Genomic DNA, 72,089 nt, shown 5'->3' on the forward strand with positions numbered 1-72,089 from the left:
AAACTAAGCTGTAGAAACCAGTGTCAGGCAGCTGCTGCCAAGGCCAATAAGATAATGGGTTGCATAAGAAGGGGCATAGATGCCCGTGATAAGAACATAGTCCTACCACTTTACAAATCACTTGTCAAACCACACATGGAGGACCGTGTATAGTTCTGGGCTCCTGTAAACAAGGCAGACATAACAGAGGTGGAGAAGGTCAACTAAAGTAATAACTGGAATGGGGCAACTACAGTGCCCTGAAAGATGATCAAAATTAGGGTTATTCACTTTAGAAAAAAGACGACTGAGAGGAGATCTAATTACTATGTATAAATATATCAGGGGACAGTACAGAGATCTCTCCCATCATCTATTTATCCCCAGGACTGTAACTGTGATGAGGGGACATCCTCTGCGTCTGGAGGAAAGAAGGTTTGTACACAAACATAGAAGAGGATTCTTTACGGTAAGAGCAGTGAGACTATGGAACTCTCTGCCTGAGGAGGTGGTGATGGTGAGTACAATAAAGGAATTCAAGAGGGGCCTGGAATGTATTTCTGGAGGGTAATAATATTACAGGCTATAGCTACTAGAGAGGGGTCGTTGATCCAGGGAGTTATTCTGATTGCCTGATTGGAGTCGGGAAGAAAATGTTTATTCCCCTAAAGTGGGGAAAATTGGCTTCTACCTCAGTTTTTTTTTCTTTTTTGCCTTCCTCTTGATCAACTTGCAGGATGATAGGCCGAACTGGATGGACACATGTCTTTTTTCGGGATAATGTACTATGTTACTATGCTTGGCAAAAGCATTTTGTGCAAAACCATCTGAGCCCGTCTGCCGAACGTAAGATGGGTCCTAACACTAAATACTACCTGTTATCCACCATAATGGCCGCCATAAAGTTCAGGAAGTGTTGGATCCACATGCATGCTGGGTCCACTCTGCCTTTTACAATTTTTGGTGCATAATAGGTAGTATTTAGTGTTAGGACCCGTCTTACAGAGATCGCCTTGACGTTCGGCAGACGGGCTCAGATGGTTTTGTACAACATGCATTTGCCAAGCATTTCACTTTATAAATAAGCGTAGCATTAGCACTATAATATTTTTTGTGACTATGGCATTATTGTACTTTATCTGATGCAGGGTGCTGTTGCAATGTCTTTTTTTCTCTATGTGTTTAGCCATGGCCGCGTGCACCTGCACATTGGGATGTGCTGACTAACCCCCTTTTCTTTGCTGACATGGGGGGGCATGATGGCTGACATGGGGAGGCATGATGGCTGACATGGGGAGGCATGATGGCTGATATGGGGAGGCATGATGGCTGACATGGGTGGGCATGATGGCTGACATGGGGAGGCATGATGGCTGATATGGGGAGGCATGATGGCTAACATGGGTGGGCATGATGGCTGACATGGGGAGGCATGATGGCTGACATGGGTGGGCATGATGGCTGACATGGGTGGGCATGATGGCTGACATGGGTGGGCATGATGGCTGACATGGGTGGGCATGATGGCTGACATGGGGAGGCATGATGGCTGACATGGGGAGGCATGATGGCTGACATGGGGGCGGCATGATGGCTGACATGGGGAGGCATGATGGCTGACATGGGAGGCATGATGGTTGACATGGGTAGGCATGATGGCTGACATGAGGGTGGCATGATGGCTGACATGAGGGTAGCATGATGGCTGACATGGGGGTGGCATGATGGCTGACATGGGGAGGCATGATGGCTGACATGGGTGGGCATGATGGCTGACATGGGTGGGCATGATGGCTGACATGGGTGGGCATGATGGCTGACATGGGTAGGCATGATGGCTGACATGGGGAGGCATGATGGCTGACATGGGGGCGGCATGATGGCTGACATGGGGGCGGCATGATGGCTGACATGAGGGTGGCATGATGGCTGACATGAGGGTGGCATGATGGCTGACATGGGGGTGGCATGATGACTGACATGGGGGGCATGATGGCTGACATGGGGGGCTGATTGATGGGGCTGATGGCTGAATTGGGGGACTGATGGCTGACATGGGGGGCATGATAGCTGACATGGGGGGCTGATGGCTGACATGGGGGGCATTATGGCTGACATGGGGTCTGATCTGAGGTCTGATTAACATTGGGGGTCTGATTGCTGGTCTGACCTGAGGTGCAATGGAAAATATATTTTTCTTATCCTCGTCTAAATTCTAGGCGCGTCTTAGAGGGCAAAAAATGCGGTCCTTAAACCAGCGATTGTCTGAAGCAGAGAGGAGATACCAGGACCACACAGAGGAGAAGCCAGCTGCTGCAGACGGTCCCAGGGCCAGGTGAGCTGCAAGGGGGAGGGGGGGGGGGGGGGCAGCAAAATGTAGCTTCGCTTGTGTTGGCAAAAATCCTTGCACCGACCCTGGGTGCAGCACTGTGGAGAGCTTTGTGGGTGAGGGTGAGAAGTTTGAACTGTATTCTTTGATGGATTGGCAACCAGTGAAGTGACTGGCACAGGCGTTGGGGGGCCACTGCCTGTCATGAGAACATGGCCTATGTTCCCCCATAGTAATGGAGCAGCAGACAAGCTCAGATCAACTACACAGAAAATCCCCAGCGATGAGACACAGCGCGGCCATTTATGTGCTGACACTAGAAATAACAGAAGAGAGCACAGGGGTCCCTCAAGTTACAATATTAATTGGTTCCAGGACGACCATTGTATGTTGAAACCATTGTAAGGTGAGTAATCGGTTCCAAAGCCCCAAAATGGCATCCAAGATAAGAGAAAATGAAGGTTTAAGAATAAAAGGGAAATAACTAAGACAGATAAAACAAGTCCTTACATATAACAGTCAGGAATAGCTGCAAACTAGCAACTAATCCACCTATACCAGAGAAGTGGCCATGATTGGTTGCAGCTCAGTATGAGACCTTGTATGTTGAGTCTAGTTTCAACTTACGATGGGTCAGGAGAGACCATTGCATGTTGAAAATATTGCATCCTGAAGGATCACTGTACATTTTACCCCCCTGGAAATCCCACATCTGCCCCCGACATAAGATATCCCTTATTTATTTCTACTAACTGATATGGCTGCAGCACAGCCTAACTCCTCCCACACCTGATCACATGGTTATGACATCATCACAGGTCCTGTATCTTCTGTTGCACTAATCTGACTCCTCCCACAAACGATCACATGGTTATGACATCATCACAGGTCCTGTATCTTCTGTTGCACAGCCTGAAGGCCTGACTCCGCCCACACACGATCACATGGTCATGACATCATCACAGGTCCTGTACCTTCTCCTGCAGCACAGCCTGGAGCCCGACTACTGCATGGTGGTAGAAATTACAGCCCAGGAGGCTCCATAGTGAAGGGTTGTCAGAGGAGGACACGCCTGCCCCCAGGTAAGTGGAACACTCATCACATACACACATATAAGGCTCCACAGCCGGAAAGATACTCACCTCCATCCGCCCTTCAGGCCAAGTTCACACTTCAGTTACTGAGCCCAGACCAGCAGTGAAGCCAACTCAGAGATGAGGTGTAATGGGAAGATCTGCACTTGTTCTGTGTTTTTCTCCCGCACCAGGTTTTAGCTCACAATAACTGATGGAAATAACTGATCAAATAACTGAAGTGTGAACTCAGCCTAATCTACAAATTCGAGAAAACACAAAGCAGGAAGTAAAGACGCAGCTTCTGGGGCAGGACATGAGCTTAACCTCACAAGAGGTTGGTTCTAGTATACAATGCATTTCAAGGAGCGGCCTTCCTCAGGTACAACAAAAGCCAGGAGCAGGGGGCGTTATATAGAAGACATATCCAGGAGATCTCAGAGACGTGGACTGGACCAGGGGGTGTTATATAGAAGATATATCCAGGAGATCTCAGAGACGTGGACTGGAGCAGGGGACGTTATATAGAAGACATATCCAGGAGATCTCGGAGGAGGGGGAGTTATATAGAAGACATATCCAGGAGATCTCAGAGACGTGGACTGGAGTAGGGGACGTCATATAGAAGACCTATCCAGGAGATCTCAGAGATGTGGACTGGAGGAGGGGACGTTATATAGAAGACATATCCAGGAGATCTTAGAGACGTGGACTGGAGCAGGGGGCGTTATATAGAAGATATATCCAGGAGATCTCAGAGATGTGAACTGGAGCAGGGGACGTTATATAGAAGACATATCCAGGAGATCTCGGAGGAGGGGGAGTTATATAGAAGACATATCCAGGAGATCTCAGAGACGTGGACTGGAGGAGGGGGCGTTATATAGAAGACATATCCAGGAGATCTCGGAGGAGGGGGAGTTATATAGAAGACATATCCAGGAGATCTCAGAGACGTGGGCTGGAGCAGGGGACGTTATATAGAAGACATATCCAGGAGATCTCAGAGATGTGGACTGGAGCAGGGGGCGTTAAATAGAAGACATATCCAGGAGATCTCAGAGACGTGGACTGGAGTAGGGGGCGTTATATAGAAGACATATCCAGGAGATCTCAGAGACGTGGACTGGAGCAGGGGGCGTTATATAGAAGACATATCCAGGAGATCTCAGAGACGTGGACTGGACCAGGGGGTGTTATATAGAAGATATATCCAGGAGATCTCAGAGACGTGGACTGGAGCAGGGGACGTTATATAGAAGACATATCCAGGAGATCTCGGAGGAGGGGGAGTTATATAGAAGACATATCCAGGAGATCTCAGAGACGTGGACTGGAGTAGGGGACGTCATATAGAAGACCTATCCAGGAGATCTCAGAGATGTGGACTGGAGGAGGGGACGTTATATAGAAGACATATCCAGGAGATCTTAGAGACGTGGACTGGAGCAGGGGGCGTTATATAGAAGATATATCCAGGAGATCTCAGAGATGTGAACTGGAGCAGGGGACGTTATATAGAAGACATATCCAGGAGATCTCGGAGGAGGGGGAGTTATATAGAAGACATATCCAGGAGATCTCAGAGACGTGGACTGGAGGAGGGGGCGTTATATAGAAGACATATCCAGGAGATCTCGGAGGAGGGGGAGTTATATAGAAGACATATCCAGGAGATCTCAGAGACGTGGGCTGGAGCAGGGGACGTTATATAGAAGACATATCCAGGAGATCTCAGAGATGTGGACTGGAGCAGGGGGCGTTAAATAGAAGACATATCCAGGAGATCTCAGAGACGTGGACTGGAGTAGGGGGCGTTATATAGAAGACATATCCAGGAGATCTCAGAGACGTGGACTGGAGCAGGGGGCGTTATATAGAAGACATATCCAGGAGATCTCAGAGACGTGGACTGGAGGAGGGGGCGTTATATAGAAGACATATCCAGGAGATCTCAGAGACGTGGACTGGAGGAGGGGGCGTTATATAGAAGACATATCCAGGAGATCTCAGAGACGTGGACTGGAGCAGGGGACGTTGTATAGAAGTGTCACGGCCACGGTTATGGTCGTGACTCCTTGGGAGCCGCATACAGTTGCCCGCGGTTTTGGTTGTTGTGTCAACAACCCGCAGCTGAGGCATAATGTAGTTGGCCTCAGTGCGGTTGCTGCGGACAGCAGCTTTGTGTGCGGTTCCCGGAGAGTTGTGTGTGTATGCACGTTTGTATGTCTGGTGTGCACTGTGTTTTATGTTTGTGTGCGCACGGACATCATTCCCCGCACTGTGGTTGCCCGTGGCAACGTTTGGTTGTTGTGTACATGTGGTGGCACTGTCCCGGCCCTCGGGCTGACTCCCTGGACGGCTGCCACCCATGTCGTTGCCAGCGGTAACAGCCACAGTGTGTTCTGTTGGACACTTTCCCTTTTATGTGAGTTTCCCTTCTGTGGTGTTTGTAGGGTTAACTCCCTTCCCAGTGTGTGTGTGTGATGTCACTGGGTGTGGTTGACTGGTGGGTGTGGCCTTTTGGCCTATATAGCCTGAGTCTCTTGCAGGCTTCAGTAGGTTGCTCTCAGCCATGCTGGGTGGAGCAGCCTCCTGTCTCCTCCATCTGCCTGGTGAGGACCATCCTTCTGGTCATAAAACCTTTGTCAGTAAATTCTATGTTTCACGGTGTTCTAGGTGTGTGTGGGGTTTTATGTTAGTGCAGCTTGTGGTCCTGGGTTCCTGTGGGATGTCTGGTGTGTGCTGTGTTCGTTGGTGTCTGAACTGCAGCACCTGCACATGGGATCCAGGGTTTGTTGTCTGTGGCAGGTGAGTGATGTGTTGGTCCCATTTGCCTGTCACTGCCATAAGTCTGTTATTGTATTCCCCTGTGTTGCTTGGCCGTTGAGACTCCTGCTCCCCCGTGCCTAGGAGGAGCAGGTCGTCTCACTCTGTCCCCTAGTACAGGGCCGACTTGAGGGCTCGTAGGGACTTTAAGGTTCCGGCGTATGAGTCCTCCTACCACCAAGGTCGGCTCATACAGATAGGAGACAGGGTCAGCGTTAGGGACGCAATAGGAGGTGACCTGCTCCCTAACTCTGTGGTCCCGGCCAAGGGGTAACCCTATCATCTCCTGGCACCGCACGGCTGGGGGTTTCCCCCACCGCCAGCCGTGACAAGAAGACATATCCAGGAGATGTCAGAGACGGGGACTGGAGCAGGGGACGTTATATAGAAGACATATCCAGGAGATCTCAGAAACGTGGACTGGAGGAGGGGGCGTTATATAGAAGACATATCCAGGAGATCTCAGAGACGTGGACTGGAACAGGGGGTGTTATATAATAGACATATCCAGGAGATCTCAGAGACGTGGACTGGAGCAGGGGGTGTTATATAGAAGACATATCCAGGAGATCTCAGAGATGTGGACTGGAGGAGGGGGCGTTATATGGAAGATATATCCAGGAGATCTCAGAGACGTGGACTGGAGCAGGGGGTGTTATATAGTTACATAGTTAATACAGTTGAAAAAAGACATAAGTCCATCAAGTTCAACCAAGGGATAGGTGGGGACGCGAATCCCAGAAGGAAGTGAGACTCAGATTTCTACATGTTTTCATAAGCATTTATGTTTTTTACTTTTAAGAATTCGTCTAAACCCCTTTTGAAACTGTCCACTGTTCCTGCTGTGACCACGTCCTGAGGAAGTCTATTCCACTGAGTCACAGTCACAGTTCTTACAGTAAAGAAGCTTTGACGCTTCTGGAGACTGAACTTTTTCCTCTCCAGTCGGAGGCAGTGCCGGAATTTTACATGGAACAGTTTTTCACTGTATTTTTTCTATGGCCCATTTATATATTTGTATGGGTTAATCACCACTTAGACGTCTCTTCTCAAGACTAAATAAATTAAATTCTTTTAATCTTTCTTCATAACTAAGACCCTCCATGCCCCTTATCAGTTTAGTTGCTCACACATCTTAGATGCGCTCTTCTTGCAGGCGCGGTAGGATTGGTACTCACAACTGTTTCTCTGTGGGTGGAAAGTCTTCTGTCAGTGCCCGCAACAGCAGAATGCAGCATCTCTCGCATCAAGGCCTGGAAATGCTGCATTCTGACAGCCCTCTGCGATGCTGGTAACATGTCCGCCATTTTGTGTTTGTACCGGGGGTCTAAGTACGTTGCCACCCAGTACTGGTCCTTGCCCTTTATGCTTTTTATACAGGGGTCCCTCTTCAAACACTGGAGCATGAAGACCCCCATTTGCACTAAATTGAAAGTGGGGGAGCGTCCTGGCTCCTGCTCATCGCCCAGGAGAATGTCATCCTCGGTCTCCCCCCCCATCCACGGACAACACCAGGGATCCCAGAAAAGTTTAAAGCCTGCTCTTCTTACTCCTCCTCCTCCTCCTCCCCCAGCCACCATCCTCCTCTGACTCCTCTTCAGACTCCTGCTGACTTGTCTCAGATGGAGTAGCCACCCCTGGGAATTCATTCAGAATTGCAACTTCCTCATCTACCAGTTCCTGCTCCTCGACGGCTTGATCAATGACACGACGCAATGCACGCTCCAGAAAGACGGTGTAAGGTACGATGTCACTGATGGCGCCCTGGCTGTGACTGACCAGTTTGGTGATCTCATCAAATGGCCGCAGAAGTCTGCATGCGTCGCGTATGAGCAGCCACTGCCGCAGTGAAAAATAAACCAAGCTCCCCAGAACCTATCCTGCCGCAGAGTTCATACAGGTAGTCGTTATTGGCACGTTTCTGCTGGAGCAGCCTATCAAGCATATACAGGGTGGAGTTCCAGCTCGTCGGGCTGTCACAAATCAGACGTCTGACGGGCAAGTGGTGTCACGGTTGAACATCAGCAAGGCGAGCCATGGCCGTGTAAGATCTTCTAAAATGTCCAGAGATTTTCCTGGCCTGCCCGATGACGTCCTGGACCCCGGGGTATTTGGCAACAAATCGCTGCACGACTAAGTTCAGAACGTGTGCAATGCACGGCATGTGTGTCAATTTGTCCTGTTTCAGCGCGCTCAGCAGATTGGCACCGTTGTCGCACACCACTTTAGCAACTGTCAAATTGAGCAGGGCTAGCCACTGATCTGCCTGTGACCACAGAGCTTCCAGGCACAACAGCCTCAGCACAGCATGGCATCGTCTCACCTGGCACATCAAATAGGTTCTGGGGAGCTTAGGGGGTGCAGCGGAAGAGGCGGTAGCAGTGGAAAAGGAGGAGTCAGCCAAGGAGGAGACGGAGGATGGAGTAGGAGGAGAAGAAGAAGAGGTATTCCTGCATGCAATCCATGGAGGTAACACCAAATCCACACGGGAGCCAAGGGTTACATGCTTGACGGCCGTCAGAAGGTTCACCTTGTGGGCAGTAAAACTTATGTACCTTCCCTGCCTGTGTTTGCTAGACCACGTGTCTGTGGTCAGATGTATCTTGGCACCGACACTGTGTGCCTGAGATATATTAACATGCTGCTAAACGTGGCCATATGGTTCAGGGATGCCTTTCTGGGAGATATCACACCAGTTGCAATTAGTTGTTCCAATATTGTTTGTCCCTCTGTATAGCTGCGGTATCTCAGCAGAACCGCACACATATGGTGCAAAATACAAATGCACTATATATAGGGCTGCAACGATTAATCGATGTAATCGATTATATTCGATAACTGGATTCGTTGTCGACGAATCCAGTTATCGAATAATAGCCGATTCGTTGCTATGCGGGCGGGCGGTCGCTGCATCTTTATTTTACCTTTTTTACAATGACGCTCCTGTAACAGCCAGGCAGAGCGGACGGCGGCGTAACGTCACTCACTCACGTGACACGCCTGCTCCGCCTCCTTCATTCATGAGGTGGGCGGAGCAGGTGCGTCACGTGAGTGAGTGACGTTACGCCGCCGTCCGCTCTGCCTGACTGTTACAGGAGCGTCATTGTAAAAAGGTAAAATAAAGATGCAGACGTGATTAGTCCGACTTATAAGCATCGGGGCCGGGGCTGTTATGGGGAGGGGGGAGGATCTGTCTATGGCACTGCTATGGGGAGGGGGGTCTGTGTATAGCACTGCTATGGGGAGGGGGGAGGATCTGTCTATGGCACTGCTATGGGGAGGGGGGTCTTTGTATAGCACTGCTATGGGGAGGAGGGGGGGGGTCTGTGTATGGCACTGCTATGGGAAGGGGGATCTGTGCACTGTTATGAGGAAAGGGATCTGTGCACTGTTATGCCCATAACAGTGCACATATCCCCCTCTCCATAACAGCGCCGCCCACAGATCCCCCTCTCCATAACTGCGCCACCCACAGATCCCTCTCCATAACAGCGCCATCCACAGATCCCCCTCTCCATAACTGCGCCACCCACAGATCCCCCTCTCCATAACTGCGCCACCCACAGATCCCCCTCTCCATAACTGCGCCGCCCACAGATCCCCCTCTCCATAACTACGCCACCCACAGATCCCCCTCTCCATAACTGCGCCACCCACAGATCCCCCTCTCCATAACTGCGCCACCCACAGATCCCCCTCTCCATAACTGCGCCACCCACAGATCCCCCTCTCCATAACTGTGCCGCCCACAGATCCCCCTCTCCATAACTGTGCCGCCCACAGATCCCCCTCTCCATAACTGTGCCGCCCACAGATCCCCCTCTCCATAACTGCGCCACCCACAGATCCCCCTCTCCATAACTGCGCCGCCCACAGATCCCCCTCTCCATAACTGTGCCGCCCACAGATCCCCCTCTCCATAACTGTGCCGCCCACAGATCCCCCTCTCCATAACTGTGCCGCCCACAGATCCCCCTCTCCATAACTACGCCGCCCACAGATCCCCCTCTCCATAACTGCGCCGCCCACAGATCCCCCTCTCCATAACTGCGCCGCCCACAGATCCCCCTCTCCATAACTGCGCCGCCCACAGATCCCCCTCTCCATAACTGCGCCGCCCACAGATCCCCCTCTCCATAACTGCGCCACCCACAGATCCCCCTCTCCATAACTACGCCGTCCACAGATCCCCCTCTCCATAACTACGCCGTCCACAGATCCCCCTCTCCATAACTACGCCGTCCACAGATCCCCCTCTCCATAACTGCGCCACCCACAGATCCCCCTCTCCATAACTACGCCACCCACAGATCCCCCTCTCCATAACTACGCCGTCCACAGATCCCCCTCTCCATAACTGCGCCGTCCACAGATCCCCCATAATAGTGTCGTCCACAGATCCCCCATAATAGTGTCGTCCACAGATCCCCCATAATAGTGTCGTCCACAGATCCCCCATAATAGTGTCGTCCACAATTTGTTTTAATATGGCCTTTGAACATATTTTTTCAAGTAAGATCATATAAACCTCTCTGTTTTGTAATTTTGTCGTTTTTGCCGATTAATCGTAGAAATTAATCGGCAACTAATCGATTATTCAAATAATCGTTAGCTGCAGCCCTAACTATATAGAAAGTACAGGTGGGCGATATGGCCTAAAATCTATATTGCGATATAATTTTAAGTAAAATGCAATTTTATTTATTATCTATTAGCCTCCGTAGGGGCTAGTACCCTTGTCCTAGTCACCCTAATAGCTCTATTAGGGTGACTAGGACTTCACACTATCCCTGCTGCCCTGTACATAGTGCACACAGCAGCAGGGAGCTGACTATGGCAGCCAGGGCTTCAGTAGCGTCCTGGCTGCCATCGTAACCAATCAATGCCCCGCGATTACACTGCTGGGGCTCCAATCAGAAGCTGCCACCAATGATTTAATCGTGTGGAGGGAATCATGTAATGGAAAGGACATTTCTTTCTGTCCAAAAAAATAAATTTTTCGCTAGAAGTTGTAGCGCTCCACTCTCACCCCTGGTCCTGCCTACTTGCCTTGCAAGTCCTAATGACAGGGGACAACTGGGCGGCAATACCTAGCTTGGGATAAGTGCAGGGAGGACAGACCAGACAAACAACAGAATGTAAACGGACCTAGTCTATACCAGGAGAGCTACAAAGTACAAATGGGGCAAGCAGAGAATAGTCAGGAGAAGCCGGGGTCATGAATACCAGGAGAGTCGCGAAGTACCAAAGGAGTCAGCAGAGGATTGTCAGGAGGAGCCCGGGGTCAGAATACCAGGAGAGCAGCAAAGTACACAAGGAACAGGCAGAGGATCGTCAGGAATTCAGCAGGAGGTAAGTACGCCAGGAAAGACAAAATCAATCTGTGGCCAGCAGACTGCCTGTTTGAATAGGGAGCCAGAGGGGTCATGTGACGTGGCCAGCGTCACATGACTCCACACAGACTACAGAGCCGAGCGCCGAGTGATTAGTTCGGTGCTCAGCCCACGCCGTGACAAGTTTTAAACTTCGGGACCTTATACCCCCTTGATGTTTCAAATAGGCAACTGCCGTGGTATTGTCCGAAAATATTTTGAGGTTTTTTGCGTAAAAGATCTTGAATTACTTTTAGAGTCTCCCAGACCGTTCGTAGCTCTATGTAGTTTGAGGATTTTTTTATTTCCTCTGACCACTTTCCCTGCAAAGTTGAGGAGGCAACTTTTGCTCCCCATCCCATACTACTTGCATTGGTCATGATTTGTTTCTCTGGCTCTCTCGACCAGAAGATTCCTTTTCATAGATTAGCTTTTTCCTTCCACCAGTTTAATTCTGACTCTACATGGTATGGAATGCTTATCTTCTTGTCTAGGAACAAAAAACTGTCGTCCCAACGCCCTAGAATCCAGGTTTCTGTAATTCTGGTGTGAGCCTGACACCAAGCTACTGCTCTTATGCAGGATGTCAGAAGTCACAGAATGCTCATGGCCCCTATGATAGAGCACTGTTTTTGAGATTGGAAGCTTTTTTATTTTTTCTCTGATAGACTCTATCTTTTCTTGAGTGTGGTTGCAATAAATATATCTGAAGATTCATCATCCGCATCTGGTTGGTTCCTTGCGCCGTGGGATGCTCCTCTCTTTCTACTTTATACTAATTCTCTATGTAGGCCTTGGCACGCTCATCTGAGGACATCTGCATCCATGGCTGCATATCTACCTCCCAAATTGGGGATTGAATATATCTCCGACACATCTTCAATAGCGTTGTGCCTACATTTGCACAACCCTATAAGGTGAGCCTCCAAAATTGGAGTTTACTCTAAATTCCCAAACGTTTTTACCCTATGGTGCGCCCTGTTTTTCTGTTTATACAGTTAACAACTTGCTCTTATACGTCTATCTTTTCTTGTGGCAGAAATGATGATTAGGATATTGAATCCAACATTACTCCTAGAAACTTCTTGTTGGATGACGGGATTAAGAAGGATTTTTTTACGTTTATTAACCATCCCAAATCCGATATATTTAGCAAAAAATATTCTGTTTGTCTGATTGCTACTAATTCTGAGTTTGAAACTATAAGGAAATCGTCCAAGTATGGGAAGATTAATAGTCCTTCTTGTCTCAGAGGAGATATCATCTCTACTACCTCTACCAGTTTTGTGAAGATCCTTGGTGCCGAGGAAATACAGAATGGAAGGCAGAGAATTGAAAATTATGGATTATGCCCTTGTCGTCTTTTAGCACAAATCTGAGATATTTGTGAATTGATGTGGATAGGAACATGGTAGTAGGCGTCTTTTAGATTGACAGATGTCATACAGGCTTCCTTCTTTTAGATTGACAGATGTCATACAGGCTTCCTTCTTAATTAGGGGAACGATGGACAAAATTTATTCCATTTTGAACTCTGTAAGTTATTGATCTGTTTAGATCCTTTAAGTTTATGATAGTACAGAAAGAGGCATCTGGTTTTTGGACTAAGAATAATTTTGAATACAAGCCTTTTCCTTTCTCTATTTCAGGTACCTCTTTGACTGCGCCTGATCTTTTGAAATCCAGAACACCTTGCCATATTTTTGATAAAATTTTGGGACTGTGGGAAGTGGACAGAAATCTTCTTGCAGGGGTTGAGGAAAATTCTATTTTGTAACCGTTTCTCACAATGTCTAAAGCCCAGGGATTTAATGTTACAGATTCCCACTGGGTCCGAAAATTCCTCAACCTTCCTCCTACCCTGACATCCCTGCTTTTCGCTTTGCTTATTTTGGGCATAAAGGAGGAATCCTCTACCTTTGCCTCCCTTCTGATAACTCCAGTGCCCTGTTTTTCCTTTTCCCCTAAAGGATCTGAAACCCATAAGGTTTCCACATCCTCACCATCCGCACCCACAATTGCCTCTTTTACACTTGTCTTCAGATCACTCCTCACATACAGGCACACGCCACCACCTTTTCTATTGACCCAGTCTTTCCTAAATAGTGTAAAACCCTCAATATTAACAGCCCAGTCATGTGAAGAGTCCAACCAAGCCTCAGCCACACCAACTACATCTATGTGTTCTTCTAGTACCATAGCCTCCAGCAGTGTGTCATGGTCTTACCTCCTTGCTGTTCCCTTCGTTTGACATGTGCTGGCGGCCATCTTGGTTTCTGGGTTTTCTTGTAGCCTCCCACCCTGCGGCTCCTCCTTCCCACTGGGAGGAGCTGGATGCCTAGCTCATATACAGACGTGGACAAAATTGTTGGTACCCTTTGGTCAATGAAAGAAAAAGTCACAATGGTCACAGAAATAACTTTAATCTGACAAAAGTAATAATAAATTAAAATTCTATAAATGTTAACCAATGAAAGTCAGACATTGTTTTTCAACCATGCTTCAACAGAATTATGTAAAAAAATAAACTCATGAAACAGGCATGGACAAAAATGATGGTACCCCTAACTTAATATTTTGTTGCGCAACCTTTTGAGGCAATCACTGCAATCAAACGCTTCCTGTAACTGTCAATGAGACATCTGCACCTCTCAGCAGGTATTTTGGCCCACTCCTCATGAGCAAACTGCTCCAGTTGTGTCCGGTTTGAAGGGTGCCTTTTCCAGACTGCATGTTTCAGCTCCTTCCAAAGATGCTCAATAGGATTGAGGTCAGGGCTCATAGAAGGCCACTTTAGAATAGTCCAATTTTTTCCTCTTAGCCATTCTTGGGTGTTTTTAGCGGTGTGTTTTGGGTCATTGTCCTGTTGCAAGACCCATGACCTGCGACTGAGACCAAGCTTTCTGACACTGGCTAGTACATTTCTCTCTAGAATTCCTTGATAGTCTTGAGATTTCATTGTACCCTGCACAGATTCAAGACACCCTGTGCCAGACGCAGCAAAGCAGCCCCAGAACATAACAGAGCCTCCTCCATGTTTCACAGTAGGGACAGTGTTCTTTTCTTGATATGCTTCATTTTTTCGTCTGTGAACATACAGCTGATGTGCCTTGGCAAAAACTTCGATTTTTGTCTCATCTGTCCACAGGACATTCTCCCAGAAGCTTTGTGGCTTGTCAACATGTAGTTTGGCATATTCCAGTCTTGCTTTTTTATGATTCGTTTTCAACAATGGTGTCCTCCTTGGTCGTCTCCCATGTAGTCCACTTTGGCTCAAACAACGACGGATGGTGCGATCTGACACTGATGTTCCTTGAGCATGAAGTTCACCTTGAATCTCTTTAGAAGTCTTTCTAGGCTCTTTTGTTACCATTCGGATTATCCGTCTCTTAGATTTGTCATCAATTTTCCTCCTGCGGCCACGTCCAGGGAGGTTGGCTACAGTCCCATGGATCTTAAACTTATGAATAATATGTGCAACTGTACTCACAGGAACATCTAGTTGCTTGGAGATGGTCTTATAGCCTTTACCTTTAACATGCTTGTCTATAATTTTCTTTCTGATCTCTTGAGACAGCTCTTTCCTTTGCTTCCTCTGGTCCATGTCGAGTGTGGTACACACCATATCACCAAACAACACAGTGATTACCTGGAGCCATATATATAGGCCCAATGGCTGATTACAAGGTTGTAGACACCTGTGATGCTAATTAGTGGACACACCTTGAATTAACATGTCCCTTTGGTCACATTATGTTCTGTGTTTTCTAGGGGTACCATCATTTTTGTCCATGCCTGTTTCATGAGTTTATTTTTTTACATAATTCTGTTGAAGCATGGTTGAAAAACAATGTCTGACTTTCATTGGTTAACATTTATAGAATTTTAATTTATTATTACTTTTGTCAGATTAAAGTTATTTCTGTGACCATTGTGACTTTTTCTTTCATTGACCAAAGGGTACCAACAATTTTGTCCACGTCTGTATATAGGAGGTCTGTGGCTTCAGTTCCTTGCTTGGTCCTCCTGTGTTCACATGCTTCCAAGACTGCAGCTGCTTCTGGTTCCTGATCCTGGCCTCGTCTGACTACCCCGTTGGTTCCTGATTCCGGCTTCGTCTGACTACCCCGTTGGTTCCTGATTCCGGCTTCGTCTGACTACCCCGTTGGTTCCTGTTCCTGGCTTCGTCTGACTACCCTTCTGGTTCCTGACCTCTGTCTCCGCAAGACCCTGCTTCGGTTTAGCCATCCGTTCGGACTTTGCTTACGGCTTGCTCTTCAATAAAACCTTCTTATTTTCCACTTATCTCTTGTTGTACGTCTGGTTCATGGTTCCATGACATTAGGACCAAGCCCATTAGGACCAAGCCATGAATTCTGACGGTACAGGGCCACCCTCGCTACCTACGCTGGTTGCCAGACTTGATCAGCAGGATCACCTGTTGGGTCGGTTCGCTGTGGCGTTGCAAACCCTGCTTGAACGCACGGCTCATTTAGCTTCCGTTGCCGATGGGTCGGTTGTCGCTCCTGGGCCCGCTCCTACTGCCGCTCCGGTTGTTGCACCAGAGTCTACCCTGACACCTGTTGCTGCGCCTGTGGTGTTTCAGGGTATGACCGGTTCTGCCCCCCTTCCACAGCGCTTTGGGGGAGAGCCAACTCAGTGCCGAGGTTTCCTTAACCAGGTGGGCATTTACTTCGAGTTGCTGCCACATGCCTTTCCTACTGAGAGATCAAGGGTGGGCTTCTTGATCTCGCTGCTCTCGGACAAGGCCTTGGCCTGGGCCAGCCCTTTATGGGAGAACAACAATCCGGTGGTTGCCGAGTTTTCCGGTTTTGTTGCTTCTCTCCGGAAGGTATTCGATGTGCCGGCTCGTGCTGCCTCTGCTGCGAAGCTCCTTATGTCCATCAGACAGGGTTCACGATCCGTAGCTGAATACGCCATTGAGTTTCGTACCCTGGCAGCAGAGGTGGGCTGGAATAATGAGGCTCTGGTCGCTGCTTTCTCTCATGGTCTCTCGGATGCCTTGAAGGATGAGGTTGCAGCTAAGGACCTACCAGTGGAGCTCGAGTCTCTTATTTCTTTCCTGATTTTGATTGACACCAGACTCAGGGAGAGACCTTCCTTTAAGGAGAGCCTGCGGAGGTCTCCTAACAGATTGGCGCCTACGTTTGCTGTCCCACCCGTGCCTCCCTCTCCTCCCACGCCTCCTGGGGATGACTTGTCTGGGGGTGAACCCATGCAGCGGGGGTTTGCTCGCCTGTCTGAGGGGGAGAGGGTACTCCGGAGACGCGAGGGCCGATGCATGTACTGTGGTCTCGGTGGGCATTTTCGGTTGGCATGTCCGAACCGTCCGGGAGAACGCTCGCACCTGAGGTCCTGTCGGGGGCAGATCTTGGGTGGAGTCTCCTCGTCCCCGGTTTCCCGTGTTGACAAACCACTGATCACGGTTGTCCTCTCCTGGGTCGGGGGCTCGGTGACGACCCAGGCGTTGGTGGACTCTGGTGCTGGTGGTTTGTTCATTGATAGAGTGTTCGTTGCCGCCAATTCCATTCCTCTGCAGCCTCGAGGTTCCCCACTGGCTCTTGAGGCGATAGACGGCAGACCCCTTCTGCCGCCACACGTGACTCATGAGACCCTTCCAGTGGGGATAGCCATTGGTGCCGTTCACAGAGAGTCGGTCTGTCTCCAGGTTATTTCGTCTCCACACTACTCGGTGGTCTTGGGGTACCCCTGGCTCCAGAAGCATAATCCGACTTTCGATTGGAGATCGGTCGAGATCCTCTCGTGGTCACCGCAGTGTGGGGCTAGTTGCATCCATGGGCCTGTCAAGTTGCTGTGTACTTCCTCGGACTCTCTGTTGCCTCCTGAATACGAAGAGTACCGGGATGTATTCGATAAGGTGCGCGCGGTTGCCCTACCTCCGCACCGCCCATACGATTGTGCCATAGAGTTACAATCCGGTGCCGTTCCTCCTCGTGGCAAAGTCTATCCACTGTCGGTAGCGGAGAATGAGGCCATGGAGGAGTACGTGAGGGAGGCGCTTTCACGCGGACACATTCGCAAATCCTCGTCCCCGGCAGGGGCTGGATTTTTCTTTGTGAAAAAGAAGGGCGGCGAGTTGAGGCCTTGCATCGATTACAGGGGTCTCAATCGCATCACGATCAAGAACGCTTACCCGATACCCTTGATTTCCGAGCTGTTCGATCGCCTCAAAGGGGCCACGGTCTTTACCAAACTCGACCTGAGGGCGGCATATAACCTGGTAAGGATCAAGGCGGGCGATGAGTGGAAGACCGCGTTTAACACCAGGACCGGTCATTATGAATCCTTGGTTATGCCCTTTGGGTTGTGCAATGCGCCCGCAGTCTTCCAGGAATTCATCAACGATGTTTTCCGTGACCTGTTGCAGCAGTGTGTGGTGGTCTATTTGGATGACATCTTGGTATATTCTGCATCCATGGAGGCCCACATTCTGGATGTCAGACGAGTGTTGCAACGCTTACGAGAGAACAAGCTGTTCGGTAAGCTTGAGAAATGCGAATTTCACCGATCCCAGGTAACCTTCTTAGGTTACATCATTTCCGCTGAGGGGTTCTCCATGGATCCTGAGAAGGTTTCGGCTGTCTTACAGTGGCCCCAGCCCAGTGGGCTTCGTGCCCTGCAGCGCTTTTTGGGCTTCGCCAATTATTATCGGAAGTTCATCAGGGACTTTTCCATGCTAGCCAAGCCTCTCACGGATCTGACCAGGAAGGGCAGTAATCCTCAGGTCTGGCCGCTCGAGGCCATCCGAGCTTTTGAGGCTCTAAAGTCCGCCTTTGTGTCGGCTCCGATTCTGTCGCATTCCAACCCTGGGTTGCCTTTTGTCCTCGAGGTGGATGCGTCTGAGACGGGAGTAGGCGCCCTCCTGTCTCAGCGTAGAACACCAGAGGGCCCTCTGCTTCCTTGTGGGTTTTACTCCCGGAAACTGTCTTCCGCGGAGTGCAACTATCAGATTGGTGACAGGGAGTTATTGGCCATCGTGCAGGCCCTTAAAGAATGGAGGCACTTGCTCGAGGGCTCGGTGGTTCCGGTTCTCATCCTGACGGACCACAAGAATCTGACCTACCTCTCTGAGGCCAAGAGATTGACACCACGTCAGGCCAGATGGGCTCTGTTCTTGTCACGTTTTAATTACGTGGTCTCCTACCTACCCGGCTCCAAGAACATCAGAGCGGATGCCTTATCACGGCAGTACTCCGAGCTGTCCGGGGAGGAGTCGATTCCGACTACGGTCATACCCCCGAATCAGATCCTCGCCGCTATTCGCACCAGCCTGACTTCTCCTCTGGGTGAGCAGATTTTGGCGGCTCAATCTGGTGCTCCCTCTGGGAGACCCAACGGCAGATGTTTTGTGCCTGAGGAGTTGCGCACTCGGTTGTTGCGAACCTACCATAACTCCAAGGCCGCGGGGCACCCTGGAAAGAATCAGCTGTCCTGGGCGGTTTCACGTCTGTTCTGGTGGCCTTCTCTACGTTCCGACATCGCCGCATATGTAGCGGCATGCTCCGTTTGTGCCCAGAGTAAGTCCCCTCGGCACCTTCCGTTGGGCCTTTTGCAACCCATAGCCACCGGGGAGCGTCCATGGTCACACCTGGGGATGGATTTCATTGTGGACCTCCCTGCATCCCGAGGCCATACGGTCATTCTCATGATTGTGGATCGGTTTTCCAAAATGTGCCACTGTGTTCCTCTCAAGAAGTTACCCTCTGCACAAGAGTTGGCCTCGATTTTTGCCAGGGAGGTCTTCCGGTTGCACGGTTTGCCCAAGGAGATTGTGTCGGATCGGGGGAGTCAGTTTGTGTCCAGGTTCTGGCGCGCCTTTTGCTCCCAGTTGGGGATTCATCTCTCTTTCTCCTCGGCCTACCACCCTCAGTCCAATGGGGCCGCAGAACGATCCAATCAGGCCTTGGAGCAATTCCTTCGTTGCTATGTCTCCGATCACCAAGACAATTGGGTTGACCTCCTGCCTTGGGCTGAGTTTGCCAGGAACACGGCGGTGAACTCTTCCTCTGGGACGTCTCCCTTCATGGCCAATTATGGGTTCCAACCTGCCGTGTTACCGGAGGTATTCTCTCCCCAGGATATTCCGGCTGTGGAGGATCACCTTTCCGTCCTACGTGCTTCTTGGGTACAGATCCAGAGGTCCCTTGAGGTCTCTGCGCAGCGCCAGAAACTCCAGGCTGATCGCAGACGAGCGCCCGCTCCTTCCTACCAGGTCGGAGACCGCGTATGGTTGTCCACCCGCAACCTCAACCTTCGAGTGCCCACTCCCAAGCTGGCGCCTCGCTTTGTTGGTCCCTTCCGAGTGCTTCGCAGGGTAAACCCGGTAGCCTATGCCCTTGCGCTTCCTCCTGGCATGCGGATCTCCAACGTGTTTCATGTCTCCCTGTTGAAGCCACTGGTGTGTAATCGTTTCACTTCCTCGATTCCTCGGCCTCGTCCGGTCCAAGTGGGCAATCGTGAGGAGTATGAGGTGAGCAATATCCTGGACTCACGCCTGGTCCGCGGCCGGGTGCAGTTTTTGGTCCATTGGCGTGGTTATGGTCCAGAGGAGCGTTCCTGGGTTCCCTCCGCAGATGTCCATGCTCCTGTCTTGCTCCGAGCCTTCCACGCACGCTTCCCTCAGAAACCGTTCCTTACTCCGCGGAGGAGGGGCCCTTGAGGGGGAGGTACTGTCATGGTCTTACCTCCTTGCTGTTCCCTTCGTTTGACATGTGCTGGCGGCCATCTTGGTTTCTGGGTTTTCTTGTAGCCTCCCACCCTGCGGCTCCTCCTTCCCACTGGGAGGAGCTGGATGCCTAGCTCATATATATAGGAGGTCTGTGGCTTCAGTTCCTTGCTTGGTCCTCCTGTGTTCACATGCTTCCAAGACTGCAGCTGCTTCTGGTTCCTGATCCTGGCCTCGTCTGACTACCCCGTTGGTTCCTGATTCCGGCTTCGTCTGACTACCCCGTTGGTTCCTGATTCCGGCTTCGTCTGACTACCCCGTTGGTTCCTGTTCCTGGCTTCGTCTGACTACCCTTCTGGTTCCTGACCTCTGTCTCCGCAAGACCCTGCTTCGGTTTAGCCATCCGTTCGGACTTTGCTTACGGCTTGCTCTTCAATAAAACCTTCTTATTTTCCACTTATCTCTTGTTGTACGTCTGGTTCATGGTTCCATGACACAGTGTTGCTGGCCCTGGGCTTTCATCCCTAATATCAGCCAAACAGGCATATTTACTAGGGCATTACAGCTCAGGACTAGCCTCCCTGGCACTTTTCCCCAGGGCCGGCGTCATAACCCAGCATCCCCGGGCAAGTTCCGGGGCCCAATGCTCCTGGGGGGGGCCCCACTGAGCTTCTATGAGCACTTCCATCAATACACATGGAAGCTCTTACTGCTGTCATTTTACTTACGCAGTACCTCTTTGGTGGGCCCTCTGAATCACATGAGGCTGGCTGCTGCAGAGACTGAGACACGCCCCTTCTACACAGGACATGCTGCCTTGGGAGAGAGACTGGCAGGGCAGAGAAGTGTGAAGACAGTCTATGAGTAAGACTGTGACTTTCTCTTCTCTGTGGGACAGGAGGGAGGGAACTATTCGTGCTGCTGCTGGATGCTGCTTCATTGTATTTCGTTGTTTTACTGTTTCATTAAGCACTTTGCCTCCATGACACCTGCCCCCATCATATCCTGTCTTATCTCATCCTCATGGAGCCCCTGCTGTCTCCTTTCCTCCCTCATTTATCCAGAGCTCCTGTTCCACCCTCCTATCTCCTATTGCTGCCCTGCACAGACCTCCTGCCCCTACTTCTTGTATGAATCCCCCTCAGAGCCCCTTCTACCTACTTTCTGTGTCCACCCCTCCTGTCCATCCAGGGCCCTTGGCCCCTGTCTCACTCCTCTGCCTCTCATTATGGTGGCGTCTGAACCGCATTAACCATAAGGACCTTCTAATGTTACAGGGTCATGTGACTGTGCCCCCCACCCAGTACTGTGCCCCTTTATACCCTGCATTGTGCCCTCTTACCACACCCTGTGCAGTGCCCATAGTCATTCCCTGTACTGTGCCCTCTTATACCCTTTTATCCTGTACTGTATGGTGGTTTTATCATTGTATGGCAGTGTTATCACTATATGGCGGTGGTATCCAATAACTGTATGGCCATAACTGTATCCCTTTCCCTGCCCACACCATCTTTTTTTAGACCTGGCATGAGTGGAAAAAGATGCAGATTGAGTTGCTAAGGACCTTTGCGCCACAATCTGTGTCAGAAATACGCCTAACATAGACGTATTTCTATATAATAAATGACCCCCTAATTGTATTATTATTCGGGTGTAGGGCTAATATCTTTATTATATAGATTCTAGTATATTATACTGTGCCCTGTATTTTCCAATAGGTAAATGATACTTAGGAAACACAGTCCTCACCCCTGACCACCAGGACCAGGCAGCGCTCTGTCAGTACATGGCGGCCTCCCCTCTCCGCCACGCTGCTCCGCTGTGTACTGGTGCTTATTCTGACACTAGGGCTGTGTTCACATCCCATTTGTGCCATCCATTTAATGTATACCAAAAATGTATGCGTTAACAGATGCCTCAGACTGATGCCGTACAGTGGCGTCCGTTCACCATACAATCCTCAGACTGATGCCGTACAGTGGCGTCCGTTCACCATACAATCCTCAGACTGATGCCGCACAGTGGCGTCCGTTCACCATACAATCCTCAGACTGATGCCGTACAGTGGCGTCCGTTCACCATACAGTTCCATTGTAAAAAAAAAACATATACGTTAACGTATGTATTTGTTACAGGACTCTGCAGGATTCAAAAATGTGGAGTGCTGCACATTTGTATACATCAAACCGTTAGGAAAAATGTGATGTAAACCCACTGGGGGGGGGGTGTACTAAAATTTTCTGTGGGGCCCAGTCAGTTCTAGCTACATCACTGCACATCTCCTTCTCTCCTCCAGGCCCGGCCTAGGGGTGACGTCATTACGTGTGTCTCACTGCTGCAGCGGGTCTGAGGAGAGAAGGAGCGCAGGGAGCTGCGGTTAGTGAATGACAGGACCGCCGGGTCCCCTGCGCTCCAGCAATGGTAGGTATGTGAGGGGGCCACTGGGGGTCATTACACTGTGAGGGCCCCGTACACAGTATAATGACCCCCCAGTGCCCCCCATTTAGTATAATGATCCCCATTGACCCTTCATTTAGTATAATGACCCCCAGTGCCCCCTCCATACAGTATAACCCCCAGTGTGGGGGTGACTGGGGGTCGTTATTCTGAATGGAGGGCCACTGATGGGTCATTTTACTGTGAGGGCCCTTTACATAGTATAATGACCCCCAGTGTCCCCATTTAGTATAATGATCCCCAATGACCCTCCATTCAGTATAATGACCCCCAGAGCCCCCACCATACAGTATTCCCCCAGTGTGGGGGCTACTGGGGGGTCAATATTTTGAATGGAGGGCCACTGGGAGTCATTATACAGTGGGGGGGGGGGGGGGGTTGGGGGGTCATTATAATGTGTGAAGGGCCACTAGTGGTCATTATACTGTATAGGGGCCACTGGGTGTCATTATTATATTGTGTGGCAGCCACAGGGGGACATCTAAATGTAAAAAAATGCCTCAAGGGGGCCCACTGGGATTTATCGCCCAAGGGTCCACATGAACCTGGAGCCGGCCCTACTTTTCCCTCTACCCCTTCTTCCTACATTAACCCAACTGTTGACCTGATAGTCCTGATCTTGCCCTCCTTCTCCCACATCCATTTCACTGACCCCAGTCAGTGCCTGCACAGTGAGGTCTAAGGCTCTCACCAGTTTTGCAATGCCCCTAATATGCAACATGATTGCATCTAGAGCAAATGTATTCACCCTCGAATGGTTCTTCAAGGCATGCATACATTGCACAGGACACACACTTAGTAGCATTGTCCATGGAGCACATGTTTAGATGGTGATGAACAGTAAATATGAGTTACAATTAGACCCTGTCTGCTGTAGTTGGAGGACTAGCTAGAATCAGGCCAACAACACACAAAGAGAATCTAGCAAACCTTAGTTTCTTGCTCCTTGTCTTAAAGGGGTATTCCCATATTCATGATCATATTTTATTTAATTATATACCCCCCAGTGAACATTTGACTAAATATATTGCATAAAAAAAAAACTACTGTTCTCTCTAAAATTCAATTCTCCTACTCCATTGTTTGTATTCGCTGCCCATGGATACGGCCATCGCTCACCTGCCGCATCCTTGGGCCGCGCTCGTGCAGATGTTTCCCTGGCGATCCAGTGGGCGACCTCTCATTTAACTGTGAGCGCGCACGTCGCCAGAAGGAGAAGGCGTGGGGGGAATGGTGTCCTATCAGAGAGGAGGAGGGGAGCTGTCCGGGCTTTCAGCGTTCAACAGTCGGATCTCCTCAGTGAATGGTGAGGAGATCGGAGCTGCACTGCTGTGAATAAATGTGCCGGTCTCCCCCCCCCCCCCCTCCTTCAACTTCAGGATGGCCGAGTATTGATTAAAAATAAGATTATTGTGGCGAAATCATTGGTGGGCAGTGCGGCCCCCCTCCTCCCCCCATCATTTGTGGCAGCGGCAGTTCCGATCGGAGTCCCAGCAGTGTAATGCTGGGGCTCCGATCGGTTAGCTCGGCAGCCAGGACGCTACTGAAGTCCTGGCTGCCATGGTCAGTTACTCTGCAGCAATATACTTACATGCGCTGTGGCCGCCCGGTGCTCCTTCTTGTTACTCGTCACAGGTCTGTGCGGCGCATTGCTATAAGCATAAGCAATGCGCCACACAGACCGGTGAGTGTAAGTATAATGCCGCAGAGTAACTGACCATGGCAGCCAGGACTTCAGTTCATTACACTGCTGGGACTCCGATCAGAACTACCGCTGCCACCAATGATGGGGGGGGGGGGGGTGGAGGGGGAGGGCGCACTGCCTACCAATGATTTTAATACGGGGGGGGCGCACTGCCCACCAATGATTTTAATACGGGGGGGCGCACTGCCCACCAATTATTTTAATACGGGGGGGGGGGGGGTGCACTGCCCTCCAATGATTTTAATACAGGGGGTGGGGTGGAGGGGGAGGGCGCACTGCCCACCAATGATTTTAATACAGGTGGGGGCGCACTGCCCACCAATAATTTTAATACCGGGGCTGATGGAGGCACTTCGGGGGCTGATGGTGGCATATGGGGGGCTGATGGATGTAGCAGAGCTGAATATGCTGCTGTTCAGCCATATTTCTAATGGGGAAAGGAATAGACGGATGTAGCAGAGCTGTATATGTGGCGGGTCAGCATCAATGCTGGTGGAAGAGATAAACAGATGTAGCAGTGCTGAATATGCGGCTGTTCTGACACAGTGCTGGTTGAAGAGATAAACAGACAGATGTAGCAGAGCTGTATATGAAGCTTTTCAGACACAGTGCTAGTGGGGGAGTAGAATAAAGATGTAGCAGGGCTGTATAGGAAGCCATTCAGCCAAAGTGGTGTTAGGGGACCGGAGAAGACACATGTAGCTGAGCTGTATATGCATCTATAAAGATACATAGTGTAAGGTTTATACACAACTGGAGTACAGCTGTAATGGAAACAAATCGGCATCAGTGCTGGGGGGTGGGGGATGGTCAAGCTTTTGAGCTAATGTATAATATGGAATTATAGTTTTTGATGCACAGAATGGGTTTGTAAAAGATCAGACAGAGATGTTGTGTGTAAAACTGCAGAACAGCCATGTGTTACTGTACATTGAGCTCACTTCACATGGCTCTCTGATAATTCCCCAGCAGAGGGAGGGGCCTCAGAGAATTTGAATCCAATACGAGATAGATTGAATCCCCAGGCCTCTCACAACAATGCGCTTTCATGTTAGGCTGATACCTATAGTCTGATAGAGACGTGGCGTTATTTACATCCCACAGATACACAATTCTCGTGCTATTCGGCTTTCACTGGCTCAATATCCCGTATAGACTAGTCCTTTGTCAGTAAAGATCTGTCTCCCTATATCAGGTCTAGTGATTATCTGCCGAGAGGTGTTTCGGATCATGCCCTCCTCCTGATTTTGTCCCAACCGTTGGCTTCAGCGGATAAACAATGGCGCTTGAATCCCATGTGGCTGGAAGTCTTACCGGTGGTGAGTGAGTGTCTAGATGTCATGGGAAACTATTGGATGGAAAATGAAGGATCTGTTGATCCCCTAGTGGAATGGGATGCCTTTAAGTCGCTGGTGAGGGGAGCATTGATTTCTGCAATAGCAACTCACAGAAAGGAATTGAATATCAAGCGAACGAAATTGGAGAGAGAACTGGTAGATAGCGAGAGGATGTACATACTAGATCCTTGTAGTGCGAACCAGAATTTGTGGCTAGATGCACAACATAGGTTTCATCTGCATTTAACTGAGTATACTCAAAAGAAGCTCTTGAATCAGAGACAAACCATTTTTTCAGATGGCAATAAATGTGGTAGAGCTTTGGCATATCTGGCTAGATCTGAGACCCAGCAAACGATAGTGGCGGGAGTACTGAATGACCAGGGAATGTTGTTGAGGGAGCCTAAAGATGTTTGCCGTCAGTTTGCCTCCTCTTATACAAACTTGTATGCCCCCAAAACCACGAACCCCCCCGGGAAAGATTGCCAAATTTCTTGCAGGCGGCGGATATATCAGATTCTGAGATTGAAACAGCCATTAACTCTTTAGCAACCAAAAAGACCCGGGTCCTGATGGATTTCCAGCTGAATGGTATAAGCGTTTTTCAAAAGACCTTGTTACTAGAATGGGGAAGTTGTTGAGATATGCGCTGGAACAAGGTTCACTGCCTCCTTCTTTTTTGGAGGCAACAATAGTACTAATACATAAACAGGGGGAAGCCTTCTGATCAATGTATTTCTTATCGGCCTATCTCACTTCTGAATCTCGGCGTCAAAATCTTTGCGAAGATACTGGCATTGAGATTGAGGGAGGTAATTCTTTCCTTAGTGGGGGTAGATCAGTCGGGTTTCATGCCTGGGAAGACTACCGATATTAATCTCTGTTCACTAATCTTCAGGTTAAACATGATAATCAAGGTATGAGGGTCCTTGCTTCCTTAGATAATGAAAAAGCTTTTGATTCAGTAGAGTGGGACTTTAGGTAGGCAGTGTTAGAGCGTATGGGGTTCCCTGTGAAATTTCTGCGCTGGCTACAGATGCTTTATAGATCCCCTTCAGCAAGAGTCAGATCCCTTCTCCTTAGGTAGAGGCACAAGACAAGGATGCCCTCTCTCCCCCTAGTTATTCGCATTAATAATGGAACCTCTGTCGATACTCATTTCCTCTGACTCAAACATAGAAGGTTGGGAAATAGCAGGAATTACAGAGAAACTCTTGCTATATGCTGATGACATGTTGGTATACCTAGCTGATCCAGGGAAGTCCTTAGATACCCTTTTACAGGTTGTGGACCATTTTGGTGGCTTCTCGGGGCTTTGTGTGAACTGGGCCAAGTCAAGTCTCTGCCCAATTGATGGATTTAATCCAACTCACATCTCATTGAATACTAGGCTTCAGATTGTTGAGCAATTTACATATTTGGGGATTATTATTCACAAAGAGGTAGCGAAGTTTTATGACCTAATTGTTGTTCCTACAGTGCAGTATTTTACTAAAAATTTAGAAGCTTGGGAGAACCTACCTCTGAACCTCATTGGGCGTATCAATATTATAAAAATGATTCTTCTCCCAAAGTTGCTATACCTATATAGATATAGGGCTGCCCCGATACTACTCCCCAATAAACATTTTACTACAGTGGATAAAGCGATCACTCCCTTTCTATGGAACAAATCCTCTCCCAGAATAGCGAGACGCCCCCTTCAGGCAACTTACCTACAGGGAGGCCTTGCTTTGCCAAATATGTACATGTACTATGTGGCTGTGCAGCTGAGTTACGTGGCCTTGTGGGTACGGGCTGATTCGGGCAACCTGGCAGTAGTGCTAGAGGCAGCATTGATGGGGTCCTATGAAGCGCTTACGAATTTGGCATACAGGAGTGGGGCTGGCTCTGCAGAACACTATACCCAATCTATGGCTGCGACAGTGAAGATCTGGGTCAAATGGAGTCAGATGAGTAACTCTTGGGGAGAATATTCCTACTTGGTCTATTTGCCTTTGTGGAAAAATAGAGGCTTACTGGAATTGTTCTCATTAGAAGAATTCGAATTTTGGGCCCAAAAGGGATTGCGTTATCTTACCCAATTATATGATAGGCGTTTGTTCAGATCTTTTAGCATTCTGAAGCAAGAGTTTAATCTTCCCCAACATAGTCTGTTCAGATACTTTCAGCTTAGACATGCCTGTCATGCGCAGTTTGGTAAGAACCTCTAAAGCTGGAGTGTGGCCCGGTAGAAGCAGTGGTTAGGAGGGTTCCTTTGGTCAAACCAGTGTCGGCTCTCTATGCATCGCTAATGATGCTGCAGGACTCTCTTCTCGATAACTCACTTGTCAGGTGGAGAAGAGATGTAGAAATTCTAGAAGATACACATATTAAGGAAATTGGCCATGCATGGAGATCAACAGTGGTGAGCGCTAGAGATCAATTGATTCAAATTAAGTGGTTTCATAGGATATACTATACCCCTGAGAGACTATTCAAAATAGGTAAATTACCAGACCCACAATGTACGCGATGTGGATATGAAAAGGGCTGCCTAATTCATATGGTTTGGCAGTGTCCAGTCATCTATAGCTTCTGGGAAGAGATCCATGCCTACATTAATTATAGGCTGGGCTTTCCTAAATGTCTTTACTCCACTGACGAGTCTGCTGGGGATAGCTAATGAAGTTGTTCCCACCAAATTCGGCAGGAAATTATGCAGAATTCTGTTGTTCTACGCTAGGAAAACTATCCTCCTTAATTGGAAACCCCCTAAAAGTCCTACGGAGCAACAATGGATACAAATAATCAATACTGACCTTGAGTTATATAAGTTTATATATGAGGGACCCCAGACCGCTTTATGAAGATTTGGGATCCCTGGATTGGAGCCCAAACGCTGATGCCTTAGGGGGTAGTGATTTTCTGTCTCTGGCTGATGAGGGAGTGTATGAATGTGTATGTGTATGCAGTACTCTTTATTATTCCATATATAAGACATATTCTACTGGGTGCTATTCACACTATTAATGTTACTATCCGCTGCTGACCTGAGTAAGGGCTAAAAGGAAACTGTTGTGATTAATACCATGTTGATCATTGTACTGGGCCTATGGGTGATTTGCCTTTCCATGGGGTGTTTGTAATGCTTTTTGTTAACCTTTGATAAAAAGATACTATTAAAAAAATAACTTATTCACAAGTCCACATAGTGCAGCAAGCTTAGTAGAGCGAGCTTAGGAAGAGTCCAGCAATGTAATTAATAGCACCTGGGAGCACAAACCACTCCCCTTAACCAGCAGAGAATAAAAAATCCAGATCTCAAGAGACGTGGAGCGTAGCAGGGGTGTCATATAGAAATCATATCCAGGAGATCTCAGAGACGTGGACTGGACCAGGGGGTGTTATATAGAAGACATATCCAGGAGATCTCAGAGATGTGGACTGGAGGAGGGGGCGTTATATAGAAGACATATCCAGGAGATCTCAGAGACGTGGGCTGGAGGAGGGGGCGTTATATAGAAGACATATCCAGGAGATCTCAGAGACGTGGACTGGAGCAGGGGGCATTATATAGAAGACATATCCAGGAGATCTCAGAGATGTGGACTGGAGGAGGGGGCGTTATATAGAAGACATATCCAGGAAATCTGGGTAAAATATATAAAAAGTTACTATAAAGATGAATTCCACCGACCTCTTTTTGATATCCATAGACACAATAGATCAATAAATCTAACGACCAAAACATATAAAATTCTAATTTAAATGAAAAAAATCACTAAAAACACAACTAGATAAAAACGAATCACACAACAAGAAGAGAATCACACCCCCAAGTATCACGAAGCAGATACAGGACACGAGGCTGAAGTTGGTTTCTCATTCGTAAGTTTATTAGTCACATTTTTTGTTGTTTTTTAATGGATTTTGAGGAGACCTTATCACCAGTACTAAAAAGGTTGCAGTGAGCGTCCCGAGGGGAAATTAGGTGAAAGTGGCATTAAAATGCAAATGACGGGCAGAAAATGGACAGAAAAGTGTGATTTAAAGACTGAAATGAATTCGCGCCACTGATATCACACTGGTAACATACAGAGGGAAGGGCCCGCACCATATGCAGGTGAGTTCAGCCCAAACAGGTTCTGGGCACAAGAACTGGCAGCAAAGTGGACGGACAGACACTGTAAACCTAGGCTCTGGTAACCCTGAAAATCCCTAGGAGTAGTGACAGGGTCAGAGACTACTGGTTCCTTGCCAGATGAATGAACCAACGTCTCCCTGAGGCCTAGTAAACAACGAGCAAATGGGAACAACAAAATACAAGGAGAAGTACACTTATCTTCAATAGAAAATGGATGAGCAGGAACTCGGATGAGGACAACACACCAGCTGTGAGGTGTGAGTTCAGACTAAATAGAGGAGCAGTAATGACCACCAGCTACACCTGAGTCAAGAGGTGTGGTCATTACCAACAACAACACTGCAACACATGAAAACAGAGAGGCTGTCAGATAACCTCACAGAGGGCAGATATTACCATCCCTTCAGCCAATATTGGGCCAGGATCTTCCGAATCACCACCCCAGGAAAGCTACGCAACAAAGCATCTGCCTTGATGTTCTTAACCCCAGGGCGATAAGTGACAACAAAATAAAATCTGGTCTGCGTTGGGTTCAGATGTTTAGCCGACTGCAACGCCAGATTTTTGTGATCAGTAATTACCGTAATAGGATGAATTGCTCCTTCCAACCAATGAAGCCATTCCTCAAAAACCAACTTAATGGCCAGCAACTCTCTATTACTTACGTCATCATTTGTTTCAGCAGTGGAGAGCTTCTTAGAGAAGAAAGCACAGGGGCGCCATTTACTAGGTGAAGGACCCTGCCACAAGACTGCTCCTACCCATGTCAGGAGAATAAATTAGAATATCATCCAGATACACCACAACAAACCTGCCCACCAGATGATAAAAGATGTCATTGATGAAATGTTGAAAAACCGCAGTAGCATTGGTTAACCCAAAAGGCATGACCATATTCTCAAAATGACCTTCAGGGGTATTAAATGCCATCTTCCATTCATCCCCCTCCTTGATCTATACCAGATTATATGCCCCCCTCAAATCCAATTTAGAGAACACCTTGGCACTGACAATCTTTTTGAACAAATCTGGGATCACAGGAAGGAGATAAGGATCACGGACAGTAATGCGATTAAGCTCACGGAAGTCCAAACATGGCCTAAGAGTTCTTTTTTTTTTCTTAACAAAGAAGAACCCTGCATCCACTGGGGATTTAGATGGTCTAATATGCCCTTTAGCCAAACTCTCTGTGATATATTCTCGCGTGGCTGCTCTTTCGGGTTCAGAAAGATTATACAACTGAGACTTCGGCAACCTAGCTCCTGGAACAAGGTTGATGGGGCAATCATACTCCCTATGTGGAGGTAACTCCTGGTCTCTACTTTTAGAGAATACATCAGAAATAAACAAAGGTACAACAGTAGGTGATGTGTTAAGACAGTTGTCTATACAATAATTACTCCAATCAAGAATTTGTCTCGCTTGCCAACCGATGGTAGGATTATGTTTGCTTAACCATGCTAAACCTAGCACCAAGGGAGCAGGTAGACCTTTTTAGCACAAAACGCGAAATGGATTCTTGATGAAAATCGCCCACTTTTAAACGGATGTCCTGCACTATTTGTGACAAACATTTCTGTAAGAGTGGTGCGGAATTAATTGCAAACGCCAAAATATTTTTATCTAATGCACTTGTTGTCAATCAATGCATACGGACGAATTGACCATAAACTAGGTTAACCCCTGCGCAACTGTCAATAAATACTTCAATTCCCACAGTTTTGAAATCCAGTGCCACCTTGGCAGACAAGAAAAATTGGGTACTACCGGCAAAAGAAAAAAGTAAATTCTCAGATTCCTCACCCACACCACCAAGAGGAAGATTAGAATTAAACATTTTATTTTTTTTCACCTTGACGCTGAACATAATGACATACGTTAACAAAATGTCCCCTTTTCCACAGAAAAAACAGAGTCTCTTAAGCCTAAAGTTCTTATCACCAGGTATCAACTCAAGTGTCTCTCTACCCAAAGTGTTGGAGGAGGCCGCCACCTTATATGATGTACGTCCTGAGAGTGATCTCTCCCTCAGGCGCCTATCAATACGTACAACAAGGAACATGGCCACCTCCAATGACTCAGGATATTCATGAAACGCCAACGCGTCCTTCAGGCTCTCGGATAACCCTTGATAGAATTGACTACGGAGAGCTGGATCATTCCACTCCGTATCCGTAGCCCATCTCTTAAATTCAGAGCAATAGTTCTCAGCAGAACGCTCTCCCTGCTGTAAGCCACGCAACTTAGTCTCTGCGAGGGAGATCCGATCTGGGTCATCGTAGATAAGACCCACAGCTCTGAAAAATTCATCTACCGACCGGAGGGACTGTGATCCGGTCAACAACAAAAAAGTCCAAAACTAGGCGTCACCTTTAAGTAACGAAATGATTATAGTCACTCTTCTCTTTAGTTCTCATCGCCAGAAGAGTTAGGACGTAATCTAAAATATAGTTTGCACAACTTCCTGAACCGAATAAAGTTTTGCCGCCTGTGGTCTCTGGATCTGTGAGACGGTCGTGCGGAGGTCAACTGCCCCCAAAGACAGCCCCTGCAGTTGTCCGACTAGTGCAGAAATAGTATCCATCGCTACACTGACACAAACAAAATGGCAGTCATTATTTTTATTTTTTGGGGGAATGGTTGATAATGTCACAATGTATGGGGAGGGGAGGAACACCAGAAAGACAACAGAAGGAAAAGAACCATGAACTAGGCCTCAAGGAATAGGAAAAGGGAAATGGTCACCACCTGAGGAAACCCTAAACCTAACCCTGACTCCTGTCAGTATGAATAGACCCTGAAGGTGGGAATACTCATACACTGTAAACCTAGGCCCTGGTAACCCTGAAAATCCCCAGGAGTAGTGACAGGGTCAGAGACTACTGATCCTTCCCAGATGAACGAACCAACGTCTCCCTGAGGCGTAGTAAACAACAAGCAAATGGGAACAACAAAATACAAGGATAAGTACATTTATCTTCAATAGAAAATGGATGAGCAGGAACTCAGATGAGGAAAACACACCAGCTCTTCCAACTCCAGGCAGAGAATATCAACCGCATGGTATGAAGTGTGAGTCCAGACTAAATAGAGGAGCAGTAATGACCACCAGCTACACCTCAGTGAGAGGTGTGGTCATTACCAACAACAACACTGCAGCACAGGAAAACAGAGAGGCTGTCCGATAACCTCACGTGCATCCAGTCTCTCAGATCTACTAACCTCTGCCATGGGAGGGACCGTGACAGATTGACACTCTTCTGTTGGTCCCTGCTCTCTCCCTACAGTGTGGATAATGCCTCCCTATCCTTTCCCTAAACTATGAATAATCTTTCCCTGAACTGCTCAATCTTTTCTTTTTCTTTGGAATAAAGTCTTTACTCATCACTGTCCATAGTGCCTGTCACGTCTCTCCCTGCACTAAGTTCACTGTAAAATAGCAGAGACCGGGCATGAGGAGGCTTTTTATAGGGCTGTGACATCACAGGGCTAGCTATCTGCTGATTGACTGCATGCATAGCATTGTGGGTGCTCCCTCATTCCCAGGTTTCTTACTTTCACTTTGTAACATGTGCAGCGCTATTTTAGAAAAAAGGTGATTCGTTTCCACAAAGCGTCAACTTCGATTTGCTCATCTCTAGTCCTGAGAAAACAAAATCTGCCAACCCAATGTCTGTCTAGATAGTAATAATAATCTTTATATATGTATCGCCAACATATTTTATTTTATGTAAAACATATTTTACAATTACCCGGATAACATAGGACACATAGAATCCTCCACTGCTCCAGCACTGAGGCTACTGTGGTCTCCTTCAGTCTGTTTACATCACTGCAATGACAACATTGGTTGGATCTCCAATAGCAGTATGTATATCGCCTGATCATTGAGGTCTATAGTGGTAACGTTCTGTTCGTACTGGCATCACTGATGATGTCTTTTGTTCACTTTGACCGCATACATTGAGAAACCGCCTTGACTAAGCCATTCAACTCCTGTTCCAAATATTGTTTATTTCAATAAAAAGTAAACTGATTTAAAAAAAAAGCTCCTGTTCCAATTTATAAAAAAGGAGTGAACACAACATCTATACTTTATCTCCTCCGATGTTTCCTCCTGTTAACTCCAGTAATTGTATTTTAAATACGATTTTGTAGAATTTTTCATTGTCTCATGTTCTTTCCATTCAGGTTCCTACAATATAGGATCTGCTCAGTGGATATCTTCTATATTAGATTATTCTCCTGATTGACCCATCAAGGATGGACAGGGACAAGATGGCGGAGAGTATAATAAATCTCACCCTAGAGATCCTCTTCAGGCTTACTGGAGAGGTGAGAAATTCTGATGTCACATTACATGATCTTATCTAGGTTTCTAACAGATGGACATGACAGGAGTGGTGACGGACCCTGGAAATGTGTGGAGTGATATTTATTACTGTGTCTCTCTATAACCAGGACTACACAGTAGTAAAGAAGACCTCTAGTGAGCTCTGTCAGGCCCCTGTGTCTGAAGGATGGAGAAGAACCCTGAGCCCAATCATGGGGCCTCCACCTCACCCCCTGATACATGAGGAAATCAATAGAGAGAAGATCCTAGAACTCGTCAACAAGATGATTGAGCTGCTGACTGGAGAGGTGACACTGCTGGGAATGCTGGGACATTATACAGGAACGCTATGAAGAGATCTGGCTGATGACTGTATCATTGTGTTGTCAGGTTTCTATAAGGTGTCAGGATGTCACTGTTTATTTCTCCATGGAGGAGTGGGAGTATTTAGAAGAACACAAAGATCTTTACAAGGACGTCATGATGGAGGATCACCAGCCCCTCACATACCAAGGTAATAGACATGACTAAATACACATATCCTCTCATTATTTGTATGTAAGGAATGAATTCAGTCACTGGATGTGTTTCTTACAGTTAAGGAAGAGATAAGAACACCGGAGAGATGTCCCAGTCCTCTTCTTCCACAGGATAATCAGGTAGATGGAGATAGTCTCATGAAATGTTCCCTATGAAGACTTTGTAGATCTTGTTTCCAATCTTGTTTTATCCACCATTATTATATGTTTTGTGTTGCATAATGAGTAAGGCGGAGATGGAAGGATTACAACTGATCATAGCTTTCTGGTTCTTCTCAACATTTTCTGCCTAAGGAGACTTTTAAATTGACCTTCTCTGTGAACTGCTGCAGACCTTTGGTAGTTGCACAAGGGTTGAACATTTTTTTGGAGCAGGAGCAGTCCTCAGTTTGGAACATGTGATACTAAAACTTGTCAACCATAATTGAGTTGTGCCCAAATTTCCAGCTTTTGCCTGTGTTACAATGCATCTATAGATATCTAAAAGGCTACTTCCTTCCTCTAGCCTGCCCTGCCTTTCACAAAGAGATGCAACATTTACTGAGAAAGGAGTTCTGTTGATGATAACCAGTTCTCGCCTCTCCTGTGTTCTCTCCTTTCCCTTATACTATATACAGTGATAAGCAGGGTGTTCTAATGGTGATATATAATCAGTTATCACCTCTCCTGTGTTCCCCCTGTCGTCATACTATAAACAGTAATAAGCAGGGTACCCACAGTCCTGGGGCGTCCAGCAAGGGCAACATGTGCACAAACATTGTAATGTTATATACACACAATGTAATGTTAGGGATGGAATATAAGGGCTGCTCTCCCTGCATTGCAAACTGGTTGGAATAATGAAGCAATCAGATTGGATTTATACAGGAGACCTGCAGATATTTGGGTCAGATAAGTCCTGTTCTCTGGTCATTTTTGGTCATCATTCTAATTACCGATCTTTTCTGGTCATATAAAACCTTCCACACGGCTTCTCCAACCGTCTGATGACTTCTACAATATTTTTTTTCGCAGCTTGTGAATCCGGGTGAAGATCTGAACAATATTAATCCTACAGAGACATATGTGAGGGACGATGAGCAGAGTATAGAGGACCTTCCTACAGATAACCGCCCAGGTGAGTAGTGACCACTAAGTAAAGTAGAGAAGATCCACAGATTCTACTCCATCACTGGATACTACAATTTTAATTTAAATCTTTAGGTTCTGTCTTTCCTTTTTTTTAGCATTATATTCATCGATTCAGTTAAAATTCAAATTAACCCCTTTAAGGACCCTGGGATTTTCCATTTTTGCGTTTTCATTTTTCACTTCCCGCCTTCCCATAATCCTAACTTTTTTTTATTTTTCCATTCACATAGCCTTATGAGGGCTTATTTTTTGTGGGATAAGTTGTACTTTCTATTGGCACCATTTACGGTTGCATACCATGTAGTAAGGAGCAGGAAAAAAATTCCAAATGGGGTAGAATGGGGAAAAAAACGCTATTCTAATAAAAGTTGTTTTTTTTCACACTGTACACTATGCGGTAAAATTGATCTGTTATCTTTATTCTCCAGGTCAGTACGGTTTTAACGATACCACACTTGTATGTATAATTTTTCTCGCGTTTTAATACTGAAAAAAAGTTATAACCTTTTGAGGAAAAAAAAAAAGTAAACTTTATAACCATATTCTGACCCCTATAACTTTTTTGTAGCTATGTGTACAGGACTGTGTAAGGGCTAATTTTTTGCGGGACGATCTGCTTCTTTTCAATTTTAAGTGTGTGCGACTTTTTGATCACTTTTAATAAAAAAAAATATTGGGTAATTGAAGTGACAAAAAATGTCAAATTGGCTGTTTTAATTTTTTTTCCCGCTACGCCATTTGCCGTATGCCATTAATATTGTTATAGTAACATAGTAGTAACATAGTGCATAAGGCCGAAAAAAGACATTTGTCCATCCAGTTCGGCCTGTTATCCTGCAAGTTGATCCAGAGGAAGGAGAAAAACCCCTATGAGGTAGAAGCCAATTTTCCTCACTTTAGGGAAGTAAAAATTCCTTCCCGACTCCAATCAGGCAATCAGAATAACTCCCTGGATCAACGACCCCTCTCTAGTAGCTATATCCTGTAATATTATTACCCTCCAGAAATACATCTAGGCCCCTCTTGAATTATTTTATTGTACTCACCATCAGGGCCGGCCTTAGGTGTTCAGGCGCCCTGTGCGAGATAACCTTGTGGCGCCCCCCCCCCCCCAAAAAAAAAAAAAAAACACTGCTTGTTGCTGGCATCATGGCATAGGCTGGCTGACTATCCAACCAAGTAGTTACCAGCCCTCACACCCCAAAGGCCGGTGTAATGTTATACTTCCCTAGTTCGTGAGATTTCCCTACCCTCGTCACTTCCGGTCGCACCGGACATGACGTGAGGAGGTGTGCAGCGCCGCGCAGGCGCACAACGACAGGTTAGGGAAATTTCACAGCAGAGTGCGCATGCGCCAGGAGCCTCGCCGGCGGTTAGGGTAGGGAAAAACTATGGGCCAATGCGCAGGCGCAGTGATCGGATGGATGTTCTCAGCTGAACACCGGCCGACACTGCGCATGCATCGGGAGCCTCACCAGCGGTTAGGGAAGGGAAAAATTACGTACGGGCCAGTGCTTTTTCCCTACCCTAACCGCTGGTGAGGCTCCCAGCGCATGCGCAGTGTCGGCCGGTGTCCAGCTGAGAAAATTCGTTTCCAATGTAGTATTAATAACTAAACAATTAAATAATAAACATATTGCATTGTCTACTTACCACCAGGACAATAAGATGATCTGGACTCTGGCTGCAGTCTGGCTCTGGGGACTCCATTGTCACTCTCTCCCCCCCCCCCCTCCCTCTCTTGTCACTCTTTCCCCCCCCCCCCTCTCCCTTGTCACTCTCATTATTCCCCCCCTCTCCCTTGTCACTCTCATTATTCCACCCGCCCTCCCTTGTCACGCTCATTATTCCCCCCCCCCATCACTCTCATTATTCCCCCCCCATCACTCTCATTATTCCCCCCCCATCACTCTCATTATTCCCCCCCCATCACTCTCATTATTCCCCCCCCATCACTCTCATTATTCCCCCCCCATCACTCTCATTATTCCCCCCCCATCACTCTCATTATTTCCCCCCCCATCACTCTCATTATTTCCCCCCCCATCACTCTCATTATTTCCCCCCCCATCACTCTCATTATTCCCCCCCCATCACTCTCATTATTTCCCCCCCCCATCACTCTCATTATTTCCCCCCATCACTCTCATTATTTCCCCCCCCATCACTCTCATTATTTCCCCCCCCCCATCACTCTCATTATTTCCCCCCCCCCATCACTCTCATTATTTCCCCCCCCCCATCACTCTCATTATTTCCCCCCCCCCATCACTCTCATTATTTCCCCCCCCCCCATCACTCTCATTATTTCCCCCCCCCATCACTCTCATTATTTCCCCCCCCCCCATCACTCTCATTATTTCCCCCCCCCCATCACTCTCATTATTTCCCCCCCCCCATCACTCTCATTATTTCCCCCCCCCCATCACTCTCATTATTTCCCCCCCCCCCCACTCTCATTATTTCCCCCCCCCCCCATCACTCTCATTATTTCCCCCCCCCCATCACTCTCATTATTTCCCCCCCCCCCCCATCACTCTCATTATTTCCCCCCCCCCCATCACTCTCATTATTTCCCCCCCCCCCCATCACTCTCATTATTTCCCCCCCCCCCCCATCACTCTCATTATTTCCTCCCCCCTCCCCCCTTGTCACTCTTTCTTTCCTCCCCCCTCCCCCCTTGTCACTCTCTTTCTACTCCCACCTCCACCTCTAGTGTAGCGTGGCCGAGCTCTGTTCGATCCGCGGTACAGGAGCATTTGTTTCCTGTACCCGGCCGGACTGACAGGAAGTGCACACTAAGTGAGCACTTCCTGTCAGTCCGGCCGGGTACAGGAAACAAAAGCTCCTGTACCGCGGACCTAACAGAGCTCGGCCACGCTACATTAACAGGCGCAGGATTCTTTAGAGCGGCAAGCGCTCAGCCTCAGCCACTCAGGCGGCGCAGAATGAGGGGCGCCGCCAGCCGCCCCCAACTTATATAAGCAACTTTTTTTTTTTTAAACCGCAACGGGCGCCGGGCGCCCCCTGCTGAATACAGGAGGGGAGGGGGGGGGGAAACATAAGTGCCGCCTCGCCTGCCCATATTACATTGCGGGCTGTCGGCCGCCCGGCGCCCCTGTTGCTATGGCGCCCTGTGCGGCCGCACAGCCCGCACACCCCAAAGGCCGGCCCTGCTCACCATCACCTCCTCCTCAGGCAGAGAGTTCCATAGTCTCACTGCTCTTACTGTAAAGAATCCTCTTCTATGTTTGTGTACAAACCTTCTTTCCTGCAGACGCAGAGGATGTCCCCCCGTCACAGTCCTGGGGATAAATAGATGATGGGAGAGATCTCTGTACTGACCCCTGATATATTTATACATATTAATTAGATCTCCTCTCAGTCGTCTTTTTTCTAAAGTGAATAACCCTAATTTTGATAATCTTTCAGGGTACTGTAGTTGCCCCATTCCAGTTATTACTTTAGTTGCCCTCCTCTGGACCCTCTCCAGCTCTGCTATGTCTGCTTTGTTCACTGGAGCCCAGAACTGTACACAGTACTCCATGTGTGGTCTGACAAGAACACTTCACACAATTTCCCCAGAAATTGTAGCTTTTCTAGTTATACAATACAATTATACAAGACTAATAATATGCTATATCTATATATATATTTATAGATCAATGGTTATAAATATATATACATATAGACGCAGACACCGCAATACAATAATAGCACCACAATACACAGTATTATTAAAAACAATACAAACCTAACTACACTACACATTTCCATTCCACCCCACACACTATCTATACATTACACTTACTTACACACGCATAGCAGCAACCCACCTGCCTGGCTACACACTGTCCCTGCGGGGTACAAAGGATAAAACACAATTGTGGCACTGCAGGGGTTAATACTTGCAGGCCAGGGATATTGCTGTGGACAGGTTAGTGTCAAGGGTTAACTAGGCAGGGGTAACCCAGGAAAGGGTTAACAATTCAAGGCTTCCTGGCTGGAGGGGTTCAGCAGGAGAGCAGCAGTGGAGGAGTTAATACACTGCACGGGTATCAGGGGTTAATGCTGGGGCTGCACACAGGGTCTGTGGGGTCAATGCTGCAAGGATTCAGCAGCAGGCAGGGGTTAGGGGTTGGTGGATGGCAGGAAGGGGTTAATTGGGAGCAGAGGTTATTGGTGCAGCATCAGGGGTTAATAGGGGAGGCAGGGGTACAGGGGACTGTGGGCTGGGGCAGCAGAGCAAGGTACAGCAGGAGTTACTACTGGGGTACAGGGCAGCAGGGGTTAAGGAAGAGGCAGGGAAAGCGATACTTAGCCAGCTACTCAACTTCTCCGTCCCTCTGGCTGCTCCGTCCTTCTGCTCTCCTCCTCCGGGCTGCTATGGGTTCAACTTCTCTGCCTCCACCTCCACCTCAACCCCCTCCACCTCTCTTCTGAGCGCTGCCAGCCTCTTCCTCCACTCTGGGCTGGTTAGGTATGTGCAGGGCTGTATGGGGGTTAGCGCAGCTCCTTCCTTCCTAACGCTGGCTGCGCTCTCTCCTCTTAGTGGTGGTGGGGGGGGGGGGGGGGGCGGTCTGCACTCTCCTTCTTGCAGGGGGTAGACTCCTAAGCGCAGCACAGCGCTCTGCCGGGAGGCAGGTAGGGATCCTGTCGGGGGGGGGGGGGGTCTCTTTTGAGCGCCAGCTGCGCTCTTCCCATCTGAGCGCAGCACAGCGCTCTGCTTCAGGGAGGCGGGTAGGGGTTCTCCTCTGACCTTCAGCGCCGCATGGCCGGGGTATTTAAACCCGGCCGTGCTCGCTCCCGTATTCTCGCGCTCAGCCCAGTCCACGTGGGTTGGCACTGTGATATGACGTCGCTGCGCCAGCCCGCACATCCCGGATTCGCGCTCCCAGGCGGGGGGATCCTTTAATCCTCCCGCCTGTGAAGATAATGCATACCTCTGGCGTTGTAATCACATACAGCGCCGGAGGTAAGCGACACACAGGGGCATGGGAACTCTCAGTTCCCATGTCCCTGTTAGGCACACCATCTGCCAGAGATGGTGACAAAGGGCAGAGGATCTTTATTAATCCTCTGTCCTTTGAAGAGGCCAAAACTGGACATAATTGTCCAGTTGTTGGGTCCCCCCCCCCCCAGCAGGCACATTCCTGGGTTCTGGCCACAGTTTAACTGTACATATACATTTAAAGATGCTTGGGGCACATCTATAAATATATATACACATAACTACATAGATATAAAACTGGGGATCTGAATGGGCAGCAATAAGCCCACCTGCACATATATATTATATACATAGAGATGTATGCTGACAAGGGCCAATATATATGCATATATGTAAGGGCATATAAACATATATATATATATATATATATAAATCTTACACTTCCCTCAACAGTCCCTCCCACATGGCACAGACTGAACCTGTGTGCTGAACAACTTCATCATCTGCAGATCTTCTCCACTCCTGCTACTTCCTCTATTATGGTAATCGCACGGCTTGTTATTCCCGGCGTTACACTCATCAAAATGGAAATTACATGTCCCTTCTGCAGTCTTTGGATATCATGTCACATTTTGCCTCCAACCTCGAATCCACAGCAGATTATAAACCTTGAGCAAATTCTGGATTGCAAGTAGGTCCATATAAAGACAATCATTTAGCTCAATGATTAGAAAGGATATGGTCCCGAGTAGGGCTGCAGTAAACAAATATTTTAGTAATCGAGTATTCTATCGATTATCTTTCTCGATTCATCGAGTAATCTAATAAGAAAAGCCTTCTTAAAATAACGTACATAATTACGTTTTTCTTTATAAAAACAATATTTTTATTTCTTACAGTGGTGGTATGGTTTAGCAAATAATTGCACACACATGTTGGCTTGGCTGTATACAGTTATTGGTCTACTTTGGAGGGGTTAAAGGAAGCACCTTGGCAATGGGCATGTATAAAGTTATTGGTTTGTAGGGGTTAATGAAAGCACCTTGGAGGTGCCTTCATAAACTCCTCTCTAAACCAATAACTTTATACATGCCAAGGTGGTGTCTCCATTAACCACTCTCTATCTGCCTTTTTTTAATATCAATTTACAGTGAGTGCCCCCGATTCCCCCCTCCCCTGGCGTGCCTCTAGTGCTGTTAACTTAAATTACCTAATGGCACTGGCACTAGTGAGGAGGGTGCAGCCGCAGACACATGGAGTCCGAGTCCGTCTTCATCCCAGCATGCACTGGGACCTTACGTGACGTCACAGACACATCGTTGGCCAGCGTGCTGACGATGTATGTGCGCCACTGCGCATTACGCAAAGTCCTGTCTGCAGGGCGGTGCCATCTCTCTGGACTCCGGAGGACACGGAAGCGGTGAGTGAGACGCTTAATTTCACTCCCGCTCCGTGATCATGTGATGTAAACGATTACGCAAAGAATCGTTTCAGCCCTAGTCCTGAGGAATCCTCCTGGCATGTACTGCCTGGTGATGGAGCTAAATTCCTTTCCTTGCTTCTTCCTATGTATTGCTATTGACTACTGTATTTGATTCTCATCCTGACCACACTCCTGCCTTGTCTTTTTGACTTGTATACCAGGAACCTTTTGACCAGTTGCATTTTGACCGAGCTCCTAGTGACGACACTTGGCTCCGTTCCTTACTATAATACTACTGCCTCAGCGCTACTGTCACCAATCTGTGACTGCAGATCAAAACCTGACTGCTCTCCTTATATACTGTTTTTAGATTAACTATAACCTTCTAGTGGGAGCGATGGAGAAACTCAGCACAAACAGATACAAAGTTACAACTCCCATCTTTTATAGACTTGCTTTAGAGCTTCAGTGATACTCGGGCAATGACACATCAGTTTTTCCGACAAAAACTGTTTTTCAGAAATATTAAGATAGACAGACTGACCTTTTGAATGCCAGGTGCTGCTGAGTTTGGCTTTTTCCCTCCAAAAAGCTTCTCATTATTAATTAAAAAGTCCCAAAAGTCTCTTTACTGTGAAAATTCAGTGCAAATGAGCAGAGCATATCACAGCATATAAAGTGCAGTTACAGTATTATGCAGTATCAATCAATGCAGATGAACCCTTTAAAGTGAAATGAACTAATGAGTTAATAGGGGCAACATGTCTACAGATGTCTAAAATTAAAAGTACCCCTGCTCCAGAGAACTATACGGGTGTGTGCGACCCTGTCCAATCACTGCTGCAGGATTCAGACTGTGCAGGCACAGACCCCTACTGGTAACACCCATCTGTACCTTTACTGCAAGCTTCATAAACTTCTAGTAGAAATAACAGAGGGGTGGTACAACATAGAGCCATAAGAATAGATTCTCCAGAATTGTTATTACACGGGGAATGCTTGTAGTTACTACAGCAGCCAAGTCTGGAGAGGTGACAGGTCCTCTTTAAAAACACAATGTGGCAGTGGGCAAGTAATGGAAAATGAGAGACCTGTGCTGCATCATCCCCAAGTGAGAATGTGGGTGGCTGTAGCTGTGTAAGCAGCACGGTCGTCAGTAGCTGTAGCAGGCCACAAGAATAAGAATGATCTTAGTGCCGTCAGTGTTTTGCGGTATGCAATTTGCGGAAACACTACGGACGTCTGAATGGACCCAGAGTTCAGCACATTTTTGTTGTTCCTCCTCCATGCGGCCCCAGTGAAGCTTTTTCTTTGCATCATAACTGTCTTCACTGCCTCCTCCTAGTGGAACGCCATCCCTTTTTTCCCTAAGAACCAAGAATACCCTGATTGCTATGGAAGACTCTGAAGATAGTCTTCCTGTTGATAAGCTGTGTAAGAACAGTTAGCTTTTCGACTGTCATGAGGCATGAGGAGGAGGTTCAGGAAGAAGCGTTGGACCTAATCACTGAAATATATAACTTTGTTGGTGGCGGTAGTAGAGGCACTTGTACCCATAGTGGTGGCAGTAGGGGCACTGATAGCAGTGTTGATAGTGCTACTCAGTGTGAATACAGAGAAGGGAATTGTGAGGGGAGGTAAGGAATCCATGATATATGTCTGAGAGAAGTAGCAGGGTGGAGAATGACTATGGTTATGATTGTGCTTTGGACAGAGTCTGGGAGCCAGATTAGGATGATGAAGAGGACGTGACATCAGAAGAGAAGGGTGGTGGTGGTGGCAATAAAGAGCAGAACCAGTGTATAGACAAAACATAAAAAAAAAAAAAACTGTCAGAGCCAGATCTGCTTCTCTTGAGGTCAATCGGGAACAATGATATCGATGATACTATTAGTGAAGCTTCAAAACATGTCAGACCCGGCTTGGCTGCTGGTAGCTCTGTGCAGATATCTCCCTTATGACTATTTTTGTCCACATGGTCTCTAGACAAAACCATTGGCATGTGCACCATCTGCTTGATAAAAATAAGCCGTAGGTGTACAAACACAAATGTAGAAGCCATGACTCTAATGCAGAAGCTGAGGCATTATGAGATCCAGTGGAAAAATTGAAGTGGCCAGCAATCATTACAGTGTCCTAGTCATCAACATCATCAGATGTCACTGTCTACTCCTTCATCAGTCATCCCTATCTGCCAGAAAACAACTATATGCACCCAGTAATCCACTTGTCTGCAAACCGAACTTCCACCTGGCCAACTGGATGGTGGTGCCGTTTCTTCCGTTCCACATAATGGACTCCAGTCCGCCTTGTTCAAAGATGCCTAGCCACCATTATTTCTTAAGAAAGAAAACCATCCCTGCTTTGTACCCCACGTGGCAGAGAATGTAGGCCATTCCTTGGAATTGATGCTGTGCGACAAGGTGTGACAATAGGGACCCTTGTCATATGTGTGGCGTATTTTTCAAAATACTTTATTTACAATTAGTCGTTAAGACTATTAGTCGCCAAGTTTAACTTTAGGTGAACCTAGTCTGGTGGTTCAAAGTCAATCCAACCGGACGTGATTCAAAAAACAGAATACACTGTAAAAGGCGCCACTCCCAAAGATAGGAAAGAGATAGATGTGGTAGATAGTGCCCCCTATACCGGAGGATGCTACTATGATGATGATAAAAGCATATACAGAATACTCTCCTCAAGGGAGATTCCTGTTTTGAGAGTTGGAGTACTCACTTCACAGGGGGGGTAGTCACAGGATAAAGCTCAAGACACCCTTGACTAACTGCCCCCCTCGCCGGGATCTCCTGTCAAATGGTATGAATTGATGGCAGCCAACGACAAGGCTTCTGATCAATGCAGTTTATTATAGTAAAATATCCCAACGCGTTTTTACTATAATAAACTGCATTGATCAGAAGCCTTGTCGTTGGCTGCCATCAATTCATACCATTTGACAGGAGATCCCGGCGAGGGGGGCAGTTAGTCACAGGTGTCTTGAGCTTTATCCTGTGACTACCCACCCTGTGAAGTGAGTACTCTGATCAATGCAGTTTATTATAGTAAAAACGCGTTGGGATATTTTACTATAATAAACTGCATTGATCAGAAGCCTTGTCGTTGGCTGCCATCAATTCATACCATTTGACAGGAGATCCCGGCGAGGGGGGCAGTTAGTCACAGGTGTCTTGAGCTTTATCCTGTGAAGTGAGTACTCCAACTCTCAAATCAGGAATCTCCCTTGAGGAGAGTATTCTGTATATGCTTTTATCATCATCATAGTAGCATCCTCCAGTATAGGGGGCACTATCTACCACATCTATCTCTTTCCTATCTTTGGGAGTGGCGCTTTTTACAGTGTATTCTGTTTTTTGAATCACGTCCGGTTGGATTCACTTTGAACCATCAGACTAGGTTCACCTGCCATTGGTACTCGTTATGATAGACATTCTTATGATCATGACGAAGATGACTTTGGTCATAACCAACCATTCCAGTGAAGTCTTAAAGAACCGCGTCTTTAGGCACACTGATGAGCATTGAAAACTGCATATTTGGTTGCCTATGTGCTGGCAAGCATATGGTTAGCATTAAAGGGCTTCTGTCACCCCACTAAACTTTTTTTTTTCTTTGGCTTCTTATAATCCCTATACTGCGATATATGAATACAGTAATGTTATTAGTCATTTTGGTTCAGTAGATAATGAATAAAACTTACTTTTATAATATGCAAATTACCTGTCTACCAGCAAGTAGGGCGGCTACTTGCTGGTAGCAGCCGCATCCTCCTATCATAAAGACGCCCCCTCTGCATGTTGATTGACAGGGCCATCGAACGCGATCGTCCTCTGGCTGGCCCTGTCTGCTATCAAGATCTCGCGCCTGCACCGTAACTGTTTTCAGTCGGCGCAGGCACACTGAGAGGAGGACGCTCGCTCGGCCGCTCCATCCTCAGTGCGCCTGCGCCGGGTGTAGATGTGACGTCATCGGCGCAGGAGCAAGCGTCTTCCTCTCAGTGCGCCTGCGCCGACTGAATACCGCTACAGCGCAAGCGCGAGATTTTGATAGCAGACAGAGCCAGCCAGGTAGTTAGTTAGGCAGACAGACAGGCAGCAAGAGTGGCAGGACGGGGCACCACCAACAAGGCGAGGCGGGCAAGGGCAATATGAAAATCCTCCAGAATCCAGGCTTGGTTCATTTTGCCAAAAGTGATGTTTTAGACACTGTCGAAAGACAACTTGGTCTGTTTGGATGTCACCACGCCCCCGCCCCAGCCCCCCACCGTGCTGAAAACCCTCTCTGAGTTGACACTGGAGGCAGGGCAAGAAAGGAGAGAAAATGTGCTTTGCTAGTTCAGGCCACTTTTCCAGTCTGCCTGCAAAGAAATCCAAGGGGTCAGGTAATTGGGTATGCAACAGAGACTGGCCATAGTTCAGGTATGCCTGAATGTGGGCGTTGAGGCAAGCGGCCTCAGTCTGGCGTGACAAATAGAAAAACTGCTCCATCATGTTGAAGAGACAGAAATGACTGCTGCTGCGTCTTCTGCCACTCATGGCTGGGGGAGGGGGGTGATTCAACAGGAGGGGCCTCCCTTTCAGACACACTGGCAGCAGATGTCTGCTTGCCTTAAGCTGCCTTAAGCTGCGTACACAATGTTTCCTGGTAGTAACATAATTTGTCCTTTCTTTCTGCCAGAGGTAAACATTCTCCCATTTTGCATTGGTAGAGTGGGTCTAAAAGCATGGCTGTCCAGTAACCATCAGACTGCTTGATGTCAACAATACACCTGTCACTGCATAAGCAAGGGAGCACATAGGTGGTCATTCTGGCCAGTGTGCCTGAGTAACCGCATCTTTCTGTCTCAGCCCCAGACTGAGAACATTACATGTCTTGGCCGGGGCCATCCTCATTATCGTCTTGCTCCTCATCCTCATCTTCATCACCCTCCTCCTCCATGACAGATTCCCTTTGTGTGCACCCAACAGCTGTAGAGTAGACACCGAGTTGGCACATTGTGGATCAAGCAGTGTTACTGCTAGTCTTTCTGTCGCTGCAGGTCCAAAAGAGCGTTGCTTACCATGTAAGAGTGACTGAAGTGCTGGGACAGTCTCTTGGACTTTGCCAGCACCACTAGGTTGATGACATCTGCCATGCAGGGAGCATGTCTTATTTTGGCAAATTTCAGGAAGGCCATGATGTTGCGGACTACCTTGCCCAGTTGGGGTCAGCAGGGTGACAGCCAGTGGCATGTTTGCTGCTTTATGTACTTGAGCAACTGCTTGCTGGAGTACACTTATAGTGTACTCTCCCAGGCTGATCAGCTCCAACACAGCGTGGCAACATTTGACCTGACGCATGTGATAGGAAGGAAGGGTAGTGAGAGTGACCCTGCACCCAGCAGCTGTTGGGGACGGGGCTGTGTCCACGGAGGCGGCAGTTAAATGCCTGGTGTATGAGCCAGGCCGACACAATCATGGGGGGAGGGGGTCAAAAAGACCTGGCCTTGTTGCCAGGATGCTGCCTTACTGCTTCCAGAAAAAACATTGGCCCAGTGTTCCATGAAAAACATGTACGGTCCCTGCCCATAAGAGCTGCTCCAGGCGTGAACCTTGCTGTACAGCGAGAATCGTAGGGAGTGGCCCATGTTGTCCTCCACTTGAGAGTACTAACAAGGATGGCTTTTTGGGATAAATAATGCAGGTTAGGAATCTTCCAGCAAGGCTGACTATGAGCTAAAGTGCTTGAACATTGCTGAAACAGTAAAACTTTAGTGCAAGAAATAGTGCAAATATATGGAAGGCTCCCAACCCGTGGATAGTAAATGGTATGGGCTTGAGAAAACACAGGCGGGGCTCCCACTATTGATCTTGTGAGGTAGAATGAAGTTACACATCACTGCAATGTCATTAGAATTTTAGTGAGAACCTTTAAGGCAGGTGGGGTTCCCACCTAACCTGAGAAGGGGGAAAAAGGATATTTGGTGCTGGTGGGCGCAACTCGGAGACAGTTCTTGGCTGGGGCGGAGTCCTGACAAGACATGACCCTCTGTGTGCGGACAAAACAGAGAATGGGTGTACAAGTTTTCACCCTTCAAGTCAGTCCACATTGTGGCTCCAGTAGTTCTTGATTTTTCACAACATGAGGTCTCTTACAGGAGGGGCTGGAAGTCTTCCTCCTGGGTCCCATAGTTGAAGCACAAAAGTCCTTCTTTAAGCTGTGTAACATCCTCATCACTGTCACTGCTAGCTCTGGTGCTCGATGCAGCTGCAATTCCACTAGAAGCTTCATCTGTGATCTTCTGGTGGCCTTCTGTGGCAGAACTTGGAACTGCATGATCACCCTCCTGGTAGGTGACAAGTTCTCCGGACAGCAATAAAGGATAGACCCTTGGTCTTTCATAGCAAGACGCTCTGCATTCGGTTGTGGTTCCAGAGTGCATGGAGCAGTGTCTGTAGACTCCTCACTGGTAGATAGGTCACTTTCATTGGTTGGAAGATCTGATAGTATCATATCAGGTGTGCTGTCTTCAGCAGGCAGCTTTGGGGGCTTCATGCAATTCCCTTTCTCTGCGTTCTTTTTCCTCCACTCTTTCTTTATATGTTTTTATGATTTTTCTTTAGTCTGATAAGTCGCCTTCTCCGCTAAGCATCCTCTCTATCTTTTTCCTTTCTTCTTCTTTATCAAGCCCTGTAATGCACTCCTCCTCTGGGCTTTTCATCGGGCAAGGTCATTCTGCCATGTGTCATCCTCCTCTTTGAGTAGTTCACTGACATACTGCAGATGTTCTTGGTGGGCTTCTCCTGAATAATGTGGGAGCCAAGGTGCAACAAAGTAGTATGGCATAGTAAGAGGCATGATGCATGTGGCTGCGGCTACTGGTGGATCACCGCGGTCCCGTGAGTGTTATCCTCACTGTCAGACATGGCTTTTGATACCCTGTACCAGACTAGAGGGGTCAATGTAAGCTAGACTGCAATCTAAGTGCACGTTGCTATGGGTAACTGCAGCATAATTGGTGCGTGGCTCCTTTAAGAGTCACTGCAATGTCTAAATTTTGGGTAGTTTGATGCTCTGGCAGGCACATCATGGCACCTAACAGTCTCTAGCAAGGTTATTTTCCCCAGCAGTACTCACTCAAACCTCTGGACATTGCTTCTCAGGATCCAGGGGACTGGAACTATATTTTTCCTTTTCCAAGATGGCTGCCGCTTCTACTTCCTGTAGGGGTAGAGTTGGTTTCTTTGTCCTCCTGGGAATTTGTACTCAGCACTTTAGTTCCTTCTGCTGCAAGGATGGTTCCTCTGTTGAGGCGGGCTCTTTGGTTCCCTCCTCTCTGTTGGGTGGATGTCTTTCTCTCAATACACAATGCCCAAATCCAAAATGGCCTATTAACCACTGTTTTGCCACAGTGCTGCAACTGATGCAGATTCACACTCTCCAGCAGTAAGTAGATACTATAAAGTCACTTGTGGGTTTTTACAGATGGGGGCTTCAAGGCGAAGAAGTGGAATGCTAAGCGGTGTGAAGCGGCTCTTAATAGTCTCTGTGTGTCACAATGCTCCTACCTGTATACAGCGGAACCCCAGACTTAGGCTCTGAAGCAAATAAAGGGGAATAGTTGAGTTAGGGGATGAAGATTAACTTAAGTACAGACCCTGGTAAATTTTAACAGCAGCTTTACTTGGTTAAACTTGATTCCAGACAATATTCAGGCTTTTCTTACATTCAGGCTTTCACTTGGTTTCAGCAGGCTTTGACATAAACTGGCAGGCAAACTTGGTAACTGTGCTTACTCTCTTTCTCTGCTGGGTTGACAGGTTTGCTTAATAATTCTGCTTACTTTCTCTCTGCTGTGCTAAACTCTGCTTGGGTTTTGTTACTGGACTTTTGGTTGGTTCTGCTATCCTTTGATTAGGGTGCCTTGGGCTGTTATCTCCCTCCTTAATTTAGCATGGAGTTCGGATGCTTTATAAGCTACTTCCCTTTGGTGGCTCCAGCCAAAGAATACTTTCCTCTGGCTGCTATGTCTTTCATGTCTTCTTAGCTCCAATATGGAGTCTCAACTGGAATATACTAGAAGTGCCACCCCTCTCTTCTGATAGGAAGAAATGGTCCACTTCTGCCCAAAAGGAGGAAGAATGTAATGGTGAGTTCCACTTTGTCTAAGGATAGCTCTCCCATATACGCTGCCACCTGCTGGGGAACCAGACATATTACATGAGCACAACAGTTACAAGATAGTAAAATCAATGCACACTTGAGAAGGACCTGGGTTCTCTGCCTCCCCTTCCTTGCTCTGCCCTGACCACCACTGTCAATGCCCCCAACACCAATACCGTGGCTGCAGGGGCCACTTGTACCAGCACTCGCATGGCTATGCCTGGGGTCTGCCACCTCCTCCTTAGGGCAGTACAAACGCTGACTGCCCTCTTACAAGTCGTCAACAGGGAGACTCTCTTGACTGTCTCGCGTAGAGCGTTGTGGGGTTTTATTGCTACTTCTAATGCCTAGTCCACACTTCAGTGATTTCAGTGATGATTTTTAAACCATAATAAGAAATGGAGCCTCCATTGATAAGGTAGAATGCTGCGACTGAGAGGAGAAGTGAGCCATCCAATCCACAATCCCATTATCTTTCTCCTCAACTATACTGCGGCCTACAAACACTACTTCTGGCCGGATAGGTGGTGCTGCTACTACCCACATTCTGGCACTGGGTCTTTCGTTTTGAACCCTTCCATAGTCTGGAAATTTTTGGGCCTCTCAGATAAAATTGTGCACTATCCTCTCTGTATTGGTGTAGTAAAACTGCTGCTACTTTGAATATAATCAACAACCCCAAATCCCAAAAAATTATTAAAAACGTGTGAAATAGGGAAATTAATTTGGGCCTAAATTCGTTCTCACTCCCAGATACTTTTGTGTGCTGGCCTGTGTATCAGTGTTGATCACCTATATGCTGGTTTAATGAAATCGAACAAGTCGCAAAAAAATTACGTTGCAACCCTGTGTAAATAGAATTCACATAAACGCACTACTGCCGCTTGGGGCTCAATTTATGTTAAACACGCACAATGTGGTATTGCTTCTTTGGAATCCCTAGTTTTTCCCTTCACTCTCCCTGGCAAAAACCTTGATTGATTTCTGACTCTCCCTGACTCCCTATGATAATTTTCCTGGCAGACATTGGGTGTGACAATCGCCCTCATTCACAGCTCAGCACAGAATTGCATCCTGCTCATTGGGCACCTCCCTGCCTGCTGCAGCACGGATTGACTCCCAGGCTGACAATCAGGGCAAGCCCTCCCCCCACTTCCTCTTAGGGTCATGTGTGACCCCTTCTTCTTCCTCCCTAGTGCTTTTTTACCATTGACTTTCACTTGTCGTCCGTAAGAACGCACAATTTGGACCTAACTCAGTCCAAACTGATTCACTTATTCGTAGTGTGTGTAAGTGAATCCCAAGCACTTAGAAATCCATGAAAATAGCTGTGGGCCATGCAGTTTGTTTACTTGAGTGACAGGACTGAGATTTGGGAAGACCTCTGTGTGCACAGTGTCCTAGCTGCAGTGATAATTATGATGTTCGTCCATCACTAATGTTCGGATCACTTGATTATTCTTTGGGGCTATATACAGGGAGTGCAGAATTATTAGGCAAGTTGTATTTTTGAGGATTAATTTTATTATTGAACAACAACCATGTTCTCAATGAACCCAAAAAACTCATTAATATCAAAGCTGAATATTTTTGGAAGTAGTTTTTAGTTTGTTTTTAGTTTTAGCTATTTTAGGAGGATATCTGTGTGTGCAGGTGACTATTACTGTGCATAATTATTAGGCAACTTAACAAAAAAACAAATATATACCCATTTCAATTATTTATTTTTACCAGTGAAACCAATATAACATCTCAACATTCACAAATATACATTTCTGACATTCAAAAACAAAACAAAAACAAATCAGTGACCAATATAGCCACCTTTCTTTGCAAGGACACTCAAAAGCCTGCCATCCATGGATTCTGTCAGTGTTTTGATCTGTTTTCCCTCCTTGTAAATCTCACATTTGATGATGGACCACAGGTTCTCAATGGGGTTCAGATCAGGTGAACAAGGAGGCCATGTCATTAGATTTTCTTCTTTTATACCCTTTCTTGCCAGCCACGCTGTGGAGTGCTTGGACGCGTGTGATGGAGCATTGTCCTGCATGAAAATCATGTTTTTCTTGAAGGATGCAGACTTCTTCCTGTACCACTGCTTGAAACTGGCAGTAGGACTGGGAGTTGAGCTTGACTCCATCCTCAACCCGAAAAGGCCCCACAAGCTCATCTTTGATGATACCAGCCCAAACCAGTACTCCACCTTGCTGGCGTCTGAGTCGGACTGGAGCTCTCTGCCCTTTACCAATCCAGTCATCTGGCCCATCAAGACTCACTCTCATTTCATCAGTCCATAAAACCTTAGAAAAATCAGTCTTGAGATATTTCTTGGCCCAGTCTTGACGTTTCAGCTTGTGTGTCTTGTTCAGGGGTGGTCGTCTTTCAGCCTTTCTTACCTTGGCCATGTCTCTGAGTATTGCACACCTTGTGCTTTTGGGCACTCCAGTGATGTTGCAGCTCTGAAATATGGCCAAACTGGTGGCAAGTGGCATCTTGGCAGCTGCACGCTTGACTTTTCTCAGTTCATGGGCAGTTATTTTGCGCCTTGGTTTTTCCACACGCTTCTTGCGACCCTGTTGACTATTTTGAATGAAACGCTTGATTGTTCGATGATCACGCTTCAGAAGCTTTGCAATTTTAAGAGTGCTGCATCCCTCTGCAAGATATCTCACTATTTTTGACTTTTCTGAGCCTGTCAAGTCCTTCTTTTGACCCATTTTGCCAAAGGAAAGGAAGTTGCCTAATAATTATGCACACCTGATATAGGGTGTTGATGTCATTAGACCACACCCCTTCTCATTACAGAGATGCACATCACCTAATATGCTTAATTGGTAGTAGGCTTTCGAGCCTATACAGCTTGGAGTAAGACAACATGCATAAAGAGGATGATGTGGTCAAAATACTAATTTGCCTAATAATTCTGCACGTAGTGTATGTTGTTTGTGTAATCGGGAAGAGCTGCAGGATAAGGCTACATTCACACAACAGTGAAAAAGGCTATCACACAGCCATTTTGAAAATGAATTAAAGTCCATGAAGCTATTCACAGCAAATTCACTATTTTTGTTTTCACTACCAGATGGACCCCATTTAAATCAATAGGACCGTTATAATTGGCCATTAGACAGGAGTGCATCCATTTAATAGCAGTTTGAAATGGGTACTCTAGTCAAAATTGTCCTTATCCACCTGCACACAGAGGCAGTTGTTCCTTTCTTGATGCTGAACGACCTGTGCTACCAACGCGATGACTTCACCATGTGCTCCCAGCATTACCGCTAGGAATGCATGTTGGCGTCACCCCACTGGCAGTGCAGGTCTAGTGTTGTGCGAATCGAAGTATCCAAAGTGGACTTTGATCCGAATTTCAGGAAAAATTCAATTTATTGCGAAGCAAAATTTCCTTGTGCACTTGCTTGCGGAGAGGCAATTCACTCCAATTTTGATTGAAGAAAATCCACCAAGGAACCTGCGATGAGTGTGAGGACTACAAGACGAGAGCGGATGGCCTGTACGCGAGCAAGTGGAAGAGGTGACTATTTTTTTAAACTCCTTGTTAACCCCTGAAAGGCTGAATATGTGAGGGGCAGATGCCACAATAATTGAACGCAGCCTCTGAGACGTTAAATGACAGGAGGTGGCATGATCGCCGTTCCTCGTCATTGCGCCCACTCCATACAATGGAAAGCGATTTGTGACAAAGTAATTTGTAACGTAAATAGAATTTCTTGTCGAAGATCAGCTAAGCAGCCAAATGGAATTTTTCTAAACTTCGCTCATCTCTATGCAGGTCCTTCAGCATCAGGAGAAGAGCCTGCATATTTTTGCCTTAAAAATAAAGCTCTGCACGTTATTACTGTTGGATGCTACTTTGGGGGACATTATGTACATTGCAGGGGTTGTTAATGAAATAAAAATTTAAAATCCAATGAAAATAATACATCTTTAATGGACATTTTTAACAGCCATTAAAAACAGCCTGCAATGAGATACAAAAGTTATTAAAAAATGACCATGAAAAACGTAGTCGTGTTGATGTAGCCTAAAGAGGTAATACTAAAAAGTCTCACCACTGAACATAAGATATTTCCTACCTGCCGGTCAATAAAGGCCCGAAAATCTCCTGACCCAAGTGACTAACTCTGCATATTATCAATAGTTATTATATCTCAAGGAAAAAAATCATGTTGAGAAGCTCAGTGACATCTTACTGTGCTTTCTACTGGCCCTTCTACTCACCTTCCTCTCTCCGAGTCCAGCTCCTTTATCTGTCATCCATTATAGCCCCGGTGACGTCATAACATCATGTCTGCTGCTGGGAAGAGCATGATGTGCTCGGTGTTACTATTTAATTTTATTCATAGTACAGGAACCTCACTACTATAAGTGGTACACTAAGGCCCCTTTCATACGTGACGGATTAGGTCCAGATGCGTTCAGGGTACGTTCAGTGAAACTCGCACTATTTTGCAAGCAAGTTCAGTCAGTTTTGTCTGCGATTGTGTTCAGTTTTTTCCGCGCGGGTGCAATGCGTGATAAAAAATGAGGGTTTACAAACAACATCTCTTAGCAACCATAAGTGAAAAACACATCGCACCCGCACTTGCTTGCGGATGCAATGGGTTTTTCACGCAGCTCTATTCACTTCTATAGGGCCAGGGCTGCGCGAAAAATGCAGAATATAGAACATGCTGAGATTTTCACGCAACGCAGAACTGATGCGTGAAAAACAACATTGAAATGAATGGGTCAGGATTCAGTGCGGGTGCTATGTGTTCACGTCACGCATTGCACCCGCACGGAAAACTCGCTCGTGTGAAAGGGGCCTAAGGGTCAGCACTACTGCAAGGGGGGGCATAACTAATGTGTTGGGCCACTAAGAGGCAGCATTATTGTAAGGGGGCATAACTACTGTTTAGAGACATTAAGGCTGGTTCCACATGGGTGTTGCGGGAGCATGCGTGATTTTTCCACGCGAGTGCAAAACATTGTAATGCGCTTGTAGATTGTATTATTTTCCCTTATAACATGGTTATAAGGGGAAATAATAGCATTCTGAATACAGAATGCTAAGTAAAATAGCGCTGGAGGGGTTAAAAAAAATAAAATAATTTAACTCCCCTTAATCCACTTGCTTGCGTAGCTGGCATCTCTCCTGTCTCTTTCTTTGCTGATTGCAGTCAAAGGACCTGTGGTGACGTCACTCCGGTCATGGTAAAAGATCATGTGATGGACCATGTGATGACCAGAGTGACGTCACCACAGGTCCTTTGACTGCAATCAGCAAAGAAAGAGACAGGAGAGATGCCGGCTACTCGAGCAAGTGGATTAAGGTGAGTTAAATTATTTTTATTTATTTTTTAACCCCTCCAGCGCTATTTTACTATGTTATAAGGGAAAATAATAAAATGATCGGGTCTCCATCCCCATCGTCTCCTAGCAACCGTGTGTGAAAATCGCACCGCATCCGCACTTGCTTGCGGATGCTTGCGATTTTTGCGCAGCCCCATTCACGTCTATGGGGCCTGCGTTGCGTGGATTATCGCACCGCAACGCACAATATAGAACATGTTGCGTGAAAATCAACGCTCGTTTGCACAGCCCCAAAGAAATGAATGGGTCCAGATTCAGTGTGGGTGCAATGCGTTCACATCACGCATTGTACCTGCTCGGAATACTCGCCCGTGTGAAAGGGACCTAAGGGGGCATTCTACTGAGTGAGGGCACTTTTTGAGCATCAGTACTGTGAAGAGGGCACTAAGAGGGAAGTTCACTGTGAAAGGGACACTGAGGGGAGATAACTATTGTGTGGGGAACTAAGGGGACATTCATCGTCTCATGTCCAGCACTAGTAAATGTTTTATTTATATATCTTTTAAATTACTATTTGGTGGGGGTTGCAGGGAAATTTTTTTATAGTTTGTCTAGTAAGGCCCCTTTCACACGAGCGTGACGGATTATGTCCGGATGCGTTCAGTGAAACTCGCACTATTTTGCAAGCAAGTTCAGTCAGTTTTGTCTGCGATTGCATTCAGTTGTTCAGTTTTTTCCGCGCGGGTGCAATGCAGTTTGATGTGTTTTTCACGCGCGTGATAAAAAACTGAATGTTTACAAACAACATCTCTTAGCAACCATCAGTGAAAAACGCATCGCACCCGCACTTGCTTGCAGATGCAATGCGTTTTTCACGCAGCCCCATTCACTTCTATGGGGCCAGGGCTGCGTGAAAAACGCAGAATATAGAACATGCTGCGATTTGAAAAACAACGCTCATGTACACAGACCCATTGAAATGAATGGGTCAGGATTCAGTGCGGGTGCAATACGTTCACGTCACGCATTGCACCCGCGTGGAAATCACGCTCATGTGAAAGGGACCTTATGCTCCTGTGTCTACTATTAGATTGTGATCCGTTTGGCCACCACTGTTTTAGTCAATTGATACTTGCATTTTTGCGCCATGCCTTGTAATTTCTGTGGATTGTTTTTTATACAGAAATTTTATAAAATTTCCATATAATTTTATGGTATATTATTCAGCAATAATAAATGTGTTTTATCCTTGGCAGATAACTGTACTGGGATCTCTGAGAAACATCTGGTATCTTCAGATTTTGAAGTAGATGGTTGTGGTATCACACGAGATAAAGAGCATGCCAATATCCAAGCTATTCCCTATTACAGAAAAAATGTATCACTTGATCCTATTAAACAGGTCCGATCTTCTGATTCATCACAGACTGTAACACAGAATAATAGTCACCGAGGAGGTGTTAAACATCAAACAGCTCACGTAAGAGGGCAGCCATTTTCATGTTCAGAATGTGAGAAATGTTTTAGATATAAATCGCAACTTGCCACACATCAGACAATTCACACAGGACAAAAGCCATTTTCATGTTCAGAATGTAGAAAATGTTTTAGATATAACGCAGAACTTGTCACACATCAGAGAATTCACACAGGGGAGAAGCCATTTACGTGTTCAGAATGTGGGAAATGTTTTACCAATAAATCATCTCTATTTAAACATCAGAAAAAGCACACAGGGGAGAAGCCATTTTCCTGTTCAGAATGTGGGAAATCTTTTTATGTCAAATCATGTCTTCTTAACCATCAGAGAATTCACACAGGAGAGAAGTCATTTTCATGTTCAGAATGTGGTAAACATTTTCTCTGTAATTCATATCTTCTTAGACATCTGAGAACTCACACAGGAGAGAAGTCATTTTCATGTTCAGAATGTGGGAAATGTTTTTTCTGTAAATCAGATCTTCTTAAACATCAGAGAATTCACACAGTAGAGAAGCCATATTCATGTTCAGAATGTGGGAAATGTTTTCACCGTAAATCAAATCTTGTTAGACATCAGAGGATTCATGTGCTGAGAGGCCATTTTCTTGTTTAGCCCGTTAGTGACTGTCCCTACTTGTTTTATGGTGGTCACTAAATGGCTTTATTCCATCAGATACGTTTTTTATGGATCATGCACATGCTAGTATGGGCTAGGTGCCCGTGTTGCGGACCAGAAACAGCAGGTCTTCAATATACAGGCACCAACCATGTGCACTCCATATCACAGATGGATGCGGAGGCATTGACTTGAAGGTGTCTGAATTTGGCAAGGTTTGGAGCAGAGGCACAGATCGAAGCGCTTCTGTGGGATTTCAGTCCGTGCATCCGCACAAAAACCCCCCCCACAACATTGCTCTATTTTTTGCGGTGCAGAATGTATCTTGCGGATCATGGACCCATTGAAGTGAATGGGTCTGCTTTCGCAAGCAGTGTGCACTTTTCCGGTGCCCGTGCATTGTGGGCCGTTTCATGTGCAAGAGCCCTTTTAGAGAGCTAAAAAATCACTTTCAGCTACCAGAGGTAGTATAGGGCTTGGATAGGTGAAAGATGCCCAAACACCGTGAGAGCTCCCCAAAAATTCATGGTCTCCTGTATTGAATGAATACTAGTGAGCAAAGGACAGATCCAATTTTATATATCTCCTCTAAACAAAAATGTTTGGTGAGAGGAAATAAAAAAACAAAACAAAGGCACCACCCAGCCTGTGATCCATTCCTGTAAATCTGTAAATACAGAGGTCTATGGGAAAGTTCAAAGATAGAGCTGGATTCCTATAAGAGCTATTGTCCACACGTGGAAAAAGGGGCATCATTCACATTTGTAAATGGCCAGTTACTTGTGGTCAAGTGGAATGACAGGATGTCTGAAGGCTTTACACTGAGCATGAGGACTGCACAGGGGTAGTAATAGAGAGAGGGGCCACCACTGCTAAGAGTAAGCCTGTCTGAGTGACACATCATAAATCTATGGGAGTAGTATATCTTTCAAACAACCTGGTGAAGCACAAAAACAGGGCCTGATATAGAAAGATAACAATCTGCCTATTCCATCCCCGGTCTGTTCTACCCCTATAACTATTTGTAACATTAAAAAGAAATAGGCATTACGTCAAATATGGACTTGTCAGGAAACCATCAGCTCTGGTCTTACTGGTCACATTTAAATCGGTAATGTACAAACCGGATTCCCAAAAAGTTGGGACACTAAACAAATTGTGAATAAAAACTGAATGCAATGATGTGGAGATGGCAAATGTCAATATTTTATTTGTAATAGAACGTAGATGACAGATCAAACGTTTAATCCGAGTAAATGTATCATTTTAAAGGAAAAATATGTTGATTCAAATTTTCACGGTGTCAACAAATCCCCAAAAAGTTGGGACAAGCAGCAATAAGAGGCTGGAAAAGGTAAATTTGAGCATAATGAAGAGCTGGAAGACCAATTAACACTAATTAGGTCAATTGGCAACATGATTGGGTATAAAAAGAGCTTCTCAGAGTGGCAGTGTCTCTCAGAAGCCAAGATCGGTAGAGGATCACCAATTCCCACAATGTTGCGCAGAAAGATAGTGGAGCAATATCAGAAAGGTGTTACCCAGCGAAAAATTGCAAAGACTTTGCATCTATCATCATCAACTGTGCATAACATCATCCGAAGATTCAGAGAATCTGGAACAATCTCTGTGCGTAAGGGTCAAGGCCGTAAAACCATACTGGATGCCCGTGATCTCTGGGCCCTTAAACGACACTGCACCACAAACAGGAATGCTACTGTAAAGGAAATCACAGAATGGGCTCAGGAATACTTCCAGAAACCATTGTCAGTGAACACAATCCACCGTGCCATCCGCCGTTGCCAGCTGAAACTCTACAGTGCAAAGAAGAAGCCATTTCTAAGCAAGATCCACAAGCTCAGGCGTTTTCACTGGGCCAGGGATCATTTAAAATGGAGTGTGGCAAAATGGAAGACTGTTCTGTGGTCAGACGAGTCACGATTCGAAGTTCTTTTTGGAAATCTGGGACGCCATGTCATCCGGACCAAAGAGGACAAGGACAACCCAAGTTGTTATCAACACTCAGTTCAGAAGCCTGCATCTCTGATGGTATGGGGTTGCATGAGTGCGTGTGGCATGGGCAGCTTGCATGTCTGGAAAGGCACCATCAATGCAGAAAAATATATTCAGGTTCTAGAACAACATATGCTCCCATCCAGACGTCATCTCTTTCAGGGAAGACCCTGCATTTTTCAACAAGATAATGCCAGACCACATTCTGCATCAATCACAACATCATGGCTGCGCAGGAGAAGGATCCGGGAACTGAAATGGCCAGTCTGCAGTCCAGATCTTTCACCTATAGAGAACATTTGGCGCATCATAAAGAGGAAGGTGCAACAAAGAAGGCCGAAGAGGATTGAACAGTTAGAGGCCTGTATTAGACAAGAATGGGAGAGCATTCCTATTTCTAAACTTGAGAAACTGGTCTCCTCGGTCCCCAGACGTCTGTTGAGTGTTGTAAGAAGAAGGGGAGATGCCACACAGTGGTGAAAATGGCCTTGTCCCAACTTTTTGGGGATTTGTTGACACCATGAAATTCTGATTCAACATATTTTTCCCTTAAAATGGTACATTTTCTCAGTTTAAACTTTTGTTCCGTGATTTATGTTCTATTCTGAATAAAATATTAGAAGTTGACACCTCCACATCATTGCATTCAGTATTTATTCACGATTTGTATAGTTTCTCAACTTTTTGGGAATCCGGTTTGTATTAAATTCTTATGGTAAAGGTTGCTTGATGGCAAAGGCAGATATTAAATCAGTTTTCCGCCCCCTTCCTGTTTACCCAGATGGTTTTAATTCATTAGGTTTTTATTTTGACAGTTCTTATCATTTTGGCAAGTGTTCACCTATGGGTTTTTTGTTAACATGTTTTTATTTTGAATCCTTTCTACATTTGTACAATGGGTTGTTGAAGATAGTATTAAAGGGGTTGTCCAGATTCAGAGCTAAACCCGGACATATCCCCATTTTCACCCAGACAGCGCCCCCCCCCCCCTCCCGACTTGAGCATAGGAGCAGTTCATGCTCTGATGCTCTTCTTTGCCCTGCACTGTACCGCGCAGGGCAAAGGCATTTTTTAGAGTTTCGGTGACGAACCAGGCTCTCCTTAGGGCTGCCAGGCGGAGGCTTCCGCCCATCAGAGCCGGTGATGTACCCGAACACTCTTCCGGGCGCAGGGCAAGGGAGCGCATGGGAGCATGAAATGCTCCGATGCTAACATCAGGGGGGCTGCCTGGGTGAAAATATGGGTATGTCCTGGCTCAGCTCTGAACTCAGACAACCCCTTTAAAGGGGTTGGGTTATTCATTAATTTTTTTTTGTTGGCCCTGTTGATTCTTTTAGTGTGTAGTAATTTGTTGCAGTGTTTTTATGGTATATGCAAGCATTTTGGTATTCCTTTACCCTGGGTTCACACCTGAGCGTTCCTCAAACGCGTGTTTTACGCGCGTTTGTGTCGCGCGTTTTTATGCGCGTTTTTTGTAATAGTAAACGCGCGTTTGACGCGCGTTTGTGTCATTGACTGCAGTGTCCTATGGCCACAAACGCGCGTCAAAACGCCCCAAAGAAGCTCAAGTACTTGTTTGAGCGTCGGGCGTTTTACAGCGCGTTCGTACGCGCTGTAAAACGCCCAGGTGTGAACCCTTCCCATAGGGAAGCATTGGTTTTCATGTCTTAAGCGTTTTACAGCGCGTTTGAACGCGCTGTAAAACGCTCAGGTGTGAACCCAGGGTTAGCGTCAGAGAAGACAGTTTTCTTTAAGCTGGCTGGTTTTCCTTCTTTGATTTCATTTTGTTCCGGTGAAACTATTTTTAAATGGAAGTGTTTGAGATATGGATCACAGTCATCCAATCACAGGTGAGCTGTTAGGGCAATTAGTGTCTTAGAGAACATTGCTTTTTCGGTACAGGAGTTCATTTTGTTTTGTCTGATTTTCCTTTGGACACTTTGGGACATTTCGCATAGGAGAACTAATGGCACCTAACAGGGGTTCTTTGGCTTAATTGTTGTATTGTAAAGTTCGTTTTGCCAGTTGTTTTGTGTTAATTTTTTTTAGGAGATCGAAGATTGATCAGTTAGATAGAGGTAAATGGGTTAGGTTGGGTCACTTTTGTAGTTGTGTTGTTTGTCCAGTTCAGCTTTTATTCTCCTGTTCGTCCTGCGGTTTTGGGTTCTTTCCTCATACATGCGGACGGCAGCTCTGTTTCTAGATTTCAATTCCATTTTGTTTTTAAGAAATATTTGTAGCTGCTGAATTTAGGCAATGAACATTTTTCTTCTCACTCATCCAGGATAGGCGCTGCTACTGAACGGTTAGTTTAGGTTTGGATTAATCTATTATCAAAAGAATAGGCTGTTGGGAATCTAATTGTTTTAAATTATACATCTGGCCTAATTTAGTTTTGCATTAAAAAAAAATTCCTTTCAGGGTCTAAGCAGTTGTCCCACCCTATCTTTTCTTATTTGCTTCGTCACGGTTCTGGATTAGAGGGAAGGAAGCTTCGTTGGAGGACATGGACCTTCTGGATGGACGTTTTGGTTTAACCACTTTCCATCCGCCCATAGGATATAAACGTCCTATGGGTGGACCTCTATTTCTGAATGGACATTTTAAAACGTCCGTTCAGAAACTGCAGCTGCACGCTAATCGTGCAGCTGCTGATCGGGTTGCCCGCTGTCAGTGACAGCAGGGCAACCCAGAGATAAGGCAGGGACAGTGCCCAGGTGTCCCTGCCTTCTAGATCGCTGCATACACAGCGCTCACCGAGCGCTGTGTATGCAGAGCAGGAAGCGCTATGCGCTTCCTGTTCTGGCCCGGCGGTCATGTGACCGCCGGGCCCGGAGAGTGTAGGGTTTCACAGACCTCGATCAGCCCTGCACTGAGGCCTCTCTGGGGGGTGCATTTCTTCTGTAACTGGGGCTACTATGTCAGCCCCAGTTACAGGAGAAATCAACAGTGAAAAAAAAAAATGGAAAAGTGAAGTAAATTTTCCCCAGAGGTCTTGTATGACCTTATGGGGGACGAAAAGTGTAAAATAGAAAAATTAATAAAGGGTTGAAAAAATCAAATAAAAAAAAAGTTTCACATGTAAAAAAAAAAAGTAAGGAATAAAAAAAAATGTTAAAAATAGAAAAAAAAATTTAATACATATTTAGTATTGCCGTGTCCGTAAAAACCAGCTCTATAAAAATATCACATGACCTAACCCCTCGGGTGAACACCGTAAAAAAAAATAAAAAACTGTGTCCAAAACAAGCAATTTTTGTAACCTTACATCACAAAATGTGCAACACCAAGAGATCAAAAACGCGTATGTCCCACAAAATGGTACCAATAAAACAGTCACCTCATCTCGCAAAAAATGAGCCCCTACATAAGAAAATCTCTCTAAAAAAAAAAAAAACTATAGCTCTCAGAACATGGACACATTAAAACATAATTTTTTTGTTTCAAAAATGCTATTATTGCGTAAAACTTTAATAAATGAGAAAAAGTATACATATTAGGTATCGCCACGTCCGTAACAATCTGCTCTATAAAAATGTCACTTGACTGAACCCCTCAGGTAAACGCTGTAAAAATAAATAAATAGAAACTGTGCTAAAACAACCAATTTTTGGGTCACCTTGCCCCATAAAGTGTTATAATGAATGATCAAAAAATCATAAGTACCTTATCCCCTAATAAAACTGGCACCTTATCCCCTAGTTTCCAAAACGGGGTCACTTCTTGGGAGTTTCTACTGTAAGGGTGCATCAGGGGGCTTCAAATGGGACATGGCATCTAAAAACCATGTGGCGCTCCTTTTCTTCTGCGCCCTGCCGTGTGCCCATACAGCAGTTTATGACCACATGTGGGGTGTTTCTGTAAACCGCAGAATCTGGGTAATAAATATTGTTTTGTTTGGCTGTTAACCATCGATGTATTAAAGAAAAAATTTGATTAAAATGGAAAATCTGCCAAAAAAGTGAAATTTAAAAATTTGATCTCCATTTTCCTTTAATTCTTGTGGAACGCCTAAAGGGTTAACAAAGTTTGTAAAATCTGGTTTGAATACCTTGAGGGGTGTAGTTTCTACTATGGGGTCATTTATGGGGGTATCCACTATGTAAGCCCCACAAAGTGACTTCAGACCTGAATTGGCCCTTAAAAAGTGGGTTTTGGCAATTTTCTTAAAAATATGAAGAATTGCTTCTAAACTTCTAAGCCTTCTAACGTCCTAAAAAAAATAAAATGACATTTCCAAAATGATGCCAACATAAAGTAGACATATGGGGAATGTTAAGTAATAAATATTTTATGAGGTATCACTTTCTGTTTTAAAAGCAGAGAAATAGAAATTTTGAAAATTGCGAATTTTTCACATTTTGGGGTAAATTTGGGATTTTTTCATAAATAAAGGTGAAATATTTTGACTCAAATTTATCACTATCATGAAGTACAATGTGTCACGAGAAAACAATCTCTGAATGACTTGGATAAATAAAGGCGTTCCAAAGTTATTACCACATAAAGTGAGATATGTCAGTTTTGCAAAATTAGGCCTGGTTAGGAAGGGGGCAAATGGCCCAAATGGGAAGTGGTTAATGTGGAATTATTTTAATAAAATGTTTTTATGATAATTTATATTCATGTTACCCTTAATAAATGACAGCAGCAAATTTTATTAAAAAAAAATTGTATGGTCTTTATTTATATATATTTATAGCTGTAAAAGTGCGGCACTATGACTATACAGGAGGACCGCCTTCTAACAACTCCATTCTAGCTGATTCTATAGTGAACAGGCTAGATTACTGACTCCAGGAGGAGGACCTCATTCTAACGATGGTGCAGCTTATCTTACCGACTATACATGAGGACCTTCTTCAAATAACTCCATTCTAGCTGATTCTATAGTGAACAGTAGTGATGAGTGGCAGGTGCCATATTCAAATTTGCGATATTTCACGAATATTTTGCTAAATATTTGTGATATGTTCGCTAATTCGAGAATTCGTTATATTATTCCAATGCTAGTCTATTGCAAAAAATAGTCATTGAACTATTCGTGTGCGCATGCACATTTTTCGCATAAGATAAACAATATTAACCTCTTCAGGACACATGACGTACCGGTACGTCATGTTGTCCTGGTACTTAAGGACACATGACGTACCGGTACGTCATGTATGGTTCCGATCAAATCATTGAGCAGGCACCTAGGCTAAATGCGCCGGGAAGTCCTGTGACCCCCCCCCCCCCCCATGTCGGCAATCGCAGCAAACCGCAGGTCAATTCAGAATTGCAGTATGCTGCGCTTTCTGCCGTTTCTGATCACCGCGGGGATCAGAAACTTTAAAATGATGAAAATATTTATTTATCACCCCCCCTGCACCCCTGAATGATTATTTTGCGGCGGGTGGTGCAGGGGGGGTGTTACAGGTTGTGCGGCAGGCGGGATCGCGATCCCCTGCGCGCCTCCTCTTGAATATTCATTGGTGTCCATTGGGTATATTCCCCACATTGGGGAAGGTTCCCATGGCAACAGGCATCCTGCTGTCCATGGTGCTGAACAGATCTGTGCTAAAGGCATAGATCTGTTCAGACAAAGTAAGTAAAATACAGTACAATACACTATATATAGTGTACTGTACTGTATTATACAGACATTAGACCCACTGGATCTTTAAGAACCAAGTGGGTCTGGGTAAAAAAAAAAGTGACAAAGTGAAAAAGAAGTAAAAATTTACAAAAAACACATTTATCACTGATTAAAAATGAAAATAATTCCCTACACATATTAGGTATCGCCGCGTCCGTAACGACCTGATCTATAAAATGGTTATGTTACTTTACCCGAACGGTGAACGCCATAAAAATCTAAAAAATATAATGAAATTGAAATTTTGCCCACCTTACTTCCCAAAAAAGGTAATAAGTGATCAAAAAAGTCATAAGCACCCCAAAATAGTGCCAATCAAACCGTCATCTCATACCACAAAAATCATACCCTACCCAACATATTTGCCCAAAAACTGAAAAAATTATGGCTCTCAGACTATGGAGACACTAAAACATGATTTTTTTTTGTTTAAAAAATGAAATCATTGTGTAAAACTTATATAAATTTAAAAAAAAATTATACATATTAGGTATCGCCGTGTCCGTGACAACCTGCTCTATAAAAATATTACATGATCTAACCCCTCAGGTGAACACCGAAAAAAAAAAAAAAAAAAAAAAAGGAATTTTTACACCTTACATCACAAAAAGTGTAATAGCAAGCGATCAAAAAGTCATACGCACCCTAAAATAGTGCCAATCAAACCGTCATCTCATCCCGCAAAAATCATACCCTACCTAAGATATTTGCCCAAAAACTGAAAAAACTATGGCTCTCAGACTATGGAGACACTAAAACATGATTTTTTTTGTTTCAAAAATGAAATCATTGTGCAAAATTTACATAAATAAAAAGTATACATATTAGGTATGCCCACGTCCATGACAACCTGCTGTATAAAAAGATTACATGATTTAACCTGTCAGATGAATGTTGAAAATAACAAAAAATAAAAACGGTGCCAAAACAGCTATTTCTTGTTACTTTGCCTCACAAAAAGTGTAATATAGAGCAACCAAAAATCATATGTGTGTATGTATATAATACCGGCACTGGCATACAGAGAGGGTGAGGTATTACTACATGTATATGCACAGGACGCTAATTACTAGATCTCTACCTGTTATCTGATGAATAGTCGTTCGTGATGTGGTGTGATCCCGTTGTTCCAGGAAGCGCTGTGTAGATCTGATGAGACGCTTCTTGCTCTAACTCTCACCTAGCACGCAGGATGGAAATTTGTCCTTTGGAGGCACCCAGAGCGAAGTTGTGACGTCACACGAAGACGCTCCTGAACTCATCCCTGCAGGCTTCTCCACGTGTGTGCTAGCTACCGGCCGGGGCAGATGAATGACTATTCATCAGATAACAGGTAGAGATCTTGTAATTAGCGTCCTGTGCATATACATGTAATAATCCTCACCCTCCCTGTATGCCAGCGCCGGTATTATATATATATATATATATATATATATATATATCTATTAGCCACCTATTAAAAGGTGAGAACAGGTTGGACACTCACCCCAATACTAGGCAGCGGCAAACAAGGTGATAACATCAGCCTCAGAGATATATCTAACGGCAGCGCAAGTGTCTCTGTTCATCATAAACTTAATTGTTACAAAAATCATATGTACCCTAAACTAGTACCAACAAAACTGCCACCCTATCCCGTAGTTTCTAAAATGGGGTAACTTTTTTGGAGTTTCTACTCTAGGGATGCATCAGGGGGGCTTCAAATGGGACATGGTGTCAAAACAAACGGTCCAGCAAAATCTGCCTTCCAAAACTGTATGGCATTCCTTTTCTTCTGCACCCTGCCGTGTGCCCGTACAGCGGTTTATGACCACATATGGGGTGTTCCTGTAAACTACAGAATCAGAGCCATAAATATTGAGTTTTGTTTGGCTGTTAACCCTTGCTTTGTAACTGGAAAAAAAATTATTAAAAAGGAAAATCTGCCAAAAAAGTTACATTTTGAAATTGTATCTCTATTTTCCATTAAATGAGGGTTAAGAAAGTTTGTAAAATCAGTTTTAAATACCTTGATGGTGTAGTTTCTTAGATGGGGTTACTTTTATGGAGTTTCTACTCTAGGGGTGCATCAGGGGGGCTTCAAATGGGACCTGGTGTAAAAAAAAACAGTCCAGCATAATCTGCCTTCCAAAAACCCATACGGCGCACCTTTCCCTCTAGGCCCTACCGTGTGCTCGTACAGTAGTTTACGGCCACATATGGGGTGTTTCTGCAAACTATAGAATCGGGGCAATACATATAGCATTTTGTTTGGCTGTTAACCCTTGCTTTGTTATTGGAAAAATGAATTAAAATGGAAGATTTGCCAAAAAATTGAAATTCTCAAATTTCATCTCCATTTGCCAATAACTCTTGTGCAACACCTAAAGGGTTAACAAAGTTTGTAAAATCAGTTTTGAATACCTTGAGGGGTGTAGTTTCTAGAATGGGGTCATTTTTGGGTGGTTTCTATTATGTAAGCCTCACAAAGTGACTTCAGACTTGAACTGGTCCCTAAAGATTTGCTTCTAAACTTCTAAGCCTTGTAACATCGCCCAAAAATAAAATATAATTCCCAAATTGATCCAAACATGAAGTAGACATACGGGGAATGTAAAGTAATAACTATTTTTGTAGGTATTACTATGTATTATAGAAGTAGAGAAATTGAAACTTGGAAATTTGCACTTTTAAAAAAAATTGGGTACGTTTGATATTTTTTTTATAAATAAAAATGATTTTTTTAAATTTCCTTTTACCAGTGTCATGAAGTACAATATGTGACGAAAAAAAACTATCTCAGAACGGCCTGGATAAGTCTAAGCGTTTTAAAGTTATCAGCACTTAAAGTGACACTGGTCACTGCAAAAAATGGCCTGGTCCTTAAGGTGAAATAATGCTGTGTCCCTAAGGGGTTAAATAATGAAGAATATTCTAATTCAGTACTGACTAAGATATTTAGCCTTCTCACATTGGCCCACAAGTAATAGTCCATCACCGGCCTGCTTTTTGCTTGTGGGCTAATGTGAGAAGGCTAAAATATCTCAGTCAGTACGGAATTAGAATATTCTTTAATATAGTTTATCTTATGCGAAAAATCTGCAATTAAATATGCGCAGTAATTGAATCGCGTAAGGGCGTTAAGCAACTTTCCTACTGGGTTGGCTTGGTAGAATTGTCAAATATGTAGAATATAGCGCATATTCGTAATACGAATATTCGTGTTTTTTTTTTCATTTGAACCCATTACATTTACCATCACTAATGGGTTTAGATAAAAAAAAACACGAATATTTGTTTTAACAAATATATATCAATGTATTCTAAATATTCGCAAATTATCAAAGTGCTGATATTCGCGAGAAAATTTAGCTATTTGCACTCAACACTAGTGAACAGGCTAGATTACTGATTCCAGGAGGAGGACCTCCTCCTAACATCTCCATTCCACTATTTTACTGGCTGCAGACAGCGGACCTTCTCCTAACAACTCTGTGCGTGTCAGGCCGCCCGCAGGACTACAGTCCCACACTACGGTATGATCATATGAGTATGGGATAGTAGTACCTTAGGCGGCCTGACATGCACAGCGCCATAGTAGCCTCTCTGGGACATATGCCCTGCTCACAGACTGTATGTCTCGGAAGGCATACGTTCGTGGGCATGGGCCCTAACATGCAGTTGTTAGTAGGAGGTCCACACTCTGCAGTCAGTAATGTAGTAGAATGGAAGCATATGCTGGGAAGATACGAGATGTGCAGCACCTGAAACTACGGATACTGGAAGCCTGTGCTAGCATTTCTCCTGCGGTGTTGCTATCAGTGTGTGAAGAGTGGGAGAAGACGGTTGCATTGACAATCCAACACAATGGGCAGCACATTGAACACATTTTATAAGTGGTCAGAAACTTGTAAATAACTCATGAAAGAATAAAGTTACGCTAAAACCAAGCACACCATTGTTTTTCTTGTGAAATTCCCAATAAGTTTGATGTGTCACATGACCCTCTTCCTATTGAAAAAACAAAAGTTGGATTCAAAATGGTCAACTTCAAAATGGCCGCCATGGTCACCACCCATCTTGAAAAGTTTCCCCCCCTCACATATACTAATGTGCCACAAACAGGAAGGTAATATCACCAACCATTCCCATTTTATTAAGGTGTATCCATATAAATGGCCCACTCTGTAGAACAGATCAGTCCAAGGGGAGGAATACCTATCTCTTAAAAAACTGGAAAAGGACAAAAATGTGGTCATAAAACCCTCAGACAAAGGAGGCAATGTGGTCCTAATGGACCACGTGGTGTATAAAAGAATGTGTCTAGACATTCTTAATGACACACAGTCACACACGATTTTACAAAATGATCCAGGTCCATTTTTCATGATAGAGTTTAATCATATTTACGTCCCACCAAAATCAGTGATAACGAGACGTCTCTCCTGAATAAAGGTCTCTAATATGTTCTTACAGTGAAATACGACTGTTTTGAATGGAGCAAAGACATTGCCCTTTTTATATGAAAATCACAGTGGCACAAAAACCTTAAACTACAAGATAGGGCAAAATGTGACAGCAACAAGAACCCTGGTGGGACTGATGGAAGAGGGGGAAAGGGACAGAGCAGAGGGCCCCTTCACCACACTAAAACTAAAAAGTATGCAAATGCCTCCCCCTCTCCCGGATTCACACATACAGTATCTATTTTCCACAAGTTCACCAGAGATCTAGAACAGATAAGTCCAAGGATGAAAGGGGTCAATAACCTAAGCAGGGAGGAATACCGATCTCTTAAAAAACTGGAAAAGGACAGAAATGTGGTCATAAAGCCCTCAGACAAAGGAGGCAATGTGGTCCTAATGGACCACGTGGTGTATAAAAGAATGTGTCTAGACATTCTTACTGACATAGTCATACACGATTTTACAAAATGACCCAGGTCCATTTTTCATAAGAGTTAAAAAACATCCTGGAAGATGGACTGAAACGTAAACTGATTGATAAATCAGAATATGATTTCCTTCTGCCAAAAAAACTGATTCTCCCTACCTTTTACTCCCTGCTCAAGATACACAAGGGGACGACACCATTGAAGGGGCACCCCATAGTGTCAGGGATAGTGGGACTTTATGTGGATTTATGTGGATAAACTGATGAGACCATTTGTGGAAGCTCTTCCGTCGTACATACGAGATACATCAGATTTACTTTTGGAACTTAATGGTATATGCGTTGACGAGACAATGATTTTGGCTTCCATAGACGTGGAATCTCTTTACAACTCAATTCAACATCATCTAGGCCTGAGAGCTCTAAAGAGCTACTTGTCCACCAGGGATACAGGACTGGCACCACATAACACCTTTATACTGGATCTCCTACAATTCTGTCTAAACAGGAACTATTTTACTTTCAGTGACCACTACTACCACCAGCTCAGGGGTACCGCGATGGGAAGTCCCTGTGCGCCATCTTACGCAAATGGGCTGGTGGGAGGCCAATATTATATGGTCTGAGTCATTAAAACAGTGGCATGAAGGCATAGTTCTATGGTATAGATTCATAGATGACGTGTTCATACTCTGGAGGGGCACAGAACGGTCATTCACAGAGTTTGTGAAAATCATTAATATAAATGATCTAGGACTGGGATTCACCTCCGTGTCTGACCGAATGTCACTTCTGTTTTTGGATGTATTGAGAGGGGCCCAGACAACATTAGGACATCAGTCTTCCGAAAAACAACTACGACGAACAGCTTACTTAGTTGGGAGAGCGCACATCCTTACTCCCTACATAAAGGCATACCAGGCTTAGGGACAGGGGATACCCTGATGTTATCCTCAGGTCTGCGTTTGAATCAGCTTGCAGAGCGAAAAGAGAGTCGCTCATGGTCCCCAAAAAAGCTGAGGTAGAACAGTCTTTAAATAGACAGATTCGAGTTATTGGCACGTATGACAACGCACATGCGCAAATCAGGCAAACACTAACCAAATACTGGGACATTCTATGTGTGGACCCAGACCTGAAAGAGGTGATTGGAACGTATCCACAGATCACCTTTAGAAAAGGACGGAGCTTAAGGGACAGGCTGGTTTCAACCCCAACAACCAACAGGGAATTGGCTGTCAAAAAGACCACTGGGTATGTTCAAATGTTGCAAATGTGCGGCCTGTAGCCATGTCAATCCCACTAAAAAATGTAGGAGTTCACACACGGGAGCAGAGTACGACATCCGGGATTTTATAAACTGTGACAGTGGGAGTAGTCTACTTGGCACAGTGTACCTGCCCTCTAGACTATGTGGGTAAGACCAAGAGGGAGTTTAGATGCCGCCTGAGAGATCACTATAATGATATTGCCAAGGAAAAAGATACCTCGGTGGTGAGGCACATAAACCAGATACACAGAGGGGATGCATCATGCCTTAAATTTGTAGGCATCCAGCATATCCCCCAACCGAGAAGAGGGGGGGATTGGGATAATAAAATCTTGAAGGCGGAATCCAAGTGGATTTTTAAATTAAAAACTGTTACGCCAAACGGCCTGAATGAATACATCTCATTCAAGTAAGTAACAGTGGAGAGG

At 45.8% G+C, this 72,089-nt stretch overlaps 1 long non-coding RNA gene across 1 annotated transcript; it reads left to right on the top strand.

Moving 5' to 3' along the window:
* Positions 1–3,282: 3,282 nt before the first annotated feature.
* LOC122942524 lies at positions 3,283–34,434 on the top strand. Its single transcript, XR_006390573.1, has 3 exons — positions 3,283–3,390; positions 34,106–34,249; positions 34,376–34,434. It is a non-coding gene; the product is annotated as an uncharacterized LOC122942524 (long non-coding RNA).
* Positions 34,435–72,089: the final 37,655 nt, after the last annotated feature.

Source organism: Bufo gargarizans, chromosome 6 (genome assembly GCF_014858855.1).
Source record: "Bufo gargarizans isolate SCDJY-AF-19 chromosome 6, ASM1485885v1, whole genome shotgun sequence".
NCBI classification, from domain to species: Eukaryota; Metazoa; Chordata; class Amphibia; order Anura; family Bufonidae; genus Bufo; species Bufo gargarizans.